At 35.4% G+C, this 72,089-nt stretch overlaps 1 protein-coding gene across 1 annotated transcript; it reads left to right on the top strand.

The window, feature by feature from the left end:
• Positions 1–18,886: 18,886 nt before the first annotated feature.
• LOC127561345 (uncharacterized) lies at positions 18,887–58,406 on the top strand. Its single transcript, XM_051996620.1, has 4 exons — positions 18,887–19,421; positions 33,260–33,436; positions 43,387–43,757; positions 57,622–58,406. The coding sequence occupies exons 1-4, from the start codon at positions 18,887–18,889 to the stop codon at positions 58,144–58,146; spliced, it is 1,608 nt and encodes a 535-aa protein (XP_051852580.1). The 3' UTR covers positions 58,147–58,406.
• The last annotated feature ends 13,683 nt before the right edge of the window (positions 58,407–72,089 follow it).

The following is a 72,089-nucleotide window of genomic DNA, read 5'->3' on the forward strand; positions in this document are numbered from 1 at the left end:
AGGTACCATAGATAATAAAGAAATTTCAATACTGAAACAATCCACAACTTTAGCAAAGTTGCAGGATACAAAATAAATACACATAAATCATCAGCATTTTTATACATCACCAACAAAGTCCAACAACAAGAGTGGCATAGCATCTAAATTCTAAAAGGAGAAGACAAGAGAGCAGCAAAAAAAAAAAAAAAAAAAAAAAAAATACACAGCAAGACTATGCTAGTGGAGGATCTCAAACTTGTTTTCTCAGAACTAGATAAATTAAACCACAAAATAAATAAAAAAGATGTTAAGGAAGTAAATAGATTAGAAAAGTTAGGTAAGATAGATCTTTGGAGAAAATTGAATGGAGACAGAGAGGAGTACACTTTTTTCTGTGCAATTCATGGTACCTATACAAAAATTGACCATATGTTAAGACATAAAAATCTCAAAATTAAATGCAGAAAGACAGAAATAATAAATGAATTTTTTCAGATTATTATTCAATAAAAATTTCATTTAATAAAAGGTCAGGGGAATTGGAAACTAAATAATCTAATCCTTAAGAATGGATGGGTGAAACAGCAAATCATAGAAACAATTAATAATTTCATCCAAGAGAGTGACAATAATGGGTTAACATACCAAAATGAGTGGGATGCAGCCAAATAGGTAATAAGGGGAAATTTTTTATCTCTAGCTGTTTACTTGCATGAAATAGAGAAAGAGAAGATCAATGAATTGGGTTTGCAACTATAACAGTTAGAAACCCCCCAATTAAATACCAAATTTGAAATTCTAAAAATAAAAGGGGACATTAATAAAGTTGAAAGTAAGAAAACTATTTAATTAATAATAAAAAGTAAGAGTTAGCTTTAGGAAAAATAACAAAATAGATAAGCCTTTATTCAATTTGATTAGAAAAACAAAAGAAGAAAATGAAATTATTAGTCTCAAAAATGAAAAGGGAGAACTTTCCACCAATGAAGAGGAAATTAGAGCAATAATTAGGCAAAAATTATTTTTCCAACTTTATGCCAATAAATTATGCCAAATAATTTAAGTGAAATGGAGTAATAGCTGCAAAAATATAGATTGCTTAGATTAACAATAGATGAAATAAATTACTTAAAAAGTCCTATTTTAGAAAAGGAAACAGAACAAGCTATTAATCAACTCCCAAAGAAAAAAGCTCCTGGGCTAGGTGGATTTACATGTGAATTCTACCAAACATTTAAAGAACAATTAACTCTAATACTATACAAACTATTTTAAAAAATAGGGAATGAAGGACTCCTACCAAATTCCTTTTATGACACAGATATGGTACTGATACCTAAATTAGGAAGGATGAAAGCAGAGAAAGAAAATAATCAAACAAAAACCACATGATTATTTCAATAGATGCAGAAAAAGCGTTTGACAAAATTCAACACCCATTCCTATTAAAAACATTAGAGAGTATAGGAATAAATGAACTTTTCCTTAAAATAGTTCCATCTATTTAAAACTATCAGCAAGCATTATATGTAATGGTGACAAACTATAACCATTCCCATTAAGATTATAGGTGAAACAAGGTTGCCCACTATCACCATTAGTATTCAATATTGTATTAGAAATGTTAGCTTTGGCAGGAAGAGGACAAAAATATATTAAAGGAATTAGAGTAGATAAAGAGGAAACCAAATTATCACTCTTTCCAGATGATATAATGTTATAATTAAAGAACCCTAGAGAATCATCTTAAAAAGTACTAGAAACCATTGACCCACACTTAACACCATACACCAAGATAAGGTCAAAATGGGTTCATGACCTAGGCATAAAGAATGAGTTTATAAATAAATTGGAAGAGCATAGGATAGTTTACCTCGCAGACCTGTGGAACAGGGAGGAATTTATGACCAAAGAAGAACTAGAGATCACTATTGACCACAACATAGAAAATTTTGATTATATCAAATTGAAAAGTTTTTGTACAAACAAAACAAATGCAAACAAGATTAGAAGGGAAACAATAAACTGGAAAAACATTTTTACAATCAAAGGTTCTGATAAAGGCCTCATTTCCAAAATATATAGAGAATTGACTCTAATCTATAAGAAATCAAACCATTCTCCAATTGATAAATGATCAAAGGATACGAATAGACAATTCTCAGACGAAGAAATTGAAACTATTTATAGACATATGAAAATATGCTCCAAATCATTATTAATCAGAGAAATGCAAATTAAGACAACTCTGAGATACCACTACTACCCTGGCATGTGTTCTATCAATAAAAAGATATTAAAATTAAAAAAAAAAAAAAGAAAAGCAAAAAAAAAAAAGTACTAGAAACAATCCATAACTTGAGCAAAGTTGCAGGATACAAAATAAATCCACATAAACCATCAGCATTTTTATACATCACCAATAAAATCCAACAGCAAGAGTTACAAAGAGAAATTACATTTAAAATAACTGTTGATAGTATAAAATATTTGGGAATCTACCTGCCAAGGGAAAGTCAGGAAGTATATGAACATGACTACATAACACTTTCCACACAAATATAGTGAGATCTAAACAACTGGAAAAATATCAAGTGCTCTTGAGTAGACTGAGAGAATATAATAAAAATGACAATACTACCTAAATTAATTTACTTATTTAATGCAATACCAATCAAATTCCCAAGAAATTATTTTACAGATTTAGAAAAAAATAATAACAAAGTTCATCTGGAAGAACAAAAGAATTTAAAGGGAATTAATGAAAAAATACAAATGAAAGTGGCCTAGCTGTACCAGATCTAAAGCTTTATTATAAAGCAGCAGTCATCAAAACCATTTGGTACTGGCTAAGAAATAGAGTAGTTGATTAATGAAATAGGTTAATTTCACAGGACAAAGTAGTCAATGACAATAGTAATATAGTGTTTGACAAACCCAAAGATCTCAACTTTTGGGATAAAAACTGCTAGAAAAATTGGAAACGAGTATGGCAGAAACTAGGCATTAATTCACATCCAACAGTATATACCAAGATAAGGTTGAAATGTACTCATAAATGAGACATAAAGAATGGTATTATAAATACATTAGAAGAACACAGGATGGTTTATCTTTCAGATCTGTGGAGGTGGAAGGAATTTGTGGCCAAAGAAGTACTGGAGATCATTATTGATCACAAAATAGATAATTTTAATTATATTAAGTTAAAATGTTTTTGTACAAACAAAAGTAATGCAGACAAGGTTGGAAGAGAAGCAATAAACTGGGAAAACATTTTTACCTTCAAGGGTTTTGATAATGGCCTCATTTCTAGAATATATAGAGAATTGACTCAAATTTATAAGAATTTAAGCCATTCTCCAATTGATAAATGGTTACAGCATATGAACAGACAATTTTCAGATGAAGAAATTGAAACCATTTCAAGTCATCTGAAAAGGTGCTCTAAATCACTATTGATCAGAAAAATGCAAATTAAAACAACTCTGAGATACCAGATTGGCTAAGATGAGAAGAAAAGAGAATAATAAATGCTGGAGGAGATGTGGGAAAACTGGGACAGATACATTGTTGGTGGAATTGTGTACCATTCTGGAGAGCAATTTGTAACTATGCCCAAAAGGGTATCAAACTGTGCATATTCTTTGTTCTGGTAGTGTTTCTCCTGGGTTTATATTCCAAAGAGATATCAAAGGAGGGAAAGGGACCCACATTAGCAAAAATATTTGTGGCAGCGCTTTTGGAAAGAAACTGGAAATTGAATGGATGCCCATTAGTTTGAGAAATGGCTGAATAAGTTATGGTATAAGAGTGCTATTGGATATTATTATTCTGTAAGAAACAATCAGCAGGATGAGTTCAGAGAAGCCTGGAAAGACTTAACTGATGTTAAATGAGATGGGCAGAACCAGGAGATCATTTTATATGGCAACAAGAAGATTATATGATGTTCAATTCTGATGGATGTGGCTTTCTTCAATAATGATATGATTCAGACAATGAGAGCTATCTACATCCAAAGAGAAGACTGGGAACGGAGTTTAGTTCATGACATAGCATTTTCACTCTTTTTGGTGTTATTTGCTTGCATTTTATTTTCTTTCTCATTTTTTTTTGATTTGATTTTTCTTGTGCAGCAAGATAATTGTATAAATATGAATGCATGTATTGAATTCAACATATATTGCTACCATGTTTAACATATATTGGACTATTTGCCATCTAGAGGTGGGGATAGGGGAAAGGGAGAAATTGGAACACAAGGTTTGGGTTAATGTTGAAGAATTATCCATGCATATGTTTTGAAAAAAAAAAGTTTTAATGAAAAAATTATTCTCTTAAAAAATAAGTGTTCATCCTGCCTTTGCATCCTATCACATGTTTTGTATATATAAAGACAATGGAATTCAAGTTTTTTTTTTTTTTTTTTTTCTGTTCTCCTCTACTTATTCCAACACGAATATTCATCATGTACCCATTATGAGTCTTCTCAGGCAGAGAGCAAATCAGGTGATTGAGTGACTTACAGTCTTCCATGGATTATTTCCTCATGTCTTTGTGTCAGACAGTCAGAGACAGAGTTGATGAATGTTCATTGTGTGTTGAAGATCCTTGCTATGATCAAAGAGGGAAAGGGGTCATTTCAGAATGACAAAATTCTGGTGTGTGTAGGAGAGAAAAGAATAGGTTATTCTGCTTCACTTAGGAACACTGGATGAGAGTCTAGCTCCAATAGAGTATGTATAATCAGGAAAGCAGAATTCATAGAACATTCCAAGTTGGCTTAACTGCTAATTCCCTCCAATGCTTGCCTTGAAAATGTTGTCAAAGAATCATTATCGCTTCACAAAAGGGCTTAGACTCTGTGGAGAGAACATAAGTGATCTCTTAAAGCACAACATTTATGTCAGATATGAGAATATCAATTCACATAATTTTAAGAGTAGACAAGTTAATCCTTTGTGCCATGCAGATTTTTTTTGGGTAACAATCCCATTTCATAGGCTGCCTTTGAGACTAGGGACAGAGATGGTCCTGGGTTTCCAATGACTTCAAGATATTGCTTCTTGGGTTGAATTTGGACAAAAATGATATTAAAACTTGTGAAGTGACTATAGTTCAACAACCAGTAATTGTCATATCCTCTCTAACCCCTGATATATATCTTTTTGTCATGCAAGAATCATCACCTCCATATGAACTACTAAACATGGAATTATTTTCAAATTTGTAGTTGGTTATGAATAGCTCAAAATACATCTTATAGTATGAAGATAACAAGAGATTTCACTAAAGGGAACTTAAAAAGCCTTTCTAGGGATTCCTGAATCCTTATCAAGAACTCTGTGTTTGAAAACGTTATTTTTAGTTTTTTTAGCTTCTATTTTTCATGATTGAGGCTACCTAATGATTATATACTCAACGGTATATAAATCTTTATAAGGTCTATCAGTATAAATTGACCTTATTGGCCTTACCTGGTCTTTTTCTTTTTTCCCAGTGGTTAAAGTATCAGGGACAAGAATAGGGAATGTACCACCTTGTCTTAAGTACCGAAGCAAATTTCTCTGTTCACCTTTCAGTCAATTTGATAATATAGTGTACTCAACTTTTGAGTACTTATAAATCCCTATTTTTGTACTTAATTTTTAATTCATGGCAGACTTTATTCATAAGGAAGAAGGATACCTTTAGAGGAGGAGTGGGAAAATCTAACTCCAAAATACACGATACCAATAGAGTAAATGCATAGTCTATGATTTTGTCCCAAAATGAGATCCAAGAACAATTCTTGTCTTCTATTAATGATGGCACAGTCTGTTTTCTTTCCAGATCAGTTAGCTAGGATGGAATCAAATGACTCCTAAGTCCCATCAGTCCTGATCTACTTCAGCTGCTTTTCAAGGGGAAAATATCACCAAAGGAAACAGAATTACTACCTTCAAGATTGACAGATAATCCCCATTTGGAAGAGAAGAGAAAATAATGCAACACAAGCAGAACTTTAGCATAAAAAGACTGGATTTTCCTTCCTTGTCTCCTAGGCAATTAATTACAACATGTTCTCTTTCTATAGATGATATGATTGATAAAAGAGAAAGAGGTGCATTTCTCAGCAAATTTGGAACTGTGTGCAATATGGATGATGGTCTTGGTGCTTAGCATCAGGAGAAGCCACAGCAGGTTGGGTGGTAGCAGGTAATTCTGCAACAGGTAGTCTGGCTGCAGTTGATTCAGAAACTTGTTTGTCAGCAGTTGGATATACAGCTGCTGGATTGGCAGTATGCCAGGCAGGCAGAAACTGAACACACAGCTGCTGAAGTGACAGCAAGGTTTGTGGTAACAATTTGCCAGCAGCAAGGGTGGCAACAGGGAGTCTGACAGCAGGAAGAACAGTAGCACGTGGACTAGCAACAAACAGAATGGCCACTTGGTTTGTAGCAGCTGGTCCCATACCAGCTGGAGTTACAGCACATGGTTCTGTTGTAAGTTGTCTGGCAGCAAATTGGGTAGAAACAAATGGAGTGGCTACAGAGCTGGTAGCTGCTGAACATATAGCAAGTTGGGTGGCAACAAATAGTTTGGTAACAGATTGATAGGCAGCACCCACACTGGTAGCAGTTGGGAGCACAACCCACATCTTCACAGACATGCAGACCACAGTTCTGGTCAGGGAAGTTGGAACCTGACCAAGATTTCACCATGGTCCCAGTGAATGGATCTTCTAAGATTTCTTTCCAGGACAGGAATTGATTTGTGTTTTAAAAATATTTGGTCCCCAAGGCCTCTTATGTACTTGAAAAAATTGCAGTTTTAGAGTACTTCCATGTTCTTGCACACCAAGATAGAAAAGTGAGCATCCAATTGAATAATTTATTTTACTTTGGAGAGAAACTACTTTTCCATAATATTTTGGAATTCTCCATCCCATTCACTGTTTTTCTTCCTTCTAAGGCCATCATTTGTCTTTTTTTTTTTTTTTTTTTTTTTTTTGTACATTAAGTACTTAGGCAAATTTCCCTTCCTGTTCAAATTCTGGTCAATCCGTGACAGTCTGAACTCTGCTTCCTGGGGATCATTCCATGATTCAGAGGGGATTTCATTCACAAGGGATGAGGATACTTTTAGAGCAGGAGTAGAAAATTCAGTCTGTAGCCTCATGGGACTCCTCATTTAATTGCAGAGAACTGAAGTTGTCCAAAATTTAGATCAGTGAAAAGTTTTTTCTTTGATGAATGATGACATCATCTGCTTTTTCCCCTTCAGAACTCCCTAAGAATCCAATGAGAATAGGTAGGATGGGACAAAAATGCCTCCTGAGACCTATCAGTCTTGATCCTTATTACTCATACTACTCATGAGCATCCCATAATATCACCAAAGCAACTTAGAAAGCATTTCCATGAATTCTGGAATACTGATTAAGAATTCTGCACTTGAAGATGTCATTTGCATTCTTTTCAGGGGTCTTATTTTTGTTTGTGACTGGTGCTGGGGACTTCAGAAGAGATAATGAAAACAAACACTTTGTTGTTGAAATGTTACCTGAGCCTGGGCAGAGACAAATTTTTAAACAATAACTTAAATGTGTCCACTTGTCCTAATTAGATGCCTCATCATGGTTTAAAGGTGATCTTGGCCATATAAAGACTAGGCATATGGAGATTAAACTTTGGTAGGTGCTATCACGTTAAATGGCCTTTTTGGCCATACCTGGACATCTTTTGTCCAGGGACCAAAGTATCTATAGCAGAAGAAGCTCAGCACCAGGAAGCTGCCAGTTGAGATATTGAAGTGGGCTGTGGTCCCTTTAAGAAACTGTATTTCCTATTGATTTCTGATTCCTTTCAGATTCCCAGCCCCTCTTGGCTGAGGCATTTCAGTCCAGGAAGCCAGGGCCTTTGATTCACAACTCCTGGTTAAAAGCATCCCTTTGAATTCCAATAGGTCATCCAGGTTTGTCCTAGCCCCCATCTGATCTGAGCCAACTTGGGCTCTCCCAGCCCCCACTGGTTCTGATCTGCTCCGGTTATCCCAGCCCCCATTCTGATGATCTGCTTGGGTTTCCCAGCTCCCATCAAAACAAGCAATATAGTGAGCTTCCATGAACTAAAGTCTTTGCAGATATACTTTGGCAGTTCCCTTTACTGCAGGACCTTCTGCCCACTAGAACTGCATTCTCAGTGCAAAACTCCATTTTCCATAGATCTGCCTGCTGGAATAATATTCTTTTCCAGAGCCATCCTCTCTTATCCTCACCTATTTCCCTAACCAGACTTTATGCTTCCAACCCCATAATAAACCTCTTTTATCAATCTAAGTTTTTGGATCTGTAAATTCCTTAACAGAGAACCTCTGCACCGCCAGAAGGGAGTCCCCAAAACTCCCTACCTTTGTGCCGAATCCCAAGGGGGTGCAGGGGAGCCAAAGCTCTCCATTTGGCTCCCTGAACCCCGAACCTGCCACTAGACCTTATCATTTAACTCCCTGACCACCAGAAACCCTAATCTCATTTTGGTTCCCTAAAACTAAACCTCATTATTTGGTTCCTTGACCAGGATCCCCGAAAACTAGATATAATTTGGCACCAAACAGAACCCCAACTTTTTCAGGGCATTCAGGACCAATTTGGGTTTTGAGCTATTGGTACAGTATTGTTTCAGGAAGAATAACTGCATTCCTTCTTTTGTCTCACCCTATCTCTAAAGGTAGTGGGCACCCAGATCGGGTCTGGGCTGTGGGCAGTATTCTCCTGTGAAGAGTATTTGAATTTTCAGGCAAAAGGGCCTCTTTTTGTCATACTCTATTTTTAGAGATAGTGGGACCAGGAAATCTGGAACTCTGGACAATGTAAAAGACCTTCTTTTTATCTTTCCCTATCCTGCAGTGAACGCCCAAGCCCTCGGGTCAGGCTTGGGTCGCTGTTAGAGTTCTACACTCATGCACAATTCTTTAGGAATTGCTGTGGACTGACAAAAGGCCTCCTTTTGTCTCATTCTCTGTCTCTAGAGATACCAGAGAGGGTGCAAGAATTTGGGAAAACTAAAAGCTTTTACCTGTCCACAATCTAGAAACCTCTAAAATTCTCCCTTTAAAATTCTTCTTTGAGCAGAGATACTTGGCTTGAGGAAACTCCCTCTGTCCAGCTCCTCCAGAGATAAAGGACGTTCCTTTGCATTTCAAGATATTCCTAAACTTTTTTTCTCTCACCAGAAAGCCTTGCTCTCAAACAAGAACTTTGAAACACGAGAGTAAGTGTCTCTTTAATATCCCACCCCAGACCAAGGAGACACGGGGACCCCACCCCTCTCCGGGGTCCCAGTCCAGCACTCTCTTTGATCTGTTCTGAGGAGATAACAGGAGAAAAGAGAAGCCGTGTTTGAGCCCTTCTCCCATGCCACTGTTAAATACAATGGAGTTTCTAATGGTCAGGCTATAGACAGGAGGAGAAAGGTCACTGAATTGAGGTGAGTTTAGAGAATGTCTCTACCCATGGCTGCTACTCCCTGGACAGAGGTAAGTGGTCTCCCCTTCAGGTCTTGCTCTCCCAGCAAGATTTGGAAGTTTAGACACACTCCCCTGCCCTCAAGTTCCAACGTGGAAGCGCCAGAGGAGCCCTCACTATTTGGGAAGCACTGGGTAAGATGGCATTTCTTTCTCCTTGACCCTCGCTCTGGCCTTTCCTCCCCTTCCACCAGGGAATGGGGATCACAGAGGAACTCAAGGCCTTTTTCAGCTCTCTCCCATATGGCCTGGCAACCTGCCATTTAAATGCTCCTATCCTGTCCCCTTATTGGGGTACTGTATAGGGGGGAGATCGGGACTCAATCTTATCTTCTCAAATCTCCAGAAAAGTTTTTACCACCTTTTAAATTAGCAGAAATTTACCTGCAATTTGAACAAATGGGCCATGCCCCTCCCAGACTCTTTGCCTGGCTCTTAAAGGAGCCGCAGCTTCCAGCCCTCAGGAAGCATGTTTGTCCCATACATTTTAAAAAGGGGCTTGGTTTCCCTGATTTTGTCATCCTGCCTTAGAGCAGTGCCTCCCATCACAGCCTTTTAACTGTAGAAGCCCCAAAATTATGCTTTTACATGCTCATTCTCATGTTTACAAAGCGGGGGATTCCAAACTGCTCACGGTTTATTTTTCCTAGTCTCAGGGCACTCGCTCCTAATTTTCTCAGTCCCAAGACCTTTTGCTCTTAGCACATTCTCTCCTATTTTTCTGAATTGGCATTCTATGCCCTTGCCAACAATTAAAGGTTTCTTTTCTAAGCTCCAACCTTGGCCAGGTTGCAGCTTCAAGAAAGACCTTTGGAATGATGGCTGGGGAATAAAATTCCAAATCAAAGCAAATTAAATTGTTAAGAGAGTGAGGATAGCTCCTTTCTTTTCTCTTCTCATTCCCTGACTGCAGCAGGAAATGAGGAGTTAGCGGGAGAGACTGAAACGATTTGGAAACTCCTTAACTACTTTCAATTCAGCGAACACCTTTAAAGGAAAGAGACCTTTCCTATTGGCTTTTCTCTAGCTTGCAGAATTTCCTTGCGGGGATTCCTGTGGTGTCTCTCTCTAGATTTGTTCTCTGTTCTATAGCTGGTCCCTGACAAATTCTCCCTTACTCTGTTGTGCCATAGTTCTGCCTCAGTTTCTCTGGCATTACAGCTCAAGGAGCATTTTGTTGCTCTCCTTCTCTAGAGAAGGCCCAGGGGCTATAGAATATGAATACTGTAGAATTAAGCTAGGAGCTATTGAATGGAGAACAAAGAAATATCATACCCATTCCTGCAGCACCTCTCCTTCTCTACCCTGCCCTCACCATTTGGTGGCCCTCTCGAATCCCAAGGGGATGCAGGAGAGCCAAACCTCTCCATTTGGCCCCCTGAACCCTGATCCTGCCACTAGACCTTATCATTTAACTCCCTGACTACTAGAGACTCTAATTTCATTTTGGTTCCCTAAAACTAAATCTCATCAATATGAATTTCATAGCTATGACATCCAAATCATTCTGTTTGTAAACAAGATCAAAATAGGGGAGGAAAGCATAGCCAAATGATAAGAGGCTTCACAGTATTTCATTTAAGAACAATAAAAAGATTCATGGAATGGTCTGCGTTATTTTCTCAAAAATAATAACAAACATCATTTCATGTTGGTCATCATTGTTGTGCACCAATTAAAAGGATTTATGAGAAAAGAAAATTCACCATAAAAATATTTGTATATGCTCCTATTTGGAGGGTAATCATTTAATTTTTTCCCCTGAAGCCCTGGGTTTAGCATGATTCCTGCATGGCATATTTTGATTTATTTGCTGCATGGAATAACTATTGAAGCTATTCCAACATGGAACAATTTTATGAAATCTGACAATGTTCCCTTTTTAAAAAAATTTTGTCTTACTTTTTTAGTTACTCTTCCTTTTTGGCCTGAAGATCAAGAATTCATTTAAGAGCAATAATTGGACATTCAATGGCACCAGAAGTTTTAATACTTACCTTTTTAATAACAATTGCTATTTTCTTTGTCTTTTTATTCTAAGTATAATGCCTTGCACACAATAGCATTTAATGAATAGTTAGTAAGTGTGATTGCAGTCTGTCCCTAAAGCAATGCTTACAACTTTTCATGGTAGAACTTGGCCAAGATTCTTGTGACATAGCCTGTGGATATCCGTGCTCACTCTTCGGCTAGAATGAGGGAGGAGAGGAGGTCTTTGGACCTAGGAGACAGAGTAATTTTTACATGAAATACTTCATTAAATTTTCAATTCTTCTTCATGTGGAAGTCATTCACCTCCAAGATGAATGCAATTTCCCATGTTTGAATTTATTCTTTTTCCATGATGACTCAGGTGAAGTTTCTAATCAGAAATACTCAAGTTATTTCAGCCAGAGATACACCTCAATTATGAATGATGGATTTATGCTTCTCTTCAGAACACATTTAGATGAAATGATCTATCTCTTGATCAATTGATTGATCTTGAAAATTCAGTTATTTTTTCATGAATGAAACACTGAAATATTATTAATGTGCAATGTCTTTTATCTCATTACTCATTCTTATGTATGTTCAAAATGCTATTATCCATGGTTTTGGGCTTTGACCAGAATCATCAAGTTGTCTCAAGATAATACTTTTCATTATATTTCAGGAGTTATACTATGTCAATGTTAAAACATCTGAAATTCACTAGATAACTTCAAAATCTTCCCTAGCATACAGATGTCATATTTCTTTTCTTTTTCATAATCAATAGCTCAAAAAGTATTTTATAACTATCAATCAATATTTGGATATCCTTTTTTTAATAGAAGAGGGAAGAGATCTAGTTTTTTTTTAAATAAACCATGACATCACTCTCTAAATTTTTCACATCTCCCCCTGCTCCACATCTTTTCTGAAAATCTTGCCTTATACAGCACTGAAAAAAAAATTGAGATCGTTCACCAAGAAATCCTTTTTTATCTCATATCACTCTGATGCATTCCCCCACAACCTATTATTTCACTTCTGTCTCACATAAAAAGATGACCTTTCAAGTCAAGAGAAACCACAGTTCAAGAATAAGTGATTCCATTTCATCCCATCTTTTCCAGAACATTACTTTCTTTAGATTCCCTAATACCCCCTTTATCTTCAACATCTTACTCTTTGATTTCTGATTCCCTGCTACCTAATGACACATCTATGTCATGCTAGCTTTAAAAATCCCTCACCTAACTTGTCAGTCTTTAGTATCTATTTTCCTCTTTTCCTCCTCCCTCTTCTAGTAAAACTATTTGAGAAATGCAATTATAATCATTGCTTTCTTGTCATTTTTTCTCTTTCTCTTTTGAATTTTCTGCATTCTAGCCTCTGATCTTATCATTCAATCACTACTATTCCCCACAAAGTTACCAGTAATATCTCAGGGGCAGATATACTGATTTTTTATCAATCTTCATCCTTTCTGATTTCTCTGTAGCTTTTGATACTGTGTACAACTTCTTCTCATTGATGTTCTGTTGTCCTCAGCTTTTTGTAACATTATTCTCTTCTGCTTCTCCTCCTGCCTCTCAGACAACTACCTGTCCTTTAATGTATCTGCACTTTGGTCATATCTGCTATCAAATGGGGCCAGAAGATTCCATTGTGTACTCTCTTTTCATATGACTCCTTTATATTTTCCAAGGAGAACTCCTCATATCCCATGGATTCAATTATCAGCTTCTCAAGGCTGATGATTCTCATATCTGCTTATTTATCCCTAATATCTCTCCTGACCTACCAACCCTCAGCTCATATTATCAATTAGATATATTAAACAAAAGTCCTGGAAAAATCTTAAGTTCAATAATTCAAAACTTAAACTCATTCTCCTTTTCCACATCTTTAATAGAACTTTTGCTGGGTGCCCCTCATGTATTTAAACTCATGCATTCTTCCATTATCTCCTATTTTTGTTCTATATGTCGTGTTTGGATAGAGCCATTTGTAAGTAATATCCAACATGAAAATGAGATCTCTGAGGGCAAGAATGTGTTTTAGGCTTTTTTCTGTGCTGAGCAGAGTGACTAGAAATTGTTGACTTCATTTAACTATTCTTCATATTAGAAATCCTTAAGAGAAATGGTATACTCTTTGCCCAGAAACATTACTATTCAGTCTCTATACCAGAAATCCCAGAAAAATAAAAAGCCAAATGTACAAAAATATTGAAAGCAGCTATTTTGTTGTGATAAAGTTAGAAACTGAGATGTTCCAATTTAGTGAATGTCCAACCGATTTGTGGCATATGATTATGATGGAATATTATGCAACAAGAAATGATGGGAGAATGATTATAGAAAATTCTCAGAATGTTTACATGAATTTATGCAAAGAGAAGTGAGCAAAACCAGGGAAACAATTTACATATTAAGGGCAATATTATATAAAGAAATAACTGTGAAAAACTTAATAGTTTTGATCAATAAATGATCCACAACAGTTCCAAAGTATTTATGATGAAAAATGCTGTATTTCTCCAGAGAGAGAATGGATGGATGCTTGAATACAGACTGAAGTAAAATTTTCCTTGTTTTTCATAATTATTCCTTTTCCCCTTGGCTACAATACAGTTTATGTGGAAATGCATTTTCCATGACTTCCTATATATAATATATATTGATTTAATTTCTTTCTTATTAATGGTAGGAAGTAGAATGCATGATAGGAGAGAATTCAGAAGTAAAAATTTAAAAATAATAATATAATTTAGAATTAAAGAAAAAGAGTTATGTGGTCTAGACAAGGATAACTTTTCTCAAAATTTCACCTGTCTATTTTTTTGTAGGCAGAAATCTTTAGATGGATGATTGAGCTTGTCTGGTTTAGTTCTTCCATACCAAAGAGACTAGAGAACAGCTTCATGTAAATCATTTTTGACAGGAAACTGTTTCATGATATCAGAAATCATAATCAATATATTTCGGTTATTGAAAGGTGATATTGTATTAAGAATCCCATAGATGATAGTACATCATAATATTATGCTTTTGATAAATGAAAATGATTATTTTCTTTTCACAGATTTTTTTTTGCTTCTGTGTCTGACAGCCTCCACTGGAACCAAGACTGGTCTGGCAGTGATAGCAGGGACCTCTGCCTAGTATCTCTATTAAAACTGAGCCTGGTCTGGCACCCTTCAGGGTACTGAACTTTATCAACATTACTTTTTTCTAGCTTTGAAATGCTGGTGAGAGGTAACAGAGTTCCACAGGTGATCTTATAGAGGAAGAGTAAGTAATGTATTCAATCCTTTTAAACGCTTTCTTGGCCTGAGGCCAATCAATAATTTTTCTGTGAGGCTTTTGATATTGCAGGTTTGATTTTGCTGTCTTTTACTGAGTTTGTATTTTTATCTTCCCTGTCACTACAGTAATTTTCTATATTTAAGCTCTTTTCTATTTGCTAATTTTCCCATTCTTTTCCTCAACTTTTTTAAAAAAAAATTTATTTATTAAATATTTCCCCAGTTACATTTAAAACAATTTTTTTTTACATTTTTTCAACTTTTGAGTTCCAGATTTTCTCCCTTATTTAGTACCTCTAGCCTCCATTAAGGAACCACATGTGAGGGGCAGCTAGATGGCACATGGATAGGGCACTTGCTCTGGAGTCAGGAGAACCTGAGTTCAAATCTAGTCTTAGAGACCTAACATTTACTACTAGCTGTGTGACCCTGGGCAAGTTACTTAACTCCAATTGCCTCTCAAAAAGCACAGAAAAGAGAAAGAAACCACATGTGAAGTTATGCAAAAAATGGCATTCTCATCATCTCTCAATATTCCATGACAATAATGTAGCACAATTTTTTCAGCCATTCTTTAATTGATGGGTAGCCCCTCAATTTCCAATTCTTTGCCCTGAGAAGAGAGTTGCTAAAAATATTTTTGTCAATGGAGGTCCATTTCCTTCCTCCTCACTCCATTTTTAAAAATCTCTTTTCGTATTTATGCATAATAGTGGCATTGTTGAATCAAAGGATATACATGAATTTATAATCTTTTGATCATACATTATATCGTTTGATCATTTATCAATTTGGTCCATATCTCTTAGGTTTTTTTTTTTTTTTTATAAATTTGCCTCATTCCCTCTATATTTGAAAATAAGGTCTTAGAGAAACTTGCTTCAAAATTCTTTGTACAATTACTATGCTAACTATTTCCCCCTATTTATTCTATTCTCTCCCTTTACCCTGCCCACCTTCAAAAGTGTTTTGCTATTGCCTATTTGCTTCCCCAATATGCTTTCTCTCTTTTATCATCCTCCCTCTTCTCGTATCTAATTCCCCTCCTATTTTCTTGCACAGTAAGATAGATTTCTATATCCATATTGAGTGTCTATGTAATTTTCTCCTTCAGACAATTCTGATGAGAATAAGGTCCACCTACTCAATCTTTCTTCTCCCTCTTCCCCTCCACTCTAAAAGCTTTTTCTTCCCTCCTTTTTTATGACTGATAATTAAAACTATTCCATTTCTCCCTTTCCCTTTCTTCTAGTACATTCCTTTCTTCCCTCTTAATTTTATCACTTTTAACAATATTATCTCTTCATATTCAATTCACACCTGTGGTCCTCTCTCTCTCTCTCTCTCTCTCTCTCTCTCTCTCTCTCTCTCTCTCTATATATATATATATATATATGTGTGTGTGTGTGTGTATGTATATACATATATATATAAAGAGAGAGTATATATGTGTATATATATATATACACATACATATATATTCCTTCAAACTGCCACAATAATGAGAAATTCTAATAAATTACAATAATAAGTAGGAATGTAAACAAATAAACCTAATTAAGTTCCTTATGATAACACTTTCCTGCTTCTTCTGAGTCTCTTATTTAAAAACCAAACTTTCCATTCACCTCTGATCTTTTCATCATGAATGTTTGGGAAGTCTCTATTTCATTGAATGTCCAAGCTTAGGAGGTTTGTGCAGTTGTTTTGAGAGCTCCTTCTAGAGACCTGACTGACCACAAACATTTTTCTGCCCTGGAATTGTTAGTAATGTCCCCATGCCACTGTAGCTATAAGATCTAGTCTGCTAAAGCAACAGAGTCTTGCGTTGCTGACTATGAGGCTGGGGCTAGGGCTAGGGCTGCACTGCTTATCCTGACACCACACTCCTGACACCTATCCCATTGCCATAGATCCTCTCTGCTGATTATCCAAGTTTTCCCTAGTGTCCCACAGCTGAGAGTATCAGGAGCCACTGGCACTGCCACTAACTCAGATTCACGGGTTCTGTATTACTGACACTGGGGCTGGGGCTGGGGCTGAGGCCAGGCCAGGTCAGGGGTCTGGGTGGCTCTGGGGCTCTGGATGGAGCTGGGCCTGTGCTGTGACCAGATAGTATGTGTGCTGAGCTCCCACCCTGGTTCCACAGATCTTTCCTGCTAATCTTCCAAGTTCTCTTTGGTATCTTTTGGCTGAAAAGTCTGGAAACCACCAGTATTGCCCTTGATTCAGAAGTTGGGACTGAATCTGGGGCTGGGTGGGACTGCACTGATAGGGCCTACACCAGGATTGCACAACTCCCATGCTGGTGTCACAGAACTTCTCTGTTGAGCTTCTTAAGTTGGCCTCAGCTGGAAAATGTTCTATTCCTTCTCTTGGGGGTGTTCTGAAGCTCTAAAATTTAGTTAGTCATTATTTTAAATAATTTGAGACAGTTTCAGAGAGAAATTGGGCAAGTTTCTGCCTTTACTCTGCCATATTGACTCCACCTCCTTCCTTCAATTTGTGGATGTGGCTATTTTCAAAGGCAATTCTTGGGACCAGATTCTTGGTCCTTCTTCCCTTCTTCCCTTCCCTTCTCAGTTCTTCCCTTCCCTCTTTTTTCTTTATCTTTATTTCCTTTCCCACTTCTTTCCTCCCCTGCTCTTCCTTCATAATTTTCCCCTTATAAACCTTTCCCTTCCTTCCAAATCCCATCACATTGTATTCCCTCTTCTTTACTTCCATTCCATAATCTTCCTTTTTATTCATTTCATTTTACTCCTCTCACCTTCCTTTCCCACACTTCCGTCCTCTCCCTTTGCTTCCTTTCCCTTCTCATCTTTTCTTCTCTGCTCCAGAGTCAAAACTGATTATTTATTGAATTATCTGACAGAATTGTCCCATTTTTCCAGGACTGCATTCTAGGTGCAGACATTTTTTTTCTTTAAGCTCCCTTTTCTTAGTTTTAAAATGTAATCATTGCATTATATTTCCTGTATGCTTTTTTTTAATCTCCAAAATTCAATGAAAATCCACATCATTGAGACCAATTGAAATTAATCTGAATGTATTTAGATTTTTCCATGGCTATTGTTTATATCTATGTCTGAATAAGCCCAAGCAGAAGGATATTTCAATTTCTTAGGCAAATTACTTCTGCTACCATCAAATGGAATTAAAAGCAATCCCTTCCAAAAGGCATGTTCACTAATTCAGAAGTAGACATGACTCTAAATTTCCCACCCAGGACCTTACAGCTAGTAAATTTAAATAGAAACTGGTATATGTGAAGAATATTAAAAACAAACACTATTGAGGAAGGAAGTTATGAATAAATTCATATTGCTCACTTTAATTTGGCATATCTTCAATCCATAATCAGACTTCAGGCATTTATCTCTTTCTTTCTTTTCTATTCCATCATTATGTTGAATCTATAAAATGTACCAGAACAATTATGTTCAATTCTAGTTATAACCAAGGAAGCACTGCTCTTTTCTTTTGAGTTTCAGGTTCATATCCTTGATGGTAGGACACAACCATTTTGTCATCAACCATTTTTACCCTTACTAGAAAGGTTTCCTATTTTTCATCAATTGAAAGAAATCTTTCTCAACTGCTATGCCTCTTTTCTGGCACAGAACCTAAAAGTACAATATAACTATATTCAGAATTATATTACACCAAGAAAAAGCATCTTTCAGGCTGAAATGACTCACATTAACACCAGGAATTAAGCCAGAAGCCAGAACTAGGATCAAATGGAAGATATTGAGGAGAGGCATATTTAAGTTTGAGAGAAGGAAAAACAATTATAGCTGTTCCAAGTAAATGATGAAATGCTTTAAGATGGACATGAAAGAGGGACAACATATGAGGGATGATTCAGCAATAAAAAATACAATGGAAAATTTTAACAGGAAAATAATTATTTTTTTCTGTCCAAGTAAAAACATTTAACTCACTGACTAAGTTGATTATCATGTTTTCCTAGTGGAAAAAAGGAAATAAACAAGACTTTGTAATAGAAACCTCTTAAAAGTTGGGTATAAAAGAGATGCCTGAGACCAGGGTTCATCCATACTCAAGAAACTCATCCATCTGCAAACCAACCCAGAAACTCAACTCACCAACACCATGGTCAGCTCCTGTTGTGGCTCTACCTGCTGTGGCCAAAGCTGTGGCTCTAGCTGTTGCCAGCCTTGCTGCCGCCCCAGCTGCTGTATTTCTAGCTGCTGCCAGCCATGCTGCCGCCCCAGCTGTTGTACCTCTAGCTGCTGCCAGCCATGCTGCCGCCCCAGCTGCTGTATTTCTAGCTGCTGCCAGCCATGCTGCCGCCCCAGCTGCTGTACCTCTAGCTGCTGCCAGCCTTGCTGCCGCCCCAGCTGCTGTATTTCTAGCTGCTGCCAGCCATGCTGCCGCACCAGCTGTTGTACTTCTAGCTGCTGCCAGCCTTGCTGCCGCCCCAGCTGCTGTATTTCTAGCTGCTGCCAGCCATGCTGCCGCCCCAGCTGTTGTACTTCTAGCTGCTGCCAGCCTTGCTGCCGCCCTAGTTGCTGTACTTCTAGCTGTTGCCAACCCTGCTGTCGCCCCAGCTGTTGTACTTCTAGCTGCTGCCAGCCCTGCTGCCGCCCCATCTGCTGCCAGACCACTTGCTGCAGAACCACTTGTTGCCGCCCAACCTGCTGTGGCTCTTGCTGCTGAGTTCAGCTGCTGAACTCTCACCCTGGTCTGCAAATGCCCACAAGGCTATTTATGGCAAACAATAACAAATTCATCCGTGTGAGACCTATTTGAAAGTAATCACCACTACTCAGCATCCAAGTATCACCTTTCAATTGCCTTCATCCTTTTACATGGACATCAAATTTTTATTTAATTTAAATCCATCAAATAAAATTCTCAATTCCTCCCAAACCCCCATTACCTTCCTTGCTGACCTTCAGTCACCAATTATGCTCTCTGAAAAACATATTATCAACCATGTTTTTAGCTCACACTGAGATTTTAATACTAAGGTTGCAATAATGTGTTTTTTTTTCCTGAAGCAATTAAGTGACTTGCCTAGGTTACACAGCTTGGAAATGTTAGTGTCTGAGGTCAGAGTTCAACATAGGTCCTCCTGATTTCAGGGCTGGTGCTCTATTCACTGCACCATCTAGCTAATATTTATTTCTCAGTTTCCTTATCATATGGATTTGTCTTTGTCCTAATGTTTGTTTAATTCCAAATAAAACTTCCTGGCAATTAAATGAATCCAGTGGTTTGATGAATTCTTTGTCTTTTTGTGTTTCTTTGTCAACACCAGAGCAATTCTAAAAAATCACAGAATCACCTATTTTCAAGGTCTTCAGTGGTCTTTGAGTTCAATCCATGCCCCCAAAGCATATTGGCTAGTGTAGACTTAATAAGTGCTCAGACTGCCTCAGTGTACCAAGCCCCTAAAGTTTAACTTTTTCCTTTTCCCCTCAACTTATTCCCATCCAGATGTAAGCTAAATATGTACTCATTATATTCCTTCTTAGGCAGAGAGCTAACTATGTGACTGTGTGACTCACAGCCTTCCATAGATCACTTTGTCATGTCTTTATATCACATCATGGATAAAGTTGGTGAATGGTTATTGCGGGTAGAAAATGTTTGCTATGATCATTGACTGAAAAAGATCATTTCCAAAAGGCAAAATTCTGATGTGGAAAGAAAAAAAGAATAGGTTATAATAGTTCACTTATGAATAATGTAATTGAGTCTAACTCCATTTATGATCAGTAGAGTATGGAGAATCAGAAAGTCAAAATTCACAGGACATTCCAAGTTGGGCTTCATCACTAATTTCCTCTAATTCTTGCCTTGAAAATATTGTTAGGAATCATTATTTCTTCAGAGCAGAGTTTAGACTTAGGGTAGAAAAGACAAGTGATTTCCTAAGGCACAACATATACATAAGACATGAGAATATCAATAAACATGATTTTAAGACATGACAAGTTCACCTTCCATGCCATGCAGATGTTTGTAATAAGTAATAATGTAATAAGTAAGTCTGTAATAAATAAAATTTCATATGCTACCATTGAATCTAAATTTCCCTTTGTTGGAACTGAAATGTGAAGGAAAAGATGGTTTATCATAAATCCTGTATCTATTGAATCCTGACCAAAAATTGAATTGATGCAAAGTTTCTGTGCTCCATGGTTTCTTGCAATCAGAAATACAACTTATAGAATGCTAACTAGATCTTCCCCACCCAGTACTCTGAAATTGTAATGGTATGAACAGCACTACAAATACTCTCATTTACACAGAATAATTCATTAAAATTTCCATGATTTCAACCCCAAATTCAGTTCTGGATTGAAGATACCTGATGAGTTCTTTTAGAAATATCCTTATATTTCTCTATTTGTTTGTGACTTTTCTGAGTCTTCAGATTAATTGATCTATTTTGCAAATTTGTGTATTTTTTCATGAATGAAAGAATGAGAAATCATGCAATAACTATGTCTTTTATTTCATGTCTTGTGCAGTGATAATTTCTTACAATATTTCACTAGCATATTTCATTAAGGCAGAATCTCTGCTGGACTGGGTCATTGAGCTCATTTGGTTTAGATTTCTCATACCAAAGAAACTCCTGAATAGCTCATGAAGGAGTGTGGAAATGATTTTGGGCATGAAATTGTTTCATGAAATTAGAAGAAGTTACTCAATGCATATCTTTATGGAAAGACAATATTTTTATTACCAATCACATAAGCAATAGAACATGAAAAAGTGATAATTTAAAGAAATGTAGAATGATAATTTTGTATCCTAAACTTTATTGCTTTTGTGTCTGACTTATGAAATGCTGGGAGCAAACAGTCTTATACTGATCTTATCCAAAAGCATTTTGCTGTAGCTTTAAGGAGAGTTTATGGCATCTGTTCCATTTTAAATCATCAGATTCAGTATTAATGGATTATCCATGTTTGGAAGAGAAGGAAAAGGAAAACTAATACAAATAGAGATGACTTATGCTTGCAATAAAATGGATTTTTCACCCTTATCTCTTAGGTTGTTACCAATATGATTTCTTTCTGCAGATGATCTCAAAGATAAAGAGGTGTATTTGTGAGAAAAGAATCTTCTCTAAAATGGAAGGCAGTTTGGGTACTCACCAGCAGGAGGAGCCACAGCAGTCTGGCTGGCCGCAGGTAGTTCTGTAGCAGGTGTCTGGAAACATCTGGGGCGACAGCAGGGTTATCAGCAACTGGACACATAACAACTGGGGCAGCAGCAAATTGTGTGGCAACATGTGGTTTAGCAGTAGCAAGAGTGATAGCAAGAAGACTGGCAGCAAGAAGGCCGGCAGCACATGTGTTAGCAACAAACGGACAGGAGGCAGCTTGATCTGTAGCAACTGGACACAGAGCAAGTGGTTCTGCAGCAAGTATATGGGTATTTGATTGATTGGCAGCATACAGATTGGCTGCAACTGAATCTGCAGCAGCTGAGGGCACAGCATGCCCCTTTACAGATGAAGCCACAACAGGAGTTCACCATGGTCTCAGTGGATGGATCTTCTATTTTTCTTTCAAGGACAGAAATTGAATTGCATCAAAATGAACAAACAACAAACCAAAAAAAAAAAAAAAAAAAAAAACCCACAACCCACCAAAACAAAAAAACAAACACCTCTTTGTTCCTCAGGCCTCTTTTGTCATCTCAATGAACAACTGTTTCCAGAAATTCACAGGATTTCTTTGTTACTGTTTTTCATGATAGAAAAGTGAATCTTATTAAATGATTTATGTTGTTTATGAACAAAATTAGTTTTTCCTTGCTTTTTTAAAAATTGCTCATTTAATTCTCCTCCTTTCCCTAGCAGTATCAACATTTGTATTTTTGCCTATCTTCATTTATCTTCTGGTCAATCCTGTGAAATCCAGTTTTCAAGAATTTACATCAATAAATGTTTTATCTGCTATAAATGATGAGAAAGTCTACATTCTTCTCTGATTCCATAGGACAAATTGTGACAAAATGCATTTTCAGACCTGTAAATCCTGTTCATTATTTGCATCAAGTGAGTCATAGGCACAAGTGATATTAGCTATTAGAACTTAAAATGTTCTAGCTATTCCAGAGTCCTGAGCAAGAAATATGCGGGCAAAGATGCCATTTCCTTTCATTTCCTGATTTCCTTATTTTATTAATGATTGATGTATCTGACTTCAAAAGCGATAAGGAGAATAGAGGTGTGAATACTCCATTAAAGAGATTGTACCTAAGATTGAAGCTAAGATTTTAAGATAGCCACTTAAATTCCTCCACTTGTGCTGCCTCTTAATGGTTTGGTGATGATCCTGTCTATGCAAAGATTTTGTAAGTGTTGCATAAACCTTGGTAGGTTCTACCATCTGGCAAAAACCTTGTTGGTCCTACTTGGACTTTTTCTTTTTCTTAGTTGCCAAAGTACCTGTGGAGGAAGAAGCTCAGTATTAGGAGTCCACACATTTTATGACAGATTTTTTAGCTATGACAGCCAGAACATTATGAGAATAAACAACATTAAAATAGAGAAGTTTTAATTATAGGAAACAGAGAATTCATAGGGTTCCTCCCTTCCTTCTTCCTTTCCTCATTCCTTCCCTCCCTCCCTTTCTCCTCCCTCCCTTCTTTCCTTCCTTCCTTCCTTCCTTTTTCTTTTTTTTCTCTCTTTTTCTTTCCTTCTCTCTCTCTCTCTCTCTCTCTCTCTCTCTCTCTCTCTCTCCTCTCTCTCTCTCTCTCTCTCTCTCTCTCTCTCTCTTTCTCTTTCTCTCTCTCTTTTTTCTTTCCTTCTTTCTTTTTCTTTTTTATCCTGGGATTGTATTGATTCCTTCATGGTCTTCAACAGTGAAGACATTTATGAAATTCAACAATGTCTTCTTTCCATCCTTCCCAAGCATATTGAGTCTTGTTTATGTACTTTTCCTTTTTTTACTTCAGGTTCATGAATTCATTTATGAAGCAATAACTGAAAATTGAGTGGATCTAGAAATTTCATTATTTCCCTTCTTAATGGCAATGGCCATTTTCTTTGTCTTTTTATTCCAAGTACAATGCCTTGCATACTATAGGTATTTAATGAATAGTTAGTAGGTGGGATTGAATAACAGTTAGTCTGACACTACAGCAATACTTGGAAGTTTTCTATTAATAGTAGAACTTGTAGATGCTTATATTCAGGTGATATGTCCTTTGGACTTCCACAATCACCTTGAGGCCAGAATGAAGGAGGAGAGGCCTATTTGATTTGGGAGACATATATAAAATACTTAATTTATTTTTTACATTCTTTTTTATTTAAGTGTCAATTAGCTCCAAGATCAATTATGTATCCCATTATTAAATATATCCCTTGTGCTTGGGAAGCCAGTAAAGTTTTTAATCAAGAATATTCAATATATTCCTGCTACAATTATGGAATGGACTTTGTAGTTGACTGTAAAATAGATTTTTATAAATTGTTTTATCTATCTATTTTGAAAATACACTTAAATTTTCATTAAGTAATGGATGAGAAATTAGTCAGATGTAACATTTTTAAATGTTATTGTACATTATTATCTATAGTCGAAATTGTAGTATCTATCACTTTAGCTTTTTTGGCCAGAGTAATCAAATTGATTCAAGGTAACACTTCAACATCATTACATTATTTCAATGCTAAGATACCAGCGATTCTTCAAAGAGTAAGATTTCATTTACCTGATATTTTATTCCAAGTCAGGTTAAATAAGATCTCTTTAAGCATCCTTTTAAGATCCCTTCTAGCAACCAGAGGTTTATATCTTTCTTGTTCATAACTGATAGCTCACAATCATTTGTCATTTGATAACCATGTATCAATATTTTGCATGTCTTCTTATATTAGACCTAGACAGATAGCTTCTAGATTCCCCCCCCCCAAACATTTACATCAACCCTAAACAGTTTATAATTCCTCTTCCTCCAATTTCTCAAATGAAAATCTTGCCTTATGTGTCTCTGACAAAAAAAAAAATGAGGCTATTCACTAAGAACTTTCTTTTCATCTCATAACACTCATTTACAACCCCCACTTTCTCCTCTTTAGATTAAATCTTACATGAAAAGTTGAACCTTCAGGACAAGGGAAAACACTGTATAAACAAGTGATCATATTCCCTCCTACCCTCTCCAACAAATTTCTAGTTGTTTTCAATTACTCTTTAGCTGATGTCTGCTTCATTGATGCCTACAAACATATCAGTGTTTATTATCATAAAAAATCTCTCCCTGAACTACCTATCATATTATTTTTTCTTTCTTCTCATGATTAAACTCCTTGACAATATAATCTACAGTTGATGTGTTTGTGTGCTTTCTTCTCATTCTCCTTTCTTCCAACTATTAATAATATTTTATTTTTCTACCAGTTATGTGTCAAGAAATTTTTAGCATTAATTTTTCCAAGATTTTGAATTCCAAATTTTTCTCTTTGCCTTCCTTCTTCTGAAGATGATAAACAGTTTTATACAGTTTATACAGGTGCTATCATGTAAAATGTATTTCCATATTAGTAAGAGTTATAAAAGAAAAAACACATCAAAATAAAAAACCCATGAGAAAGAAAAAAAGTCAGTGAAAAAATATGTTTCCATCTGCATTCAAGTTGCATCAGTTCTTTATCTTCTATGGATAGCACTTTCCTTCCTGATTTCTTTGTATTTGTCTTGGATCATTGTGTTTCTGAGAAAAGCATAGTCAATTATATTTGATTATGACACAATGTTGCTGCTACAGAGTACAGTATTTTCCCGGTATTGGTAATTTCACTTGGTATCACTTCATACTAGTTTTTCCAAAAACATTTTTATGTTCTCTGGGTCACAGATCAAGAAATGATATCTACAAGTCAAAAGAGATCACCATTTGGTTGTCTTTTAGGAACAGTTTCAAATTGTTTTTCAAAATAGTTGGATCTGTTCAAAACTCTACCACCAGGGCATTAGTATCCTAATTTTCCCACATCCTCTCCAACATTTATCACTTTCATTTTTTTTTTTGTTACATTTGTCAATCTTACAGGTGTGAGATTATATCTCAGAATTATTTTAATGCATATTTCTCTAATCAAAAGTTATTCAGAGCATTTCTTCATACAACTATGGATACCTTTGATTTCTAAAAACTGCCTGTTCACATCCTTTGGCATTTATCAATTGAGGAATGACTTGTATTATTATAAATTTGACTCAGTTCTCCATATACTGGTGAAATGAAATCTACATCAGCTGCACTTGCTGTAAAGATTGCTCCCCAAATTTCTAGTTTTCTTCTAATCTTTGTTGCACTGGTTTTTTATCCTAATTTATCTACTTTGCATTTTGTAATTCTATCTATTACTTGTTTGGTCATGAATTTTTCTTCTTCCTATAGGTCTTACAAATAGACTATTGCTTGTTCTTCTAATTTGCTTATGGTGTCACCCTTTATACTTAAATCATTTGCTTATTTTGATCTTATATAAGGTGGGAGAAGTTGGTTTGTACCTAGTTTGTGTTTTATTGTTTTCCAGTTTTTCCATCAGTTTTTGTCAAATAGTGACCTATTATTCCAAAAGTGTAGGGTTTGGGGATTTATCAAATATTAGGTTTCTTTTGTCATTAATTACTGTGTCTTTTGTATCAAGTTTGCTTAATTGATCCATTAATTCTATTTCTTAGCCAGTACCAAATAGGGTTTGATGGTTAACTACTTTATAACAATTTGAGATCTGATTATCTTGGACCACCTTCCTTTGTATTTTTTCATAAAGTACCTCAATATTCTTGACCTTTTGTTCATTCAGATGAGTTTTTTTTTTTAGCTCTATCAGATGGTGTTTTTGTTTGTTTGTTTGTTTGTTTTTTGAAAATTTGAATGTAAGCTACTGAATAAATAAATTAGTTTAGGCAGAATTGTCATTTTTATTATATTATCTTAGCCTTTTCATTAGTAATTAAGATTTTCAGTTGTTTAGATCTGCCTTTATTTGTGTGAAAAGTGCTTTGTAATTGTATTCATATAGCTCCTGGGTTTGTCATGACAGGTTTGTCCTAAGTATTTTATTTCATTTATAGTTATTTTACATAGAATTTTTCTATTTCTTGCTGATTGGCTTTGTGGTTAATACGTAGAAATTCCAGTAATATATGTGGGTTTTTCCCATATCCTACAACTTTGCTAAAATTGTTTATTATGTCAAGTAATTTTAATTTGATAAGTTAGGGCTGTCTGAGTACATCATCATACCATCTGCCCATAGTGATATTTTTATACCTCATTAATTATTCTAATTCCTTCAATTTCTTTTATTTTTCTTAGTTCTGAAGCTAATGTTGCCAAGACTATATTGAATAATAGTGTTGATAATGGAAATCCTCGCTTCATCTCTGATCTTATTGGGAAGACTTCTAACTTATGCCCATGAAAGATAATGCTGGTTATTTTAAACACATACTGCTTATAGTTTCAAGGAATTCTCCCTTTATTCCCATGCTTTTGAGTGTCTATAATAGGAATGGGTGCTGTATTTTGTTAATACAAAAGCTTTTTCAGCATCTACTGAGATGATTATATGATTTCTATTGGATTTCTTACTGATACTGTCAATTATGTTGATGATTTTCCTTATATTAAACCAACCCTGATTTCCTATTATAAATTTCACCTAGTAACAGTGTATAATCCTTATCATATATTGCTGTAATCTCCCTGTTAGTATTTTGTTTAAAAATTTTGCATCAATACAAAGAAATTTGTGTATACTTTTCTTTCTCTGTTCTGGATTTTCCTACTTCAGGTTTCAACACGATATCAGTGTTATAAAAAGAATTTGGTAGGGCTTCTCCATCTATTTTTCCAAATAGTTTACATAGTATTGGAATTAATTGGTCTTTAAGTATTTAATAGAATTCACTCATGAACATATCTAGCCTTGTGTTATTTTTTTGGAGGGAGTATTTAATAGTTTGTTCAATTTCTTTTTCTAAGATAGGATTATTTAAGGCTTTTGTTTCCTGATTGCTAATCTAGGTAGTTTGTATTTTCTTGAACATTCATTGCTTTTGTTTAGATCATCAGGTTTCTTGATATATAATTGGGCAAAATATTTTTATTAAAATATTTTATTTTCAAAACATATGCATGGATAATTTTTCTACATTGACCATTGCAAAATCTTGTGTTCCTAATTCCCCTCCCCATTCCTATAACTCCCTCCCCTAGATGGCAAGTAATCCAATCTATGTTAAATATGGTAAAAATATAAATTAAATCCAATATATGTGTACATGCTTATACAATTATCTTGCTGCACAAGAAAAATTAGATCAAAAAGGAAAAAAATGAGAAAGAAAATAAAATGCAAGCAAAAACAACAAAAAGAGTGAAAATGCTATGTTGTGATTCACCTTCAGTTCCCATAGCCCTCTCTCTGGGTGTAGATAGGTCTCTTCATCACAAGATCATTGGAACTGGCCTGAATTATCTCATTGTTGAAAAGAGTCACCTCTATCAGAACTGATCATTGTATAATCTTGCTATTGCTGTGTACTAGTTCTGCTCATTTCACTTAGCATCAGTTCATGTAAGTCCCCCCAGACCTCTCTCTAAAGTTATCCTGCTGATCATTTCTTATAAAACAATAAAATTCCATAGCATTCATATACCATAACTTATTCAGCCATTCTCCAACTGATGGGCATCCATCATTTTCCAGTTTCTTGCCACTACAAAAGAGCTGCCACAAACATTTTGCACATGTGAGTCCCTTTCCTCTTTTAAGACCTCTTTGGGATATAAGCCCATTAGAAACATTATTGGATTCAAAGGTACGAACATTCTGATAGCCCTTTGGGCATAGTTCCAAATTGCTCTCCAGAATGGTTGGATCAGTTTGTAATTCTACCAACAATGTATTAGTGTCCCAATTTTCCGACATCTCTTCCAACATTTGTCATCTTTTCCTGTCACCTTAGCCAATTAGAGATAGTGTTACCTCAGAATAGTCTTAATTTGCATTTCTCTGATCAATAGTGATTTAGAGCACTTTTTCATATGACTAGAAATGTTTTAAATTTCTTCATCTGAAAATCATCTGTTCATATGCTTTGACCATTTATCAATTGGAGAATGGCTTGAATTCTTGTAAAGTTGAGTCAATTCTCCATATATTTTAGAAATGAGGCCTTTATCAGAACCCTTGATCTTTCCCCAGCTTATTGCTTCTCTTCTAATCTTGTCTGCATTAATTTTGTTTGTACAAAAACTTCATGACTTAACATAATCAAAATTATCTATTATGGATTCAATGGGATATCTTTGTGTTGGTGAAAGATACTGTTGAGAAAAGATATATTCCATTGTTTCCAGTCATTTTTTTCTCCAAAGGTTTTCCATATTGAACTTTTCTATTCTGTTTACTTCCTTAATTTCTTTCTTATTTATTTTTGGAGAGATTTATTAACTTCAGAGAGGAGAGAGTTAAGGTCACCTACTAGTATAATTTTGCTATCTATTTCTTCCTGTAATTCATTTACGTTTTCCTTTAAGAGCTTGAGTGCAGATTTACTTGGTTCATATATGTTTAGTATTGATTCTTGCCTCATTTTATTTTTTTTTAATTGACAGAACATATGCATGGGTAATTTTTCGATATTATCTTTTGCAATCACTTCTGTTCCAACTTTTCCCTTTCTTCCCTCCACCTCCTCCCCTAGATGGCAGGAAGCCTCATACATGTTAAACATGTTAAAGCATATCTTAAATACAATATATGTGTACACATCCATACAGTTCTCTTCTTTTTTTTTTTTTTTAAGTTTTTTTATTTAATAATTACATTATATTGACACTCATTTCTGTTCCGATTTTTTTCCCCTCCCTCCCTCCACCCCCTCCCCTAGATGGCAAGCAGTCCTTTATATGTTGGATATGTTGCAGTATATCCTAGATACAATATATGTTTGCAGAACCGAACAGTTCTCTTGTTGCGTAGGGAGAATTGGATTCAGAAGGTATAAATAATCCGGGAAGAAAAACAAAAATGTAGATAGTTCACATTCGTTTCCCAGTGTTCTTTCTTTGGGTGTAGCTGCTTTTGTCCGTCATTTATCAATTGAAACTCAGGTCTCTTTGTCAAAGAAATCCACTTCCATCAAAATATGTCCTCATACAATATCGTTGTCGAAGTGTATAATGATCTCCTGGTTCTGCTCATTTCACTTAGCATCAGTTCATGAAGGTCTCTCCAAGCCTCTCTGTATTCATCCTGCTGGTCATTTCTTACAGAACAATAATATTCCATAACATTCATATACCACAATTTACCCAGCCATTCTCCAATTGATGGGCATCCATTCATTTTCCAGTTTCTAGCCACTACAAACAGGGCTGCTACAAACATTTTGGCACATACAGGTCCCTTTCCCTTCTTTAGTATTTCTTTGGGATATAAGCCCAATAGAAACACTGCTGGATCAAAGGATATGCACATTTTGATAATTTTTTGGGCATAATTCCAGATTGCTCTCCAGAATGGTTGGATTCGTTCACAACTCCACCAACAATGCATTAGTGTCCCAGTTTTCCCGCATCCCCTCCAACATTCATCATTATTTTTTCCTGTCATCTTAGCCAATCTGACAGGTGTGTGGTGGTATCTCAGAGTTGTCTTAATTTGCATTTCTCTGATCAATAATGATTTGGAACACTCTTTCATATGAGTGGTAATAGTTTCAATCTCATCCTCTGAAAATTGTCTGTTCATATCCTTTGACCATTTATCAATTGGAGAATGGCTTGATTTCTTATAAATTTGAGTCAGTTCTCTATATATTTTGGAAATGAGGCCTTTATCAGAACCTTTAACTGTGAAAATGTTTTCCCAGTTTGTTGCTTCCCTTCTAATCTTGTTTGCATTAGTTTTATTTGTACAAAGGCTTTTTAATTTGATGTAATCGAAATTTTCTATTCTGTGATCAGTAATGGTCTCTAGTTCATCTTTGGTCACAAATTTCTTTCTCCTCCACAAGTCTGAGAGATAAACTATTCATACAGTTCTCTTCTTGCACAAGAAAAATCAGATTTAGAAAGATAAAAATAACCTGGGAAGAAAAAGAAAAATTCTCGCTCCATTTTCTATAACAACTTTTTACCAAGCTGTAGTTTCCTTCCTTATCTCATGTTATTAGATTTATTTTGCCTATCTCTGTATTTTTTTCCTTCAGCTGAAGCATAATGGATTCTATTTCATCCTTTTATCTTTATTCTGTGTGTCTCTTTACTTCAAATGTGTTTCTTGTAAACAACACATTCTACTTTTTTATGTAATTTGCTGTGTAATTTCATTTTATAGAATAGTTTATCCCATTCACAGTCACAGTTGTGTTTACTACCTACATATTTGCTTCCATTCTATTCCTCTCTTTTCCTTTCACTCTTTCCCCCCTTTACCAGTGTTTTACTTTTGTCTGCCACCTCCTCTGATCTGTGCTTTCTTCTATTAGTTCCCATCCCTTTTACTTAATCTCATTCCTCTTACTTCCCTGTCAGGTAAAAGATTTATTAAATTTTGTTTATTATTCCTTCTTCAAGCTAATACTGATGAGAGCAAGACTCAAGGGATGCTCATCACTTACTCTAGCTGGTCTTTCATGTCTCTTCATGTGAAATAAGCAAACTTGAGAATAATCAACTTAGAAACAACTAAGGGGAAAGGTTTTTTTAAGCTTTAAAGTCATATAAAAGATAAAAAAAAGATTGGGAAAAGTAACGAAAATGATGTGAGGAAATCATGAAAAAAGAATCAATGGCTTGAAAAACTGCTTTAAAAAATTGAACTGGTCAAATGGAGAAGATAAAAAATTCGACTGAAGAAAATATCTCCTTAAAGAGTATAATTGGCCATATGGAAAAGAAAGTATAAATGCTAATTGAAGAAAACATACTCTCAAAGTTAAAATTAGGCAAGCGGAAGCAAATAACTTCATGAGACATCAAACATTAACCAAACAAATTCAAAATAATGAAATACCTCATAGAAAAAACAACTGAACTTAAAAATAGATCCAGAAGAGTTGATATCAGAATTATCAGACTACTTGAGAGCCATAATCAAATGGCATCTTCCAAGAAATTATCAAGGAAAAACTGCCCAGATGTCCTAGAATTAGAGAGCAATATATACATTGAAAAAATCCACCAATCATCTCGGGGAAAAGATTCCAAATAAAAATCTAAGGAAGCATGGACAAATTTTAGAACTATTTGATCAAGCTAGAAATACTGTAATTGGCCAGAAAGAAATAATTCAAATATCTGGGAGTCTTTAAAAGGATTACATAGAACATGGCATTTACAACATTAAAGAACCAGAGGTCATAGAACATAATGTTCAGGAAGACAACTGAGCTAAAATGACAACTAAAAATCATGTAACAAGCAATATTGAGTGTAAGGCTTCAAGAGAAAAAAATAGTCATTCAATTCAATAAAAGTATTTCAAACTTCCATAAACACAAGAAAGGGAAAAGTAAAATGATGAAAATTATTTCATATTAAGAGGCATTAAAAACATATTACAGTGAAGGGAGGAGTAGGATAAGTGATGAGCTGTGATCAGGATCAGGAGAACAATGTACAGAGTAAGGGCAACATTTTAATCAGAAATAGCTTTGAAGGATTAATTAACTCTGATCAATGCAATGATCCACAACACTTAGAAATTATGATGAAAAATGCTATTCTCTTCTAGATCTAACCAATGAACTTTAAGTGCAGATTGAAGCAAGTCTTTCAGTGCTTTTCTTTTTGTTTACCCTTACCCTAAAACATGGCTAATGTGGAAATGTGTTTTCCATGATTTCATATGTGTAATGAATATTGTATTTCTTTTTTTCTCTGTAGTTGGGAGTTTGATGGATGGTGAGAGGGAATTTTATGGTGAAAAACATTAAATAATAAAATAATTTACAAATAAAAAAGAAAAAAAATTATTTGTTCTTGAGTAAGAATAGCTTTTCTCCAAACCTTACCTGCCAATTTTACTGCAAATTGAAATCTCTGAGGGATGGATCATGGATCTTATATCTGAATTCTCTCATATCAAAGAAACTTTAAAAATCACTACTGAATATGTGTGGAAATAACTTCAAACATTAAACTTTCATAAACTCAGAATACATTCAATACCGCATGGATTTCAACTCTGGAAAGATAATATTTTTATTAAAAATACATGAGAAAAGATACATGACAAAATTATTATTAGGTTAAATCTAGAATTAATACTTCTTGCTTTGGTGATACTTATGAAATTCTGGGAAGAAGCATTCTTATTCTGATCTTCCTTGCCAGTACTGTGCTATAGTTTGGAATTCCAATAAGAGGTCCTAGAGTTGGTGGAATATTTCTCTAGAAATATTCTATTCTTTGGAATCATCCGAATCAATACTGATAGATAATCCATGTTTGGGTGCTCAGCAGCAGGGGGAGCCACAGCAGGTTGGGTGACAACAGGTAGTTCTACAACAGGTGATCTGGCAGCAGCTGGGGCGGCAGCAGAGCTGATAGCAGCTGGACACAGCAACTGGGGTGGCAGCAAGTTGGGCAGCGACATGTGGTTTGGCAGCAAACAGACTGGCAGCACCTTGGTCTGCAGCAACTAGATACACAGCAGCTGGGGTGACAGCACATGGTTCTGTAGCAAGTGATCTGGCATCAGGTTGGACGGCAGCAACTCATGGGGCAGCACGACTGGCAGCAATTGGACACACAGCAAGTTGGGTGGAAACAACTAGTTTGGCAGCAAGTTAGTTGGCAGCACACAGACTGGCAGCATCTGGGTCTGCAGTAGCTGGGAGCACAGCACTCTTCTTCACAGATATTCTGGCCACAGCTCTGGTCAGAATAGATGGAGCCACAACAGGAGCTCACCATGGTCTCAGAGAAAGGATCTTCTAGCTTTCTTTCCATGGCAAGGACTGACTTGCATTTAAAAAACTCCCTGTCCCTCAAGCCTCTTCTATACCCCACATGAACACCTGCTCCAAAAAAATTCTGGATGACTTTCTTGTTCTTATTCATCATGATGCAAAAGTGAACATAAATTAATTTATTTTACTACTGAGAGAAAATACTTTTCCTTGTTCTTTTAGGATTTTCCCCTTCTAAAATCAAAGTTTGTGTTATCATCTTGCCTTGTTCAAATTCTGGTTCATCATGACAGCCTGACCTCAACATCTTAGTGCATTATTCATTTTTGTACACCATTACTTGACTCATGGTGGGCTTTATTAACAAAGGATGAAAAAAATTTCATGAAGCAAGGTGAAACACTTCCTTATAGGTCACACGAGATTTCTAGGTTAATTGCATAGAACCTATGCTGTTATCTAGAATTTAGATCAAAAACTTTTTTGTCTTGTATGATTAATGAAGAGCTTTGTTTTCTTCCCAAATTCCATATCTATAAAGGAACAAGATGCCTTTTCATACCCATCTATCCTGATGATCATTATTCACTCCTGATGACTCATATAGGACTGATGATATCACCATGGAAAATTTAGAAAGCATTTCTAGGAATTCCAGGATTTTGATCATGAAATATACATGTGAAGGTGCCATTTATTATTTCCAAGGCTCCTATTTTCATAAATGACTGAAGGTGGAGACTTTAAGAAGAGATAAGTAGAATTGAGAAGTAGTGAATACTTGTTTCTGAGACTGGGATTAGAATTTCTGGACCACATTTTAAATCCTGTCAATTGTTCTATTGACTCCCTGTTTTTTAAATATTTAAATAAATAAATAAGTGTTTTTTAAATGACAAAGGGGATGGTTTCAGAAAACCTGAAACCTATATGATTTGATACAAAGTGAAATGATTTGAAACAGAAAATCATTGTACATAGTAATATAAATTTATAGGGCTGATTAACTGTGAGAGATTTGATTTGATCAATATAAAGATGCAAAACATTTCATGAGGAAAATTGCTGTCTATTTTCAAAGAGAAAAGTGAAAACAATTGAAGAATTCCAAGTACAAACTGAAGTATCATTTTGTCACTTTATTTTTCTTGCTTTTACTTCCAATATAAATAGCTAATACAGAAATATCTTCTGTATTATTTCACATGTATAATGATGCCTCATAACAGTTTGGAGGATACTAGAAAAATATTATATAACTGAGACATAAACATTAGTGACTTATACCGTTTTAGAATGGCCTTGCAGTTGGTGCTTAGACTTTTTCTTTTTTTCAGGGGCCAAAGTAGCTGTGGAGGAAGAACTTCAGCCTGAGGAAGCTGCTCATTTTGTCATGGATTTTTCAGCTATAATAGCCAGAAAATTGTAGCTATAATATCAATATAGAGAAGGATATTGTAGTTAATGGTTCACAAGTTTTCCTTATGAAAGCAATCAAAGAGGCAGAACCAAGATAATGGAATAAAGATGGGAATTCACCCAACCTCTCCTCCAAACCCAAAATTCCTTTAAATGACTCTAAACAAATTTTAGAGCATCAGAATGCCCAAAAGATAGAGCAGAACATTTTCCAACTGAAGACAACTTAGAAGGTCAGCGGAAAAAATCTGTGAAACCAGAGTGGGAGTCCAGCATGCAGTACCAGTGTGGGCCATGCCAGCATAGCTCTAGACTAAGGCCTAGTTCTGGCCCTGGCCTCAGCCCCAACCCAATCTCTGAATGAATGCAGAACAAAACATACTATTTTAACTTTTTTGTTGTTTTTTTCTTTTTTGTGGTTTTTCTCTTTTGTTCTAATTCTTTTTTCAGAACATGTCTAATGTAGAAATATATTTAATTATATGTGCATAAACTGTATCAGATTGGTTGCTGTCTTGGGGAGGATTCAGAAAAAGGATGAAGAAAGGAAAATTTGGAATGAAAAATGTTATAAAAGTGTAAAAACTACTTTTACAAATAATTGGGAAAAAATAAAATTGCTGTAAATGGGAGGGGGATAAATAAGTGTTTTTTAAATGACAAAGGGGATGGTTTCAGAAAACCTGAAACCTATATGATTTGATACAAAGTGAAATGATTTGAAACAGAAAATCATTGTACATAGTAATATAAATTTATAGGGCTGATTAACTGTGAGAGACTTGATTTGATCAATATAAAGATGCAAAACATTTCATGAGGAAAATTGCTGTCTATTTTCAAAGAGAAAAGTGAAAACAATTGAAGAATTCCAAGTACAAACTGAAGTATCATTTTGTCACTTTATTTTTCTTGCTTTTACTTCCAATATAAATAGCTAATACAGAAATATCTTCTGTATTATTTCACATGTATAATGAGTATCATATTACTTGCCTTCTGAGTGTATGAAGGAGGGACTAAAAGGAGAGAGAAAAAATGGAATTTAAACTTTTTTTTTTAAAAACTAAAAATATAGGGGGTGGAGCCAAATTGGCTCTTCCCACAACCCTCATACATACAGCAAATCCAGCCTCTGAATTAATTCTGGACTGATAGAATCCATAAATATTGGGAGTGTAACAAATTACCAGCAGAAGATAATTTTAAAGATCTCCAGAAAAGGTCTGTTTCAATTGGGCAACAAGGAAAGTGCACTAAGTCAAGTATAAGCGTGAACAATCAAAGGGTGATGTGGGCTCCACACTCTGGAGAAACTATGAAGAGGAATCTATAGCAGTGTTGGCTACTCTGCCCTGGTTGCAAGCCAGTATATCAGCAGACTAGTTATTTTAAAAATCCAACACAGACACAAAAGGAAGAGTGAATCCTGAAATGCCAGAATTTCATGGGACTCCCACACCATCCAGCACCAGAAGTCAGTGAGCACTGATCCAGAACAGCTACTGTCCAAGGAAGCTTGGACAATCTCTCTCTTGTCCTAAAAGCAGACTTCAACTTTTTATTTTAAAAAAGGAGCAAAAAAAGCAAAAAGAACTCTAACCATAGTTAGTTTTTATGGTGAAAGAGACGAACAGATTTCAAACTCTGAGGACACAAAAAAGCAGATCATCTCCATATGAAGCCCCAAAGATGATATAAATTGGTTCCCATTTCACAAGACTCTATTGGAAAAAATTTAAAATGATCTTAAAAGAGAGCTAGAAGAAAAATAGGGGAAAGAAATGAAAATTTTGCAAGAGGGTTTGGAAAATGAAACACAGAAATTATCTGAAGAACATTTCTTACAAAATAGATTTAGCGAATCGGAAAAAGCATACAACTCTTTACAAAATAAATTTGACTATTGGAAAATGGAAATGGAAAAAGAAAACAACTCCATGAAAAAGAGAATTTGTGAAATGGGAAAAAAAAAACACAACTCCTTGAAAAACAGAATTTTTGAAATGAAAAAAAAAAAATCCATGAAAAAACAACTCATTTAAAAATTCAATTGGCCAGATAGAAAAAAACAACTAAAAAAAGTAAATGAAGAAAATAATTCACTAAAAATTAGAACTGAACAAATGGAAATGAATAATTCAATGAAACATCAAGAATCAGTCAAACAAAGTGTTTTAAAAAATGAAAAAATAGAAGAAAATGTAAAATGCCTACTTGGGAAAACAACTGATCTGGAAAATAGATCTTGGAAAGACAATCTAAAGATTATTGGACTTCCTGAAAAACACCACAAAAAAAGAACCTGGACATTATCTTTCAGTAAATAGAAACTTCCCTGATGTTCTGGAACCAGAAGATAAAACAGCCATTGAAAGAATTCACCAATAACCTCTTGAAAGAGACCCCCAAATGAAAATTCCAAGAGATATCAAGGTTAAATTTCAGAACTATCAGACCAAGGAAAAAATATTACAAGCAGCCAGAAAGAAATAATTCAAATACTGAGGAGCCACAATCAGGATTACTCAGGACCTAGCAACTTTGACTTTAAAGGATCTAAAGGGCCTGGAATCTGATATTCTGAAAGGCAAAGGAATTTGGAATGGAGCCAAGAATAAACTATCCAGCTAAACTGAAGATGGATATTCAATGAAACAGGTGAATTCCATTTATTTCTGATGGAAAGACCAGAGCTGAACAAAAAATTTGACCTCCAAATATAGAATTCAAGAGAAGCATAAAAAGGAAAAAGAACTCTTGAGAACTATATTTTTGTTATGATTATACATAGAGAGTGCATGTATAATGTGACTTAACTGTTATAATATAAAAATAGAGGTGGAAAGGAGATTGTACTGGAAAATGGGGGAAATGGAGGTAAAATGAGAGAAATTACATTTCACAAAGAGACAAAGAAAACCTTTTCTAATTGAGGGAAAGAAGGGAGAGGGAAGAACATTGTATGAATCTTACTCTCGTTGGATTTGGCTCTTAGAGAGACTATCAGATGTATTTGGATTCATGGGCTCTATAGGGAAATGGGAGAAGAGAGAGGAAAGGGGGAGGCTAAAAGAAGAGAAAACAGAAGTAGTAAGGGAAAGGTATAAGAAAGGGAGAGGAGCTATAAAGGGGGAGAGTGGCTTGAGGCAAGTAGTCTTATAAGCAAAATACTCTGGAGGAGGAGGAAAATGGGGAAAGGGAAGAGAAAATCATAATTTGGGGCAAATAAGATAGTGGGGAAATGCAGAATTAGTCATTTTAAATGTGAATGTGAATGGGATGAACTCTCCCATAAAATGGAAGTGGATAGCAAACTGGATTAAATGCCAGAACCCTATAATATGTTGTTTATAAGAAACATATTTATAACAGAGTGATTCATACAGAGTAAAGATAAAAGACTGGAGCAGAATCTATTATGCTTCAGGTGAAGTAAAAAAGCAGGTTTAACCATCATGATCACAGATCAAGCAAAAGCAAAAATATGTCTAATTACAAGAGCTATGGAAGGAAACTATATGTTGCTAAAGGGTACCATTGATAATGAAGTAATGTCAATATTAAATATATATGCACCAAGTGGTATAGCATTTAAATTCCTAAAGGAGAAGCTAAAAGAGCTGCAAGAAGAAATAGACAGCAAGATTTTGCTAGTAAGAGATCTCAAACTTGCTCTCTCAGAACTAGATAATTAAAGCACAAAATAAATAAGAAAGAAGTTAAGGAAGTAAATAGATTAGAAAGTTAGGTATGATAAATCTTTGGAGAAAATTGAATGGAGACAGAAAGGAGTACATTTTTTTCTGTGGGACTATATAAAAATGGACCATATATTAGGGGATAAAGACCTCAAAATCAAATGCAGAAAGACAGAAATAATAAATGCATTTTTCAGATTATGATTCAATAAAAATTACATTTAATAAAAGGTCAGAGGATAATAGACCAAAAATTAATTGGAAATGAAATAATCTAATCCTAAAGAATGAATGGGTGAAACAGCAAATCATAAACACAATAATTTCATCCAAGAGAATGACAATAATGGGACAACATACCAAAATGTGTAAGATGCAGCCAAAGAGGTAATAAGGGGAAAGTTTATATCTCTAGATGCTTACTTGCATAAAATAGAGAAAAAGATAAATGAATTGGGCTTGTAACTAAAAAAAGCTAGAAAAGGAACAATTTAACCCCCCAACCAAATACCAAATTTGAAATTCTAAAAATAAAAGGGGGATTAATAAAATTGAAAGAAAAAAACTGTTGAGTTAATAAGTAATACTAAGAGTTGGTTCAATCAACATAGATAAATCATTAGTTAATTTGATTAGAAAATGGAAAGAGGAAAATCAGATTGTTAATCTCAAAAATAAAGAGATTACTTTCCACCAATGAAGAGGAAATTAGAGCAATAATTAGGAGTTACTTTGCCCAACTTTATGGCAATAAATTGGATAATCTAAGTCAAATGGAGGGATACCTACAAAAATATAGATTTCCCAGATTAATAAGAGGAAATAAATTACTTAAATAGTCCCATTTTAGAAAAAGAAACAGAACAATGTATCAATCAATTACCTAAGAAAAAAATCTCCAGGGCCAGATGGATTTACATGTGAATTCTACCAAACATTTAAAGAACAATTAACTCCAATACTATACAAACTATTTGACAAAATAGGGAAAGAAGGACTTCTACTAAATTCACTTTATGACACAAATACCATGCTGATATCTAAACAGGTAGAGTCAAAACAGAGAAAGAAAATTATAGGCCAATTTCTTTAATGAGTATTGATGCAAAAATCTTAAATAAAATATTAGCAAAAAGACTACAGAAAGCCATCCCCAGGATAATACACCATGACCAAGTAGGATTTTTATGAGGAATGTAGGACTGGATCAACATTAGCATAATTGACTATATTGATAAACAAACTAACAAAAACCATATAATTCTCTCAATAGACAAAGAAAAAACATTTGCTAAAATGCAATACCCATTCCTATTAAAAACACCAGAGAGTATAGAAATAAATAGACTTTTTCCTCAAAATTATCAGTAGCATCTATTAAAAACCATCAGCAAGTATCATATGTAATGGGGATAAAATAGAACCATTCCCAGTAAGAGGAAGGGTGAAACAAGGTTGCTCAATATCACTATTACTATTTAATATTGCATTAGAAATGTTAGCTTTGGCAATGAGAAGAAAAAGAGATTAAAGGATTTAGAATAGGTACTTATCACTCTTTGCAGATGATATGATGGTATACTTAGAGAAACTTAGAGAATCAATTAAACTTTAGCAAAGTTGCAGGATACAAAATAATTCTACATAAAGCATCATCATTTTTATACATCACCAGCAAAATCCAACAGCAAGAGCTACAAAGAGAAATTTCATTTAAAAGAACTGTCAATAGTATAAAATATTTGGGAATTTACCTGCCAAGGGAAAGTCAGTAACTATATGAACACAATTACAAAATAATTTCCACACAAATAAAGTAAGATCTAAACAATTGAAAAAATATCAAGTGCTCTTGAATAGGTCAAGCAAATATAATAAAAATGAAAAACTAAAAATATTTTTTAAATTACAAAAATGATAAGGCCATTTACATTAGATATTTCTACTTTCCCTCTTTTCCCTCTTTTTAAAATCTCTTACACTCTGGTTTCTGGTTGTATCATTCCATTGAAAACTATCTCTCCAAAGTTATCAATGATCTCTTAGTTGCCAAACCCAATTATAGTTTCTCAATCTGTATTAACTTTGACTACTTTCTAGCCTTGAATTTTATTGATCACATTCTTCTCTTTGATACTCTCTTCTCTCTAGATTTTCAATCATCTGGCTTCTCTTTCTCTGTCTCTTCATAATTCCAATCATTCCTTCCAGTTTTAGGTGTCTCTCACAATTCTGTCATGAGCTCCCTTCTTTCTCTATACTACTTCACTGGTGATCTCATCAGCTCCCATGGAGTTAAAAACCATCTGTGTCCCTGTTAATGTCAAATATACCTATCTTGCCTCAATCTTTCTATCAATCTCCAATCTCCAATCTCCAGGGTTTTTTAAAATCTCAAATTGGATATCCAGTAGACATCTTAAACTTAACAGGTCCAAAAAGGAATTCATTTTCCCCCTAAATGTTCCTATTCCTATCTTTTCTATTACTGTAGAGGACAACAAAATTCTCCTAGTCCCTCAGATTCACAACCAAGGAGTAATCCTTAAATTCTTGACCTTAAATTCATATATAACTGTATAGATGTGAAAAAATGCTACCCTGATATATTCTATAATCTGCTTACATATCTTAAAAATTTCCTATCCAATTTCTCCAAAGAGCAACTATAAATTGCTTAACTTTATAATAAAAGAAGAGTGAAATATGTTCCATGAAAGAATTTTTAAATAGGTCACCAAGCAATATTGAGCATTCTTGGTTTATGTACATATTTAGCAAATAACTTTAGTCAGATGCAAAACCAAAACCAAAGCTCTCTTAGAAACTATGAACGTAAATTTTTTAAAGGCAAGATTTTGCTATATTAACCCTACTAATGAATGAGTTAAGATATTTACCTGATACTTTTAGAATTACATGTAAGTTTCTCTGTTTGGCATTAAAAGTCTTTTTTATAGCACAACTCCTTTATTATATTTCTAGTCTGTTTATATTTTATCCATCTCTATACATTCTGTAATCTATTTGGCCTACTTGTAGTTCTTCAAACAGTCCATCTCCCACCTATATCTGACTATTCCTTATACCTGAAATTCACTCCCTCTTCACCTCTGCCTCTTAGTTTCCTCTTTGGTTTCCACCAAGACTCAATTAAATTCTCTTCTGTACTATGCTTTGTCTTCTCACCCTACCCAATGCTTTTCCTCCCGTTTACTCTGAATATGCCCTATATATGCCTAATTATTTGCACTAATTAAGATTAGGGCCGTTTTTCCCCCAATTTTTATTTGTATTTTCAAAGCTTAACACAGTGCTTAGCATATAGTAAGCTTGGTTAATTTAATGACTGATTGAAATAGTATATATTGTGTTATTGACCAGGCTAGATTTTTTTTAGAAGTAAGATTTCAGAAAAAAAACAATATCCTTTGAATGAATATGAAGAAGAATGACTAATTAAGTGAATGTAATTCCTTGGCATCAACTTTCTTGGAGTGTGTGTGTGTGTGTGTGTGTGTGTATGTGTGTGTGTGTGTGTGTGAGAGAGAGAGAGAGAGAGAGAGATTCTATGCCTTACATTGTTCTCAAGACAGAAAAGATTATTCTATGAAGTCATAGTTCTGAAACAGTATCTTGGAATAAAAATTGAATGTGAATCTACTCATATTTTTCTATTTATACCTATCAATATGGTTTCCTTAGACCATTGGATTATTTTTCCCAGACAAAATAAATATAAACTAAAATGTATTTTCATTCATCAAGAAACTTCATTTATTTATTAATTTAATTATTATTGGCCAGATATGTGATTATTCATTGATGATAGAGATTAGAAATTCATCTATGATTTAAATGTATATAGTCCTACAGATGTCAGGAACACTCAGTGGTTAAATATCTTGTTCAGGTTCACACATCTAGTACATGTTAGTTTTCAAAGCAATTATTTCTACCTCCTCTAATGTCATAATGTCTCATTAATGTCTTATTGAGCCACTATTAGTTTACAATTAATAGGTTTTTCTTTTTATCTTTTGAAATTATGCTTGCAAAAAAAATTTAGGGAGACCGTATAAGAATGAAATACAAGAACAACTTTCTTTTTCTATGCCAGAATGTTAGATTTTTTTTTTAATTAGGAAAGAAACAGACAATAAAACAAGAAAATTCTCTGCAACAGAAAAATCAAAGAAAGAGAATGACATCATTGGAATCCCACATCCCAGATCTTAGGGTAAGTTAGTTGATTTTAAGTAAACACAAGAGGAAACTTTTTCAATAAAGTTGAGTAATTTATGAATTCCAGAAGCAAAGTCATAAAATTAGATGTATTACATAAATTTCTAGGCAGATGAATTCAGCATGTTTGATATTAATTCCTATGAGGAGAAAAGAGACCAAAAGAGGAAATAGTTTCAAATTGGGGTAATAGGAGTCAATTTATCAATGAGATTTGTTCATATTGATGAATACAGGAAAATAAATTCTTGCTTCCCTTAGAGTGAGTGATGGTGATAAGCAAATGTGGGCAAATTTCAACAATTAATAGCAGGAGGACTGGCCACAGACTGGACAGAAGCAGGTGCTTCTGATCTAGCAGCAGGTGGGACAGCAACAAGGCTGGCAGCAGCTAGAAATGCAGCAGCTGGGGCGACAGCAGGGCTGGCAGCAGCTGGATCCACAACAGCTGGGACGACAACAGGGCTGACAACAGCAGGGTTGGCAGCAGCTGGATCCACAGCAACTAGACCCACAGCAGGTGGATCCACAGCAGCTGGGGCGACAGCAGGTGGACACAATGCAGGTGGGCCTGTAACAAGTAGTCCTGCAGCAAGTGCTCTGGTAGCAGGGAGGCCGGAAGCAGCAGCAAGTTCGGCAGCAGCAGGGGGTACAGCAGCCAGAGCCACAGCTTTGGCCACAGCAGGTGGAGCCACAACAAGAATTGACCATGATATTAGTGGATTGAACTTTGGGCTTTGTTTCTAGGTTAGTGGGTTTCTTGAGTTTAAAAGTCTCCTCATCATAACAGCATCTTATATACCATCCTGAGTGACAGCCATCATCAGTAAAAGCTTACTTCCTTGTTATCATTTAGCAATATGGAAAAAATAATACCCCAAATGAGGCAGTGGTATTTTTCTAGTTTTGTTCCAAAGTAGATGGCAAAAATATTTCCTTTCTTCACACATTAGCAATTAGTTGTTCTACTCATCTGAGTTTATTCATTGTGCTTTTTTCTCATCTTTGGAAGCAATTGTCATGAGTCAAAGGTTAAACATCAAGCCTTCCATGTGTCACTTTCTCTTAAATACACCTTCATTCTACCTGGAAAATGATCATCCTGCTTATATATATTTGGAAAAATAAAAAATAAAATACTATTTTAAAAAAGGAAAATGGTCATCCTGGGGAAAAGATGACTTTTGGTACCTCATGAAACAAAAGATTATTTCAGAAAAGTAGATTGAAACTGCAGGAAAACAAAAAAAATAATTACTTTTGAGTAATGAAGACTGCGTTACTAAGTATGAGCTGATGGGTAGATGAATTGAGGAAATGAGGATTACTTACAACAGCTTAAACTGTGTGTCTCATCATATTTCTATAACACATTATCTTGGAAATTTTGGGAAAATCTCCATAGTTTAAGGACCAAAAGTCTTAAGGTTTCTTTCTTTCTTTTATCGACTGCATTGGGGTGACGCTTGTATATCAGCATATATCTTAGTGCTCTGAGGTCAACTTCATGGCTCCCTGGAGCATTATATTTATGTATAGTGACATTTCAGAGGATGTGGAATTAATTTGTACTATTTCAACTTGCTATCTGTGTTATTTTAGTCAAGTTACTTCACAAAAGGGGCAAGTTGGTAAATTGGATAAGATATTGTGCTTGGAATCTTCATGACCTAGGTTGAAACCCAATGAAAATTCTTCTACATTGTATAGTTCTGGGTAAGTTTATTTGTCTATCTGTGCCTCCATTTCTTTAGTTTCACAATGGGGGGGGATGCAGTTATGAGTGAGCAGTGTGATATGGCAGCTAAAAGAAAAAAATACAGACTTCACTTTTTCCTCATGACATTTTCCTCATGTTCCTTCTCCATCCTATTCTTCTTATCACCCCAATTTGAAACTATTTATCTGAATAAAAACTCCTTAAAAATAGACTTAGAATAATGGAAAAAACAAATAACTCTTGACAAAATATTCTTGACAAAATGGAAAAAGCATATAATTCCTTACAAAATAAATTTGACAAAATGCAAAAAAGAAAATTATTCCTTGAAAAACGGAATTTGTGAAATGAAAAAAAAATCCATTGAACAAAATAACCCATTTAAAAAATTCAATTGGCCAAATACAAAAGGAGCTAAAAAAGATAACTGGAGAAAATAATTCACAAAAAATCAGAATTGAACAAATGGAAATGAATGACTCCATAAGATATCAAGAATCAATCAAACAAAACCAAAAAAAAAAAAAAATGAAAACAATAGAAGAAAATGTAAAATACCATATTGGAAAAACAAATGACCTGGAAAAAATATCTAGGAAAGACAATTTAAGGATGATTGGACATCCTGAAAGCTATGATAAAAAAGAGTCTACACATTATCTTTCAGGAAATCATCAAGGAAAATTGCCCTTTTGTTCTAGAACCAGAGGGTAAGATAGCCATTGAAAGAATACACTGATCACCTCCTGAAAGAGACCCAAAAATAAAAATAGCAAAGAATACTGTAACTAAATATCAAAACTATCAGACCAAGGAAAAATATTGCAATCAGCCAGAAAGAAACATAATCAGGATTCTCAGGACCTAGAAACTTCCACTTCAAAGGATTAAAAGGGCCTGGATATTCTGAAAGGCAAAGAAACTTGGAATGCAGCCAAGAATAAACTCTCTAGCTAAATTGAGCATTATCTTTCTGGGAAGAAGATGGGCATTCAATGATACAGGTGAATTTCATTTATTCTGATGAAAAGATCAGAGCTGAATAAAAATTTTGATCTCCAAATACAGAACTCAAGAGAAGCATAAAAAAAGAACTCTTGAGAACTATACATAGGTATATGTATATATGGGTATACATAGACAGTACAGGTATAATTTGATTTTATTATGAAAATATAAAAATGGAACTAGAGGTGGAAAGGGCATCATACTGGAAAAAGAGGAAAATTGAGGGAAAATTGTGGTGATTTTCTTCTTTTAAAATAAAATAATGGTGATTCTCTCCGGGAGAAAGCAGTTTCTTGGGGGAGGTTTTCTGGAGGCAGCATTTGTTTCAGTTGAAAGTAATAATCACCCAAAACACAGCCAGGTGATAAAAGTTCAGATCTTTTATTGTCTCCAATATAACCTGGTTAGTTTAGAGGCCTGTCTCTCTGCTTGGTTCCAAGAGCTCCCTCCGAATGTCTCCAAATCCAAAGGTTTTGTCCTTTAGCCTCTGCCTCTGCTTTCTTCAGCCTCCAATCCAACTCCAAGTTGAATCTGTCTTGCCTCAGAGAGAGGGCTTCTGGCTCTCAATCTCCCAAAGTGCTCTGTGTCTGCACCAGAGTGCTCCTCTCCAATCCAGCTGAACTCTCTTCCACCACCAGCAGCCAAGTGGAAAATATTGGAATGAATCTCTCTTCACTGGGCTTATATATGACTCTTCTGAGAGAATGGGATTATGGGTTTTCTCCCATAGTGCTCTCTGGCCCTAAGAGCTTCAAGGGAGATGTGAATTCACAAAGTTACACAGTTAATTTTGAATCTCCCATACTTGCGAATTCCAATGAGTAAAGGTGTAAACACAAGCATTGTGTTAATTAGTTCTACTTAGTACCTTGTTTCAGGTTCTGGCCCAAAACATCAACTCCAATGAGTTAGCAGTTTGTAAAGATTCCAACAGAAAATGGGGGAACTACATCTCATGAAGAGACAAAAAGGATCTATTCTAATTGAGGGAAAAAAGGAAGGGAGATAAACATTGTGTGAATCTTATTCTTATCAGAGTTGGTTCAAAGAGAGAATATCAGATGTATTTAGCTTCCCAGACTCTAGAGGGAAGTGGGAGGAGAAAGAGTGAAGGAAAGGGGAAGACTAATAGAAAGGAAAACAGAAGTAGTAGAGGAAAGGTATAAGAAAAGGAGAGGGACAGTAAAGATGGAGGGCTGTTTGAGGGAGGTGGTAGCAGATGCAAATTACTGGGGAGGAGGGAAAAAGAGAAAGGAAAGAGAAAATCATAACTTGGGTTAAATAAGATGGTGAGAAAAGCAGAATTAGTCATTTTAATTGTGAATGTGAAGGGGATGAACTCACTCATAAAATGGAAGCATATAGCAGGCTGGATTAAAAGCCAAAATCCTACAATATATTGTTTACAAGAAACATATTTAATACAGAGTGATATATACAGAGTAAAAGTAAAAGGCTGGAGCAGAAAATATTATGCTTCAGGTGAAGTAAAAAAATCAGGGCAGCAATCCTGATCTCAGATCAAACAAAAACAAAACTAGATCTAATTAAAAGAGAAAAGGAAGGAAACTATATCTTGCTAAAGGGTACCATAGATAATGAAGCAATATCAATACTAACCACATATATACCAAGTGGTATAGCATCCAGATTCCTAGAGGAGAAGTTAAAAGAACTGCAAAAAGAAATAGCAAAACTATACTAGTGAGGAATCTCAACTTTGCCCTCTCAGAACTAGATAAATTGAACCACAAAATAAGAAAGAAGTTAAGGAAGTAAATAGAATTTTAGAACAGTTAGATATGATAGATCTTTGGAGAAAATTGAATGGAGATAGGAGTATACTTTTTTCTTGGCATTTCATGGAACAAAAAATTGACCATATATTAGGGCATAAAGACCTCAAAATCAAATGCAGAAAGGCAGAAATAGTAAGTACATCCTTTTAAGATCATGATGCAATGAAAATTACATATAATAAAGAGCCAGGGGAAAATAGACCAAAAATTTATTGTAAACTAAATAATCTGATCCTAAAAAATCAGTGGATGAAACAACAAATCATAGACATAATTGACAATTTCATCCAAGAGAATGCCAATAATGAGACAACATATTAAAATTTATGGAATGAAACAAAGCAGTTCTTAGGGCAAGTTTTACATCTCTAGATTCTTACCTGCATAAAATTGAGAAAGAAAAGATCAATGAATTGGGCATGCAACTAGAAAAAAAAAAAACAAATAAAAAACTCCAATTAAATAGCAAATTTGAAATTCTGAAAATAAAAGGGGAGATTAATAAAATTGAAAATAAAAAAAAATTATTGAACTAATGAACAAAACTAAGAGCTGGTTTTATGAAAAAAACAACAACAAAATAGATGGACCTTTAGTTAATTTGATCAGAAAAAAGAAATAAAGCAAATTATTAGCATATAATATAAAAAGGATGAACTTTTCATCAATGAAGAGAAAACTAGAAACTAATACATTGTTAGTGGAATTGTGAACAGATTCAACCATTATGGAGAACAATTTGGAACTATGATCAAAAGGCTATCAAATGATCCAACAATGTTACTACTGGGCTTGTATCCTAAAAAGATCATGAAGGAGGAAAAGGGACCCATATGAGTAAAAATGTTTTGGCAACCCTTTTTGTAGTGGCAAAAACTGGAACCTGAGTGGATGCCCATCAGTTGGAGAATGAATGCTGAACAAGTTACAGTACATGAATGCAAAGGACTCACTATTTGCCTTCTATAAGAAAATATCAGCAAGATGATTTCAGAGAGGAGTGGAGAGACTTACATGAAGTGATTCTAAGTAAAATTAGCAGAACCAGGAGATCATTATATATGGCAACAAGCAAGATTATACAATGATCGATTCTGATGTACATGGGTTTTGTCAATAATGGGGTGATTCAGACCAGTTCCAGTAGTCTTGTGATGAAGAAAGTCATCTGTATCCAGAGAGTGGGAACAGTGGGAACTGAATGTGGACCACAACATAGTATTTTTACTCTTTGTTGTTTGCTTGCATTTTGTTTTCTTTCTCATTTTTTTTTTTTTTTTGCATCTGATTTTTCTTGTGTAGCATTATATTTAGGAAAATATGTATAGAGAATTTGCACATATTTAACATATATTGGATCACTTGCCAATTGGTGGAGGGGTGGGGGGGAAGGGAGGGAAAAAATTAGAACACAGGCTTTTGTAGGGGTGAATGTTGAAAATTATCCATGTATATATTTTGAAAATAAAAAAAAACCCCAAAACTTTAATTAAAAAAAGAAAATTTATTTTTCCTAAAACATGTATTTAGAACCAATTAATTTTTAGCAGTTCTACCTCTTAAAAATGCATTTGACATCATAAACAAGAGATAGAATTTGTATTCATCCCATCAGACCTACTTTAATTTTTGACCTAAGGAACTGATTTGGGCCTCCTGATTTGATAATCAGCAAGCTAATAAACATTTATTAAACACTTACTATTTTCCAGGCTCTATGCTAAGCACTGGAAATACAAAAACAAAAAGAAAAAGAAAAGAAAAAAAAGGAGAAAAAGAGGAGGAAGAAGAGCAACAACAACAATGAAGAAGAAGAAGAAGATTGCTTCTGCTCTCAAAGAGTTTACAATCTGAGTCAAGATTGTGCAGTATAGCTAGGTCTTTGCCTGAGCTCTTCCTGGCTTCCCTCAGAATGAACAGCAAATCAAGCCTCTGAATGGCTTTTGGAGTGACAGAACCCACCAATATTTGGAGTGTAGCAAATTTCCAGCAGAAGATATTTTGGAAGAATTTCAGGAAAAGTCTGTCTCAATTGGGCAGAGGAAAACTAGATGCAGTGCAGAGAGACAGAGGGTAGAAAAGCCCTGATTGCTAGGGGAATCTAGCAGGAGGCTCTTAGCCAAAATACATCAGCATTGGCTACCCTGTTCTGGTTCAATAGATCATGGACTAGGAAATTACAGCTACAAAACAAAACAATTACAAAAAGCAAACAGTGAGTTCCTGAACCCAGCATAACAAACTGGACTTGGCCATGCATATCCAGGATGGGAAAGAAGCCTGCAGCACTGATCCCAGGGCAGCATGAAGCCACTATTGTCCTATAAAGGAAGCTTGGTATTATCTTTCCTTTGCTCTAAGAGCAGACCACAACTTTTTAAAATGAGCAAAAAAGCAATAAGATTTCTGACCATAGATACTTATTATGGAGACAGGTAAGAACAGACCTCAAATCCTGAGGACACTAAAGGCAAACATCTCCAGATGAAGTCTCAAAGGATGATATGACTTGTTCTCCAACTCAAAAGGTTCTCTTAGAAGAATTCCAAAAGGATCTTTTTTTTTTTTTTTTTTTTTTTTTTTAGCTTTTGCAAAGATATATTTATTTTGAAGATATAGCAAGGACAAACATAAATCTCCTGGGAGGACATGGTTATCCTTTTTTTAAGTCATATTTGCCAATTATTACCAAATAAATAATCCATTACATGAAAAAAATGAAAAAAATATTAAATTTTGTTTACTATATGAAACATCCACTACTAAAATCTTAAATCAATGTCTCCTCGTGACATGAAAAACATATCCAACTAAACTAGAAAGACACAGATCAAGTGACAAACTTTTTGTTCATATAACCAATCAAGCTAAATTTGAAGATCCTTGTCACTAAATTCACATACTGGTAATGTCATTTTTGACTATAGAAAACTCTTGAAAACAGTCTAGCAGGTTTTAAGGTTTTGCAGTTCGCATGAATGAAGAAACTTATATTCACTGATGAAATCTTATATTCTCAAAATTTGGAAGAAATTTCCATACAATCAATACAAAACAAAATGAAACAAAACAAAAGAGAACATTATCATATGTCTGGCAGAACATCAGGGAGGATTTGAAATATAACAACAAATATCAATTTAATAAAAAAATATATATATTAGTAGAATAAATTATATTCATGACTGTTCATCTTTTCTTTGCTTCCCTGTAAATTGTTCTTTTGTTCTCTGCTGTGCATCTTATTTATTTTATTCCTTTTCCCTTTTTTATCACCCCACTCCAAAGAAGGCTATAGTTAAGAAAAATTGTATTTATGTAAATATATGTATATTTACTCTCACACACATACTCCACATGCATACATGTCTTTTTTTTATTCCTGCTGACTCTTTCAATTATTCTGTTCAATAACTTGGCTTACTATTATTTAACCCCCACCCCCCGAAAACCCTCCCTTGTCTTCTTCCCTCACTCTTTATTTCTGCATTCATCTATTCCTCCCTTCTGATTTCTTTATAGATTTTGTTGGGTACTATACTCATCATAATATGCATATAGTTTTGAATTACATATTGAACCCATTCCTGATGTGAGTGGGGCAAAGAGGATCTTAAAAGAGAATTACAGGAACAATTGGGAAAGAAAAAATGGTAAAATAAAAAAAATTGAAGAAAATCACTCCTCAAGAAAATAGAATTGGCTAAATGAAAAAAAGAAATAACAAAAAACTGAATTGGTAAAATGGAAAAAGAGAACAATTCCCTAAAAATAGAATTGGTGAAATGGGAAAAAATTCAATGGACAAAATAACTCATTTAAAAGTTAAATTGGTTAAATTCAAAAGAAGGCAAAAAAGCTAACTGAAGAAAATAATTCATTAAAATTTAGAATTGAATAAATGGAGGTGAAATAACTTAATGCATCAACAATCAGTCAAAGAAAATGATAAAACCAAGAAAAAAATAGAAGAAAAATGTAAACTACCTTATTTAGAAAAACAATAGATCTGGAAAATAGATCTAGGGGAGACAATTTAAGAATTATTGGGCTACCTAAAAACCATGATGGGAAAAAAAAACATCTTTCAAGAAATCAAGTATAACTTCCCTGATGTTCTAGAACAGAAGGTAAGCTAGCCTTTGAAAGCATACACTGATCACCTTCTGAAAGAAACCCCAAAATGAAAACTCCAAGGAATATTGTAGCTAAATTCCAGAATTATCAGATTAAGGAGAAAATACTGCAAGCAGTCAAAAAGAAACAATTCAAAATTTGAGGAACCATAATCAAGATTACTTAAAGGTTCTGGAATATGATATTCCAGAGGGCAAAGTTGCTTAAACTGCTAAGATTAAACTACCCAGAAAAACTAAGCATTATCTTTCAGGGAAAAAAGTGGACATTCAATGAAATAGGTGATTTTCTGCTCTGGTCTGAACAGAAAATTTGATCTTCAAATTCAGACCTCAAGAGAAGAATAAAAAGGTTAGAAGAGAAGAAAAAAAAAACTTATGTTTTTAAAAGTTAAAATAGTTACATCCCATATAGAAAGATGATATATTTAACTCGAGAATCGTATCTTTGATCTTAAAGGAGGGAAAGGGACCCGCATGTGCAAAAATGTTTGTCACAACTCTTTTTGTAGTGGCAAGAAACTGAAAAGTAAATGGATGTCCATCAATTGAAGAACAGCTGAATAAGTTATGTTATATGAATGTTATAGAATATTATTGTCCTGTAAGAAATGATTAGCAAGATGATTTCAGGAAGACCTAGAGAGATTACATAAACTAATGCTAAGTGAAATGAGCAGAACAGGAGATCATTGTACATGGCAACAAGAAGATTATACAATGATTAATTCGGATGGATGTGGCTCTCTTCAACAATGAGATGATTCAGGTCAGTTCTAATGATCTTGTGACAAAGAGAGCCATCTACACCCAGAAAGAGGACTGTGGGAACTGAATGTGATTCACAACATAGCATTTTCATTCTTTTGTTGTTGTTTGCTTGCATTTTTTTTTCTTTTCTCATTTTTTTCTTGTTTGATCTGATTTTTTTTTTGTGCAGCAAAATAATTGTATAAATATATATGCATATATTGGACTTAATATATATTTCTACCATGTTTAACATATATTGGATTACTTACCATCTAGGGGAGTGGGTGGAAGAAAGGGGGGAATTGGAACACAAGGTTCTGCAAGGTTAATGTTGAAAAATTATCCATTCATATGTTTTGAAAATAAAAAGATTTAATTTTTTTAAAAAGAGAAAATTGTATCTTTGTTAGATGTATGCTCAGAAGGTATAGGTATAATTTGACTTCATGATATGAAAAAGAAACTAGGGATGGAAAAGAGATTATACTGGAAGAAGAAGAAAGGGGATGTTAAGTGAAGTAAATTACATCACATGAAGAGGCAAAAAAAAAATATTACAGTTGAGGGAAAGAAGGGAGGGGGATGAGCATTGTTTAATTTCATCTGATTTAGATCAAAAACATAATCAGACTTACTTAGCTTGATATAGAAACTTGTCTCACCCTGTAAGAAGGTAGGAGTGGGAAAAAGAAGGGGAAGGGCTAATAGAAGTGAGCACAAAAATAGAAGGGGGAAAGAATAAGAAAAGGATGAGCATCTGTACAAGAGGGGAGCAGATGGAGGAACGTGGTGGTCAGAAGCAAAACACTGGTGAGGAAGGAATGGGAGAAAGGATAGAGAAAGTATAACTTGTGGACAATAGTATAGCAGAAACTAGGCATTGACCAACACCTAACACCCTATATTATATCAAGATAAGATCAAAATGGGTTCATGATTTAGATATGAAGAATGATATTATAAGCAAGTTAGGACAACAAGGAAACCTTTCAGATTTGTGGTGAATGAAGGAATTTATAACCAAAGAAAAGCTAGAGAACATTATGAAATGCAAAATGGGTCATTAAAATTTTTTTTGTACAAATAAAATCAATGTAGCCAGTATTAGAAGGAAAGCAGAAAACTGGGGGAAAAATTTGTATCTAAGGATTCTGATAAAGACCTCATTTCTAAAATATATAATTGACTCAAATGTATAAGAATACAAGTCTTCTCCAATTGAAAAACGGTTAAAGGATATGAACAGACAATTTTCAGGCCAATTACAATAAACTTATGATGGAAAGAATCCTCTGCATTTAGAAAAAGACTGAATGTGGATCACAAAATAGTATTTTCACTTTTTGTTATTTGTTTGCTTGCTTGTTTTTTCTCAGTTTCCCCTGTTTTGATCTGATTTTTCTTATACACAATGATAAATATGGAAATATATATAGAAGAATTGCATATGTTTAACATATATTGGATTACTTGCTGTCTCGGGAGGGAGGAAAGGGAAGGAAATAATTTGGAATGCAAGGTTTTGCAAGGGTGAATGTTGAAAATTATCTATGCATTCATTATGAAAATAAAAAAGCTAATGTTAAAAAAAAATTAAAAGAGTTTACAGTCCAATGGGAAAGACAACAATCAATAAAAGAAGCTACATATGGGATAGATTGGAAGAAATTAAAGAAATGAGGGAGAGCCAGAAAAAAAAATTCCCAGAAATGAGAGATGGAGTGATAATGAATTTCTCTTTTTCAGTGGTGTGTGGAGGATAAAGTACATTTCAAGTGACTTTCAAGGGGAAGAGATGCTTTTAAATAATGGGAAATTAAGTAATATGAAAATAGTACTTCTGCATATGCCATTGTAGCTAATAATGGTACTCTTCTGATTCTGCTCATGGTTCTTTTAGAGTTCTTTTCAATTCCAAAATCCTCTTTGTATAACATTGTTACTAGGGATGTGATTTTGGGCAAATTAAGTCCCCTCTCTGGATTATAATATGCAATGAAGAATTTGGGTTAGATGACCTCTGGCAATCTTCCATGTGAAAATTGTGAAAATGGTGATATATGGGGGTTCTCTGCTTATCAAAGACTAGATTTCATACATTGGATACTTTAATATTAAACTCAAATGAAAAAGTAAAAAAAAATCATATTTCAAAAATTCACTACTCCCATTGGTCCATTTCCTGAAGAAAAGGCAGAAAGGAGAATTGGGAAAAGCTTGTTTTGATCTTTACATTGCCAGAAAACAGTCTCAAAAACATTCCTTTTAAATGAGCCCTATTTGAGAAAATCCTGTAACTATTGTAGAATAGGAGGCTTTGAACATAGATTCTAGAGCTGCTGCTGAAGGAAGAATAAAGAAACTCTCAAAAACATATACTTATCTTTAGCTCATCAAACTGTGAGTCCCCATTATCACCCTAATCAATCACTTTACTTAATCCTAGAGGAGTGGAGGGTAGTAAGGGTAGTTATCTAAGATAGGTAATCTTTTTGCTATTCTGTTAAGAAACCAGGATGGGAGTGAGAAGGAGGTGACATTTTTCAGTTTAGTTTACTGGCAACCTCCTAGTCCCTGAGTTTACTATTTCACTACCACAACTGTCAATCAACAATTTCAGAAAATTGGTTGGGATGGTGGTTTCTTCCTGTGTGCATCCCACTTGGGATAATCAACCCACATAGCATGTGATTCCAACTTCATAGTTAGAAGAGTTTGGTTAATTCCTCATCCCTATACTTAGGGACATGGGGAAGGAGGAAGAGTCATTAGAATGTGGGAGAAAATTCCTTCTTGTTAATCTAGATTAAAGAGATGAAAAACAAATGCTTCCCAACTTCCAGATATAGTTGAATAAGAAATTTTTTGTACTTTGTTGGTAGGTTTTGTAAATTTTGATAATAGATGGAATCTACTTCCTGTATCCCAAAGGAAATTTAAGATTGTGTGCATAAGATCAAGCTAGTATTTCTACATATTCCTAAATTATTTGTTTTTTATGTTAAATTTAATTGGTTCACTTAGTAAAAATCTGTTTTTCCCTTCCCACCAAGCAAAACAAATTCCATTTGGCTATGTCAAAAAGATGTATATTTCATTTGTCACTCTGAATTCATCACCTCCTTGTGAGGATGTGGGTACAAGTGTATTATCATTAAAAATGACAAATCATAGTTTATTAAATCATGGTTGTGTTTATTTAACTCTGCACCAGTTCATCTGTTTTTCTTAGATTCCTTAAAACTGTCTCATTTGTCATTTTTAATGATATAATAATATATTACATTTAAAAATTATCACTTATTTAGCCATTTACCAAATGATGGATCCTTACTTAGTTTCTGCTTCTTTTACACTACCAAAAAAAAAAAAAAAGGAGTTGTTATAAAAAATTTCTGTGCAAACAGGTCCTTATTCTCTTTCTTTTATTTCTTTGGTATTTCTAGATCAAAGGATATGTACAGTTTAATAATTTTTGTACATAGTTCTAATTTGCTTTAGAAAATGAATGAACAAATTCCCAATTCTTCCAAAAGTGAATTAATATGCCTGTTTTTTCACAGCCTCTCCAATATTTGTCATTTTTCTTTTAGGTCATTTTTGACAGTCTGATGTACATGGAGTGTTATGTCAAAGCTTGCTATATTTTAACTTTCTCTAACCATTACCAATTGTTTTCTTCCTCATGGTTATTGAAAACTTGGATTTCTTCTTTTGAAAATTGCCTATTAAACTTTTTAACAATTGGGAAATATACCATACTCTTATTTTTTTAATCCATATCATATATAAATCTAATACAGATACAGATAAGTATACATACATACATATATGTGTGTGTATGTATATATGACATGTATACATTCATATAGACATTTATAACAGAAACTTCCTCTAAAGAGTTTTCCCAGGTGCATATTTCTCCTCTAAATTTAACTTTTAGTTAGGTTTGTGAAATTTTTTTAAATTTATGTTTATTCTTCTGTTATCATCTCTGTCTCTTGTTAAATCATGACCTCTTCCCCCCACACAAAAAAACAAAAGATAACTTCTTGTTTTCTTCTCTAATTCTTCTCTGATAATGTTATCCTTTATATGTGGTGTATATCCATTTGGAACTTGTTTTGTAAAAGATTGTTTTTTACCTAGCTTTTCTTAAACTATTTTTTTCATTTTAGAGAAGTTTTGATTGAATAATACGTTTTTATCTTAGTAGCTAAGATCTTTATATTTGCCATATATAAACATACTATATCCACTTACTGTGTATGTTTATGTGTACTGGGCATCTATTCTGTTCCATTGATTAAATTCTAAGTCTCATCAATACCAAATAATTTTGAGGATAACAGTGTTATGGTATATTTTGATATCTTATACTGCAAATTCATTTCTTTCCTCCTTTTTTCATTATTTCAGTTGGATGCATGATGGTTGTCTCCTTGTTAAATCTAAGTGGAAGTTGTGTTCCTAAGAAGTGATGATTGTTTGAAATGATTTTTGAATTAAGAATGGAGGAAATGGAACATTAACATATTTGGAAGCATCCTAAAGAATGTCATTTCTTTGACCCTTATTCATGCTGATTATATTAAAAAAATCAGCTTGATCTTATGCACAAAACTTTAGATAACTTTTGTGAGCCTGCAAATATATTTGATCTATTATCAAGATTTACAAAGCCTACCTACAAAAGAAAATTCCTTATTTAATTATTTTCAGAAGCTAGGAAGCATTTGTTTTCATTGCTCAGGAGTGATCCACAATAGTTTCTTTTCACTCTTTTCCTACAACAGTATTTCACCTTTCTGAAATGGTTTCTTAGAAAAATATGAGAGATCTGCATACTATGATAGCAATTCGCTATAATATGACATTTAACTATGATACGGCACAAAGGCAAGAGAATGTGATTCATGGGAGAGGTAAAGTCAAATAGTCACGTGGTAAAGTCTCTGAATGATGTTTTTATAGAAATGACTCCACATTAAAAAAAAAAAAGGGATGACTCAAGTAAAGATTATATTATAAATATCAACACAAAAAATAATGTAATTAATTTTTCCATCCAAGTAAAAATATTTAACCTGAAACACATCCTTAATTTGATAATCACTTTTTGCTCTTAGAAAACAAATCAAGTAAATTATGTTGACTTACTAAAGCAGCATAGAGAAGTGTGGTATATAAGAGACCCCTGGGAGAAGGAGATTTTCAGAATTCAACCAACTCAACTTGAAACAAACTCAGAAATTCAATCCATCAACACCATGGTCAACTCTTGTTGTGGCTCCACCTGCTGTGGACAAAGCTGTGGCTCTGGCTGCTGTGCCCCCTGTTGCTGCCGAACTTGCTGCTGCTTTAGGCCTCCCTGCTACCAGAGCACCTGTTGCAGGACCACCTGCTACAGGCCCACCTGCATTGTGTCCACCTGCTGTCGCCCCAGCTGCTGTGGATCCAACTGCTGTGGGTCCAGCTGCTGCCAGCCCTGTTGTCGCCCAAGCTGCTGTATTTCTAGCTGCTGCCAGCCCTGCTGCCGCCCCAGCTGCTGTGGGTCCAGCTGCTGCCAACCCTGCTGTCGCCCCAGCTGCTGTATTTCTAGCTGCTGCCAGCCCTGCTGCCACCCCACCTGCTGTGGGTCCAGCTGCTGCTAGCCTTGCTGACATCTCAGCTGCTGCAGAGCCTCCCATTGATGAATGCTCATTCTTCTGTATATCTGCGCATCATTAACAACCCATCCCACTTCTTCCCCACTTGTCTAAAGGTTGTACATGGCTGATCTACACATGACCTATTAGAAGCTTCAACCAAAATACTAATATCCATGCTTCTGACTTATTCAACCTCTCACTTGTCTGTTATCCTTCCCCTTCTACAAAGATATTAATTTTTAATTAAATTTTATTCCATTCATTAAAACCCTCACCTAATCCTAGCTTTTCTTTCAGTCATTAGATTTTGTTATTTGATGAGAACTATTATCTACCATATTTCTCACTCATTACAGAGTGATTTGGAAATCTGAGATTCCAAAAAACGTTTCCTTAAGATTCCCTCTTACAATGACTATTCTCTGTCTTAATGCTTATCAATTTCTAAAAGAAATCTGTGCTTTCTTTCATATATCTTCATATATATATATATATATATATATATATATATATATATATATATGATTTTGGGGTCACTCAAAACGTGAAATGAAAATGAAATAGATAACAAACTTTGCACTAAGATCTATTTTAATGAGTTTGCTATTCAAGAATTTTTGAAACCAAGTACTCTCATTTTCTAAATAAGAGACAATACAATACCATGTTCTGCATAGAAGAATCTCAAGAAGAAATAAAAGTGTGTGTATATGAGGGGGAAGGTCAGTAAAAGGAACAATTAGGTATATGAATAAGAGGGAATTAAAGCTCAATAACAATAAGAGATAAGAGAAATGGAAAAGAACTGAATAAGCATTTACACAATGTCTACTATGTGCAAGGTACATTTGTATGAAGCTCATTATCTCTCAAATCTCTAAGAAATGATGTGCCAAAGATAAAACAATTTCAGCTACCTCCATAGCCTAAAACACTAAAAGGCCAAAAGAAAGTTTAAAACTCCATGAACTAAGGTCTAAGTCATAGTCAGCAAGCAATCTTTCTCCTCCACCACTCCTGTCCACCATATTCCTGGAAGCAAGACAGCCTGACCTATGGGCTTGCACCAAATACTATCCCAAATCCTAATTACTCCTGTCCCCTTGGGGAAGTGTCTTGGAGATCCAAACCATAGAAATTTGCTAAGGCCTCAATAGCCTGAGCAATGGCAGTAATCTGTGCTGTATCAGAGCTCAGTGGAAGAGTGGAGATATAAGGAATTGTTACAGGTACAACCTGCTAGTGGCTGCAGGGGATCTAATTCTGAGCGGCAAAATAGATCCCTTTATTTGAGAGGATAATGATACAAGGAGACTGAGAGGCAGTTGCATTCTCTTACCTTTCTCCTCTTCCCTCTTGCCTCTAATTTATTTCATTCCCAATTCATAAGCAACATCTGAGTCAGTAAAGGCTGATTTGCAATCCCTTCAAATGTGTTATATTCACAGGTGCGGGGGCTTTCAGAGAATCCACCTGCACCTTCACACTTAGGTATGGTCCTTAATAGGGAATCGATTAGGACATGTGTCTGGGTTTGTAACAAGGTTCAAACCCTTACCCCAAACATGTTCCATTTTCCCAAAGCCTTACAGATTCAGACTCTCATTAACAAAGTGGTACTAAAGCTGAAAAAGCAACAATATGGCATTATTAAGTACTGCTGGGCCAGAGAACTATGAAATAGAGGGAGTGGGGCAGGACTCTAATTGTGTGTGTGTGTGTGTGTGTGTGTGTGTGTGTGTGTGTGTATGTTGGAGATGTGATACAGCATTCCACTAAACCAAAAGGGAAAGCCCAGCATCCATTTGACTCTATGTCTGTTCCAACAAAACTCATTTGGGCAGTGACCTAGGATGGTAAACAAAGGATTGTTCAAAATGAAAAGAAGCTAAAATGCTTTAAAATTCAGAACCCAGAGATATATCAAAAAGAAAAGATTCTGAAAGTGAAAAAATGGGGAAATGAGGAAGGGAAATAGAAATTTTCAAAGATCTCAGGAGATCTTTAAAGATCTTAAAGCTTAAAGACCTTATGCATAAGCAAATAAGTCAACAGGGAAAATATTGACAACAGAAAGAAAGAGAGCCTCCAAATCAAGTAAATAAATTCAGGAATACACTAATAAATGTTTCAAAAAACCATAAATAAATATTTTCTGTAATGGGGATATGCTAGAACTCTTTCCAATAAGATAAAGGGAGAAATAAGGATACCCATTATCACCACTATTATTCAACATTGTACTGATAGATTGCCTATAATAATAAAGGAAGAAAAAAAAATGAAAGGAATTAGAATAGGCAATGAGAAAACAAAACTATCATTCTTTGCAGATGATATGATGATATGCTTAGAGAAGTCCAGAGAATTAACTAAAAAACTCATTATGATTGTCAAGGCTATTATTTACAGCCTTTCTCTGCCATACCATTCAAATCTTATTTTCTATGACTACCAAGAATTCTCTGTTCTACTTTCATACTTAAATCTCCATCTCTGCTTAGTAGATGGCCAATGAAATCCTTTCTAATTCTCACATTTAAGAGTCATTGTCCCTCTAATAACTAAAGATAATTCTCAATTCTAAGTTAGGGTTAAGAGATTAGTCCTAACTTCTTTTGGTGCCCAACCTGTGTTGGATAGAGTCTTCTAAACTCATATTAGTATGATAAGTCACAGTGGAATATTGTACCTTAACCCCAATATAGAGATTTCATTTTGTTCCTCTGAGAATGAAATACAATACCAGTCTCAAATTGGAGTGCTCTTCTTTCTTCTTCTGGCCCTATATATACATAGCAACTCTTCAGGGCTAAGGTCAAATCCTAAGTCTCCAATGAATTTATCCTTGCCCAGAGGCAACTTTGTTTTTTCCTATCCAACTCATTATTAATTCTTTTAACTTGCAGTGCTCTGGCTATATGTTGATTGAAAAAAAAAAAAAAGACCATTGCTACTTAGCTACTCTGAAACTAGATGCCAATGAGTAGAAAAAGTAGCTTTTCTATGGATGTGTTTGAGCTTGAACTTGAAGTGCTTCAGAAGAGCTACCTGTTGCATTTTTAATGTGAGCATTTGCATTTTGAAAACTAGCAAATGAACTTCTGGGGGGGGGGGTGAATCCAAGATGGTGGAAATGACACAAATTTCTCTCTGACCTTCTTTACAACCCTCACAATAATTATGAAATGCAGCCTCTGAATTAGCTCTGGATGGGCAGAACCTACAAATATTAAGAGTGCAACAAATTATCAGCAGAAGATAATTTCAAAGATAGCCAAAAAAGTTCTGTCTCAATTGGAAATGGGAGGGAGGCAGCCAGGGCAACCAGTACAAATGGCAGCACAGATAGCTCAGTGTCCCGGTGCAGAGAATTTGTGGGAGGAAACAGATGAGAAAAGATCTGTTTCAATCAGAAACAGGAGAGAGGCAGCAAAGTGCAAACAGCTGACCACAAAGGCCAGCACAGACAGAGCAGGACCCCAGGGCAGAACAATCTCGGTGTGGCCATCCAATTCCCGCAAGGCAGAGAGGTTGTGGGAGGAAGTGGAGCAGAAAAGATCTGCTTCAGTCAGAAGCAGTGAAGCCCAGGCAGCTGACCATAAATGCCATCCCAGACAGCTCAGAGTCTGGGAGTAGGGCAGTCTAAGGTTGGCTGATCAGACTTCGACCACAGATACCAGGGCAGACAGTACAGAGCCTTGGGACATTGCTAACGACTCCATGTGGCAGAGCAGGAGTACCCAGCACAGCTGTGGTTGCTTGGAAATCTCTCCCGCCCTAAAAGGAGATCTTAACTTTAAAAAAAAATGAGTAAAAAAAGTAAAGAGGACTCTAATAATTGACAGCTTTTATGGCGAAAGAGAACAGATTTGAAATCTTGAGGAGACTAAAGGCAGACTGTCTCCAGTTGAAGCTCCAAGGGGTGAAATACCCTAATCCCCATCACACAAGGCTTTCCTAGAAGAACTTAGAAAGGATCTTAAAAGAAAGCTAGAGGAAAAATGGGGAAAGGAAATGAAAGCCTCGCAAGAGAGTCTCGAAAAGACAACATAATATAGACATAGTAATATGGAAAAAGCATACAACTCATTAAAAGATTGATTTGATAAACTGGAAAAAGAAAACAACTCCCAGAAAAACAGAATTTCTGAAACAGAAAAAGAAAATAACTTCTTAAAAAACAAAATTTGTGAAATGGAAAAAGAAAATAAGTCCCTAAAAAACAGAATTTGTGAAATGGAAAAAAATTCCATAGAATAAAAGAACTCATTCAAAAATTCAATTGGACAAATACAAAAAGAAGTTAAAAAAAGTAAATGAAGAAAATAACACATTAAAATTCAGAAAATCAGGAAAATCAAATTGTTAGTCTTAAAAATGAAAAGGGAGGACTTTTCATTAATGAAAAGGAAATTAGAGCAATAATTAGGAGTTACTTAGACCAACTTTATGCCAATAAATTTGATAACTGAAATGGATGAATACCTTTAAAAATGTAGGTTACCCAGATTAACAGAGGAAGAAGTAAATTGGTTAAATAGTCCCGTTGTTGAAAAAGATATAGAACAAGCTACTAATCAGCTCCCTAAGAAAAAATCCCCAGGACCAGATGGATTTACATGTGAATTCTACCAAACATTTAAAGAACAATTAACTCCAATGCTATATAAATTATTTGAAAAAATAGGGACTGAAGGAGTCCTACCAAATTCCTTTTATGACAGAGACATGGTACTGATAGCTAAATCAGGTGTTGAAAACAGAGAAAGAAAATTATATATCAATCTCCCTAATGAACATTGATGCAAAATTCTTAAATAAAATATAAGCAAAAAGATTATAGAAAATCATTCCCAGGATAATTTACCACAACCAAGTGGGATTTATGACAGGAATACAGGGCTGGTTCACTATTAGGAAAACTATTAAATAATTGACTTTATCAATAACCAAATTAACAAAAATCATATGATCATCTCAATAGATGCAGAAAAAGCATTTGATAAAATCCAACACCCATTCCTATTAAACACACTAAAGAGTATAGGAATAAATGAACTTTTTCTTAAAATAGTAGCATCTATTTAAAACCATCAGTAAGCATCATATTTAATGGGGATCAAACTGGAACTATTCCCAATAAAATCAGGAGTGAAACAAGTTTGCCAACTGTCACCATTACTATTTAATATTGTATTAGAAATGCTAGCTTTGGCAATAAAAGATGAAAAAGAAATTAAAATTTCAATTAGAATAGGTAACGAGGAAACCAAATTATCACTCTTTGCAGATGATATGATGATATACTTAGAGAACCCCAGAGATTCTACTAAAAAGAGGCAGAGGTTCTAAACATACCATGCTATGCCATGTTATGCCATGGAGGCCTTTGCTCACTAGAATAATATTCTTTTCCAGTGCTACCCTCTCTTTATCCTCACCCATTTTCCTAATGAGATTTTATGCCTTTCTGTCAGGATTTCTAACCTTACTTCCCAATCCCTATAATAAACCTCTTTTATCAATTTAGGTTTTGGGATTTGTAAATTCCTTTACAGAGAATCTCTGTGTTTCCAGAAGGGGGTTCCCCAAAACTCCCTATCCTTGTGCCAAATCCCAAAGGGGTTTAAGGGAGCCAAACCTCTCAATTTGGTTCCCTGAACCTCAAACTTCCCACTAGACCTTATCATTTAACTCCCTGATTTATTACAGAAACCCTAATCTCATTTTAGTTCCCTAAATCTAGACCTCATCACTTGGTTCCCTACAAAAGGGAACCCCCAAAACTAGACAACCTCATCATGTTTTTGGTTCCCCCCAAAAAACTAGACTTCACCTCCTCATGTTTTTGGTTCCCTGATTGACTGGAACCCCTAAAACTAGATATCATTTGGTGACCAAGTGGAACTCCAAAAATCTGGACAAGATAAAAAAAAGCCTTTGTTGTTGCCTTTTCTCTAGTTTGCAGAATTCCCTTATGGAAATTCCTGTGGTCTCTCTCTCTCTCTCTCTCTCTCTCTCTCTCTCTCTCTCTCTCGACTTGTTCTCTATTCTATAGCTAGTCTCTGACAATTCTCCCTTGCTCAGGGAGCATTTTGTCACGTTCCTTCTCTAGAGAAGGATGAGATGCTATAGTGTTGGGGACACTCTGTCTAGAGTCAGTGGAAGGGCTATTGAATCATGAACACTAAAGCTTTTTTCCCCTAGAAATCAAAGACTTCAATCTTTCTAGCCAAGGTTGACTTCCCATTACGTGACTGTTACAAGTTTTTTTTCAGGTAAGCTCATCACTTCATCCTTTCTATAGTGGGGAGACAGCTCAGCAGCCTGGGGAATGGCCAAGTTGTGTGGGACACCAATACCCAGCAGAGTTTTTGCCTGGAGATGCTCATGACATAAAACTCCTGTGAACTGACATCTTTCTCTCTCTTAGGGACACCTATAGGGAATGGAAAGCTATAGAATTGGGAAAGCTTGGGGCCTGTTCCTCTCACCTTTAGGATGTCTCTTAATGCAGAGATACTGGGCTTGAGAAAAAACCTCAAAATCTTAAAACTTGAACACTGATTAGATTAGCTGAAAGGGATCCAATCTCATTCTACTCACCAACATCTCAGTGCACTCTTAAAATGCCTTCTTTTTTTCTTTCAAATCCTGGGACTGATACCCACTTCTGCCCTCAAGCAGAAGCTGGCCTAGACACTTTGGTTGAAAGTGTCTCTTTCAAAGCCAAAAACCTCTCCCAGCCTAAGGAGAAACCTGGGACTCATCCCAACTTTTTCAGGGGTCCAAGACCAATATACTAAGGCCCAAACTGGAGGAGCCCATTGATGTTTCTATCACTCTGCTGTTATAAACAGCTGTTGGATTTTTTTTTTTTTAACTCTCTCACCTGAACTAAAACTGGAGACTCCCAGAGTCTTTTCTTCTCCTCAGAGCAACTTCTGCTTCCTGGGAAGACTCAGAGCAGAGAGGTACCATTTAATGCAAATCCCTCTCAAACTTAGGCCGGGAACCCCAGAGGTTCGTGCTGTAGGTGTCAAGGAAACTGTCCAAAGAGACCCCAGTCCCTGCCCTAAGTTTGAGCAGAAGAAGCACTGGAGGAACTGCCTTTTCACCATGACAGTGAACACCACAGGGGTTGAACTGCCCATCCCTCCCCTCCCCCCCCCCAGCATCCTGCTCTCTGGTAGGAATTTGGGGTTTGGCCTAGTTCCCCCTTATCCTGCTCCACCAGGACAGCCCGAATACTTTGCTGCTGGTGAGCTGGGTAGGTAGGACTGCTACTTTGCTCTTGCTTTGCCCTCTGGTATCTCACACCCTTCCCTCATAAGCATGGGATTAGCAGGGGGGCCTCAGGACCTGTCTTGAGATCTCCTCTCTGCCTAAACCATCTCAGTGATTTTTATTGTGAGATTGAGGAGCCAACTCTCTTCTCAAACTCCCAAAATGATTTTAAAAAAAACATAGACAGTTAAGAGATTTGGAAAAGCTTAAACTGCATCCCTATCTTGATCTGCATCCCTGACAGGCAGGGATACGCTCATCCCCTAGACCCCGTCTCATCAAAAAGATCAGTGGCTGTTTTTAAGTTGAAAAAGCCTCTTAACTGAATAAGCCTGGGATAGGCATTAGCCCCAGGGATTCGGAGCATTTTTTTTAAGCCAATGGACATCAGTGGTTTATGTGGAAACCTAATAGATATCAAGGCCTCCTACCTGGCCTGACTCTCCTGAGTCCCTCACACCCTTAATCCCTGCCACCCTGACCCCACCTCAGGAGAAATTAGCTCTCCGGAAATTGGAGTGAAAGGGCTACACTCTAGGCTACTTAACACTTTATTACTATAGACAAAGAACTTTTGCTCCTAGCATTTTTTCTCTTCAAGTTTTCTTTGGCATTCATGCCCCTGACAGAAATTAACTCCTTAACTACCTTTAACTGGGGAGCTCTGTGGGCAGTGGGGGCATTCAGTTTTGTTGGGTGGGTGATCAGCATTCTTAAAGGCAGCCTACAGAAGGGACCTGATGCATTCCCTGCAAAAGGCTACATCTCAACCCAGGATGACACCCCACTTTTAATCTGCTCCTGAGATCTGTTTTCTCTAGGCTTCAAGCTTTGGATTTTCAACTGCCCTTCAGTCAGGAGAACTTGGGACAACTGACTGGGACAAATTCCCCTTAGATGCCCTGCTGCCATTTTCAGAAAAACTGAAAACTGCCATTTTCAGAAAAAGAAAACTAGCAAATGCTACAAATCAAAATTTGATTTATTGTTCTGAGAAAGTTATGGAGAAGATGGCAAAAATGTAGATTGAACTTTAAAAAAGAGTTGTTAAGCATTTACCAGGATATCATTGAATCCTTACTATATTCCCCTCTTGTCTGGCACAGTTATTTAAATATAAGTAAGCTCATATAACAGATCCTCCACAAGTATTTATTAAATGATTTTTAAAAATCTTTCAGAGAACTGTTAGTTAAATTGATTCTATATAGATCTCCATTTACATGTTGCCATTTCTAAAAGTACTAAAAATCAAGTTGATCGGGGAGTGGGAGGGGGAGGCGGTGAAATTTAATCTGTAAAAATTGTGTCCCCTTTGATCTGTAAAAGAAGGGAAAGTTGGGGTCTCCCAGACTTCAGAGAGTCTTGGAGAAGACATATTTTCCAGACAAACCTTTTTCCTAATTAATTAGGCACAGCCCCACAAGATACATCAAGATAAGATCAAAATGGGTTCATGATTTAGGCATAAAGAACGAGATTATAAATAAATTAGAGGAACATAGGATAGTTTACCTCTCAGACTTGTGGAAGAGGAAGGAATTTATGACCAAAAAAAGAACTAGAGATCATTATTGATCACAAAATAGAAAATCTTGATTATATCAAATTAAAAAGCCTTTGTACAAACAAAACTAATGCAAACAAGATTAGAAGGAAAGCAACAAACTGGGAAAACATTTGCACAGTTAAAGGTTCTGATAAAGGCCTCATTTTATAGAGAATTGACTCTATAAGAAATCAAGCCATTCTCCAACTGATAAATGCTCAAAGGATATGAACAATTTTCAGGTGATGAAATTGAAACTATTTCCACTCATAAATGCTTTGGCTGCATCCTACACATTTTGGTATAATGTCTCATTATTGTCATTTTCTTGAGTGAAGTTATTAATTATGTCTATGATTTGCTGTTTCACCCAATCATTCTTTAGGATGAGATTATTTAATTTCCAATTATTTTTTTGGTCTATTTTCCCCTGGCTTTTTATTGAATGTAATTTTCATTGCATCATGGTCTGAAAAGGGTGCATTTACTATTTTTGCCTTACTGCATTTGAATTTGAGGTTTTTATGTCCTAATATATGATCAGTTTTTGTATAGGTTCCATGAACTGCTGAGAAGAAAGTGTACTGCTTTCTGTCTCCATTTAGTTTTCTCCGAACATCTATCATATCTAACTTTTCTAGTATTCTATTTACTTCTTTCACTTCTTTTTTATTTATTTTGTGGTTTGATGTGTCTAATTCTGAGAGTGCAAGGTTTAGATCTCCCACTATTATAGTTTTGCTGCCTATTTCTTCTTGCAGTTCTCTTAATTTCTTTTTAAACAATTTAGATGCTACACTACTTGGTGCATATATGTTTAATATTGATATTGCTTAATTATCTATGCTACCCTTTAGCAAGATATAGTGCTTCTTTATCTCTTTTAATTAGATCAATTTTTGCTTTTGCTTGATCTGAGATCAGGATGGCTATCCCTGCTTTTTGGACTTCACTTGAAACATAGTAGATTCTGCTCTAGCCTTTTACCTTTACACTATATGTATGGCCCTGCTTCAGGTGTGTTTCCTGTAAACAACATATTGTAGGATTCTGGCTTTTAATCAAGTCTGTTAACCACTTCCTTTTTATGGGAGTGTTTACTGCATTTGCATTTATGGTTAAAATGACTAATTCTGTATTACTTGCCATCTTGTTAACCCCTGCTTATGCTTTTCTCCTTTCCTTCCCCCTGACCCTCCTCCCCAGCATTAAACTTGTGAGCACCACTTACTTCTCACAGCCCTCCCTTTTCAGTACCACTCCCCCCATCTTACAGTTCCTCTTCCTTTCTTACCTCTTTTCCTCACAATTTCTGTATTCCCTTCTGCTTAGCTTGCTCCTTCCCTTTTCACTTTTCCCCTTCCACTTTTCAATGAGGTGGGAAAAGTTTTACCATAAATGAAATATGTCTAATATTTTTCTCTTTAAGCCAATTCTGATAGAGTAAGATACACACAATGTTCATCCCCCTCCATTCTTTCCTTCACATATAATAGGTTTCCTTTGCCTCTTTGTGAGATGTAGTACCCCCAAGTTTCTAGAACAAATTATACATGTGTTCTTTATATATCTTTATTACAGAAATATAATTCCCAAGATTTCTTTTTACCTTTTTAGGTTTCTCTTGAGTCCTATATTTGGAGATCAAACTTTTTGTTTAGTTCTGTTTTTTTCATCAGAAATAGATGAAGTTCACTTATTTCATTGAATGTCCATCTTCTTCCCTGAAAAAAAATGCTCATTTTGGCTGGGTAAGTTATTTTTGGCTGCATACTCAGTTCCTTAGCCTTTCAGAATATCAGATTTCAGGCCTTTCAGTCCTTTAATGTGGACACTGCTAGATCCTGAGTAATGCTTATTGTGGCTCTTCTATATTTGAATTGATTTTTTATAGTAGCTTACAGTATTTTTTCCTTCATCTGATTGTTCTGGACTTTGGCCACTTTATTTCTTGAGTTTTGATTTTAGGGTCCCTTTCCCTAGGTGATCAATGAATTCTTTCAATGTTGGAATCCTTACAAACTGCTAACTCATTAGAGTTAATCTAATCTTACAAGAAGATGTTTTGGGCAGAACCTGAAACAAGGTACTAAGTAGAACTAATTAGTACAATGCTTGTGTTTGCACCTTTACTCATTGGAGTTCACAAGTATGCCAGCTTCACAAAGTAAACTTTGTAACTTTGTGAGTTCACACCTCCCTTGAAGCTCTTTGGGCCAGAGAGCACTATGGGAGAAAACCCATAATTCCCTCTCTCGTATCCCACAATTCATCCCTCTTGTATAAAAGAAACAGACAGAGGCTCTTGGTCAGATTTCAGCGGAATTATGCCAGAAGCCCTCTCTCTGAGGCAAGGCAAGAGAGAATATATTTTCCACTTGGCTGGCTGGTCGCAGAAGAGAGTTCAGCTGGATTGGAGAGGAGCACTCTGGTGCAGACAGAGAGCACTTTGAGAGATTTCACCGGAATGACATGAAGAGTGGAGCTGGCTGGAGGCTGAAGAAAGCAGAGGCAGAGGCTGAAGGACAGAATCCTTGGATTTGGCGACATTCGGAGGGAGCTCTTGGAACTAAGCAGAGAGATAGGCCTCTAAGCTAACCGGGCTGTATTGGAGATAATAAAAGATCTGAACTTTTATCACCTGGCTGTGTTTTGGGAACAAGAACTCCAACATTTGAACTCACCACATTTTGGTGCCCAACGTGGGGCTGACAGACCCCTCAGTGGATTTCAGTGGAAAAGCTACGATCCTGATTCCAGTGGAAAAGCCTCTGATCCTGATCCAGTGGAAAAGTCTTCTTGACCCAGAAATTAGAGTGAGTACAACAAAGAAATTTTGTTAAAAGAGTTAAAGTAGAATTTCAGCTAAGATGGGACAGATATTTAGAAAACAGCCTGTTTCTGTTCAAGGAAAATGTTTAGAGAGCATTGTCAAAGTTATGGAAAGCCAAGGTTTAATTATAAGTTTACAGCAAATCACTGAACTTTTACGAATTGTAAAGGACATATGTCCTTGTTTTTCTCTGGAAAAGGAATTAGATCTAAATGAATGGAAATTGGCCCCACGTTGGGCGCCAAAATGTGGGAGTTCAAATGTTGGGTTCTTGTTCTTCTTTAAAATATTATAAAAGTTCTCTCTGGGTGCCTTCCCTGGAATCAGGATTTTGTCGGTCCCTGTTCGGGCGCCAAAATGTGGTGAGCTTTTTCTTCTCAAAACACAGCCAGTTGATCAAAGTTCAGATCTTTTATTATCTCCAATATGGCCCGGTTAGCTTAGAGGTCTATCTCTCTGCTTGGTTCCAAGAGCTCCCTCCGAATGTCACCAAATCCAAAGGTTTTGTCCTTCAATCTCTGCCTCTGCTTTCTTCAGCCTCCAGCTATCTCCACTCTTCATGTCATTCCAGTGAAATCTCCCAAAGTGCTCTCTGTCTGCACCAGAGTGCTCCTCTCCAATCCAGCTGAACTCTCTTCTGCGACCAGCCAGCCAAGTGGAAAATATATTCTCTCTTGCCTTGCCTCAGAGAGAGGGCTTCTGGCGTAATTCTGCTGAAATCTGACCGAGAGCCTCTGTCTGTTTCTTTTATACAAGAAGGATGAATTGTGGGATATGAGAGAGAGGGATTATGGGTTTTCTCCCATAGTGCTCTTTGGCCCAAAGAGCTTCAAGGGAGGTGTGAACTCACAAAGTTACAAAGTTTACTTTGTGAAGCTGGCATACTTGTGAACTCCAATGAGTAAAGGTGCAAACACAAGCATTGTACTAATTAGTTCTACTTAGTACCTTGTTTCAGGTTCTGCCCAAAACATCTTCTTGTAAGATTAGATCAACTCTAATGAGTTAGCAGTTTGTAAGGATTCCAACATTTCAATGTCTATTTTACCCTCTGTTTCTATAACATCTGGGCTCTTTTTTTCATCATATTTTTCAGGAAGTCCAATAATTCTCAGATTATCTCTCCTAGATCCATTTTCCAGGTCTGTTGTTTTCCCAAGAAGGTAGTTGACATTTTTTTTCCAATGCTTCATTTTTTAGTTTTGCTTGACTGATTCTTGGTGTCTCCTTGAGTCATTCAATTCCCTTTGTTCTATTCTTTTTTTTTTTTAATTTTTAATGAATTATTTTCTTCACTTACTTTTTTATATCTTTTTCTAATTATCCAATTGAATTTTTAAGTGAGTTGTTTTGTTCTATGGATTTTTTTTTCATTTAGCAAATTTTATTTTTTAGACAGCTATTTTCTTTTTTCCAACTCACTAATTCTGTCTTTCAAGGATTTGATTTCTTTATCCACTCTATCTTTAAATAAGTGTTATGACTTATCCAGACTCTCTTGCCAAGCTTCCCTTTCCTTTTCCCATTTTTCTTTTAGCTCTCTTGTGAGAGTCTTTTAAATTTCTTCTATGATAGTCTTGTGTGTTGAGGACCAGATCATATCCCCCTTTGGGGATTCATCTGGAGACAGTCTGTTTTTAATCTCCTCAGGGTTTAAAGTCTGCTCTCTATCCATATAGAAGCTATCAATAGTTAAGAGTCCGTTTTAATTTTTTGCTCATTTTATCAAAGAAGAATCAAAGAAAACAAACTAACAAAAAAAAATGCAGTCTTTTTTTGGGGGGGCTGGGGGGGTGGGGACTGGATGATATTACCAAGCTTCCTCTACAGACTGCAGGGGGCAGCAGTGAGGCACTAGAAGGACAGCAGTGGCTGTGCTGTATCTGGGCTCTGAGACTCTGAGAGCGTACTGAGACACTCTGGGTGATTGTGGCCAGGTCCTGAGAGACCCTAGCTTTTCGGAGTTATAGTCTTTACCCCCTGTGTTTCTCTGCTGATCTACTGGCTCGGTGCCAGGGCAAAGTAGCCACACTGTGGTAAAGTTCATCCTGCTGAAACAGGTGAGATCACACCCCACACCCCTCTGATCTGCTCAGTATGAGCTGCCTTCCATACTCTCATTGTCTGCTCTGCTGCCACTAGGCCTGCCTTCAGTCTGCAACTGATCTAACCATTCCCAACCACGAGCAAAAACAGACTTTTTCTGGTGAATTTTGAGGATATCTTCTCTTTGTAATTATTTGTGTTTTTTTTTTTTTCAGTAAGCACTAATTC

Source organism: Antechinus flavipes, chromosome 4 (assembly GCF_016432865.1).
Source record: "Antechinus flavipes isolate AdamAnt ecotype Samford, QLD, Australia chromosome 4, AdamAnt_v2, whole genome shotgun sequence".
In the NCBI taxonomy this organism is placed as follows: Eukaryota; Metazoa; Chordata; class Mammalia; order Dasyuromorphia; family Dasyuridae; genus Antechinus; species Antechinus flavipes.

Excerpts from the sequence above, each read along its gene's own strand:
- LOC127561345 (XM_051996620.1), top strand. The coding sequence starts at position 18,887 with ATGGTCAGCTCCTGTTGTGGCTCTACCTGCTGTGGCCAAAGCTGTGGC. Across the intron at positions 19,422-33,259 it reads TTGCTGCAGAACCACTTGTT|CAGCAGGGGGAGCCACAGCA; the intron begins GCCGCCCAACCT and ends TTGGGTGCTCAG. Across the intron at positions 43,758-57,621 it reads GAGCCACAGCTTTGGCCACA|AAAACAAATCAAGTAAATTA; the intron begins GCAGGTGGAGCC and ends TTTTGCTCTTAG.